This window comes from Corvus hawaiiensis, chromosome 10 (genome assembly GCF_020740725.1).
Source record: "Corvus hawaiiensis isolate bCorHaw1 chromosome 10, bCorHaw1.pri.cur, whole genome shotgun sequence".
In the NCBI taxonomy this organism is placed as follows: Eukaryota; Metazoa; Chordata; class Aves; order Passeriformes; family Corvidae; genus Corvus; species Corvus hawaiiensis.
This window is the reverse complement of record NC_063222.1, coordinates 17344235-17415053: the sequence shown is the minus strand read 5'-3', so window position 1 is coordinate 17415053 and position 70819 is coordinate 17344235. Positions and strand designations below refer to the sequence as shown.

The 70819-nt window shown below is 46.6% G+C and overlaps 1 protein-coding gene across 4 annotated transcripts; it reads left to right on the top strand.

Moving 5' to 3' along the window:
- Positions 1–11153: 11153 nt before the first annotated feature.
- On the top strand, positions 11154–61409 carry LOC125330849 (interleukin 1 receptor accessory protein). Of its 4 annotated transcripts, none has more exons than XM_048314559.1 (11): positions 11154–11271; positions 28257–28324; positions 39870–40155; positions 40898–41090; positions 42813–42978; positions 43905–43976; positions 45135–45264; positions 46178–46326; positions 48877–49026; positions 49883–50026; positions 60129–61409. In XM_048314559.1, the coding sequence occupies exons 2-11, from the start codon at positions 28258–28260 to the stop codon at positions 60851–60853; spliced, it is 2082 nt and encodes a 693-aa protein (XP_048170516.1). In that variant the 5' UTR covers positions 11154–11271; position 28257; the 3' UTR covers positions 60854–61409. The 4 variants fall into 4 exon arrangements, with proteins under 4 accessions (XP_048170516.1, XP_048170518.1, XP_048170520.1 ...); XM_048314561.1 differs by lacking the exon at positions 60129–61409 and adding an exon at positions 52684–56045; XM_048314560.1 differs by lacking the exon at positions 11154–11271 and adding an exon at positions 11391–11601.
- The last annotated feature ends 9410 nt before the right edge of the window (positions 61410–70819 follow it).

The following is a 70819-nucleotide window of genomic DNA, read 5'->3' as shown; positions in this document are numbered from 1 at the left end:
TCCAGAGCACCTCTCTCCAATGCCATCCCTGCAGGGGACTTACCTGGTGTCGTACAGGAGGTCTCAGATGTACCAGCAACTGGAACCCTAAGAATGAATCAGGCCCCTCAGCTCCCAGCCCAGGCCTGCCACAGGCTGGGCCATTGCACTGAACCCACTGCGGGGTCACAAAAAGGGACCTGAGCTGGCACTGAGAGGGACAAGGCAGAGAGACAGGTCAGTAACTTTTCTAGATGAATATTTTCAAAGAGGAAAGATAGAGCAATGTTTTGAATAAGCTCCTGTGACATAAATAATAAATAAGCAATATAAACTCTATATACAGACATATACACATACATGCATGCATTATGGAGAGCTCTTCTTTGCTCATTAATTCCCTCGGGAGTTAGAAAATCACAGCTAAAAACAATCATTTGTATGCAGAGATAGACTGCACAGAGAGACAGAATTTTCTGCTCTTACCAGGACAATACTTTTTGGAAAAACCCCAACAAATTAATGTGAGCCATACTCAATAATTTTGTCTAAACAAACAGCAGAAGAGATATTTTCAAAAAGTAAGGAAATAAAGAAAATGCATTGATTTTTATACTTGTAATTTCATAAGCTTTAATTTTGTAACACTGTCCTCAAGACCTGAGCAATTCAACCCTTGTATGATACGTCTGACAAACTGAGTGTTTGTTGCACTAGCATGAAACAGGGGTGAGGAGTACTCATCAGAAAAAAGGTAGAACTCCACAAATTTGATTTTAAGAGTGTTTAGAACAATCTTTCCACTTTTTTGATTCATCACCTAAGCCAAAAGGTTCCCAGTTCTCCCAGGGAAACTCATGTGTCTGAGAACTGGGCAGGTGGGCCATCAGCCAGCAGCTCTGCTTGCCCCTGCCATTCATTAGGCCATGGTGATGAAGCAGCTCTGTTTGGATCTTTAATCCACTCCTTGTTACAAAAACCCATAAGATAGAGCTGTCTTTACCTGGTAGCATTTTATCAGGTAAAGCCCTGGACACTGCCTGGAGGGGAAAAGGGCTGATCTTCCACGTTTCTCTAGGCTAATCTTAAGGTTAATAGAAAGAGGACAACAGATGCCTTGTGAATTATTGCTTTGCAAATTAAACCTTCTTCCTTTTGTTGAAGGCAAGGCTGGAATGTTCCTTATTTTGTTACAGAAACCAGCAGTAGTTGAATTGATCCATAGTACCACCAAATTTTATCTACTGCACGGCCGGAGAGTTTTTTCAGGAGGGGATGACAGATGCTACCAGCAATAACAAAGGCACAAGTCCTTTGGATATGTAACTGAAATGCAAAAGACTTGCTTAGCTACTTCCAGATGTACAAGCACACCTGGCTACAGCAGGAGAGGAAAATTGGAGAGCTGCTCCCTGGGGACTTGCAACAGCTCCCTCTTCTGCAGGCAGGCATGCAGGAGGCCTGTGGGATGCACAAGCTCTGGGTGTCCATGCTCTGCTTTAGGCAAGTCTCTAACAATCCCCTCAGCTTGGTTTTTCACTGTATAGAACAAACCCTAGAGAGGACTTGTGCCATGGTTTTTGAAAAACCCAGTTCCACGGAGCCACAAAAATTCACAGTGCCAAACACTCCCATGTTAGGGCTCATCAGGAGTTAACTAATGATAATATCTGTCATAAATACTGTTGGGAATGGCAAAACATCACCCTTCATTGCAGTTGTGCCTCATTCTTTGTAAATACCTGCTGAATATTTTGAACAAATAATTATTACACTTCAGACTCTCCCCTTCAAGATATTCCTGAGTGACAATTTTTGCTTCACATCAAAAGAAACTGGTTCTTCATTCAACAAATTAAATGTTTGCCAGAATGGCATATTAAGAATCATAGAATGGTTTGGATTGGAAGAGACCCTAAAGATCATCCAGTTCTAACACCCCTGCCACTGGCAGGAACACCTTTCTCTATCCCACCTTGCTCAGAACCCCATCCAACCTGGCCTTGAACACTTGCAGGGATGGAGCATCCAAAACTTCTCTGGGCAATCTGTGCCAGTTTCTCACCACCCTCACAGTAAGGAATTTCTTCCTAACATTCAGTCTAAAAGAAACCAAACTCTCTGCCCCTCTACTTCCAGGCAGGATGTGGCTTTACCAGCCGGCAGAAAAGGCCCAGCAGTGCATCAGGCAGTAACTGCCTTGAGCCTTCTTTGAATCCCCAACAAATAATCCCACAAATAAGCCAACATTTCTGAGGTAACCATGACCCAGGGACTGTACCTGAGATACACAGAGCAGAGGTGTCAGCCCAGAGTCAGAGTCCAAAACACATGAATCCCTTCACAAGCACATGCAACATCTGTGAGCTGTTTTGCCTCGAACATCTGGAACACTTATTTTGCTTGGGCAAGTCATCAGTAAGTGTTACCTTCCCTATGTGTAAAAGAGCACTTAAACTTTTCCTTAATTTGCAGATTCCTATTTAAGGTTAAACGCATGTTTAAACAACAAGTAATTCTTCTTCTTTTAATTAAGATTTATACAGATTCCCATAGGTAGATGAAGCAATGAAGTCCTAATGAGCAGAGAGTCTTAATTATGATCATTCTGTAATTGAAATAGTGGTGTGCCTCAGAACAAGACTGTTATGTTGCCAGATAATGGACTAATGAGCACCAAAGAAGTAGTAAAAAAGGTCTGTAAAAGTATCTTGTCGTTCCTATGAGGACATGCTTATGTGTGAGCACCTCAGTGTAGTATTCAAACACGTATAATGGAATATATAGTGCAATACGTCCAAAGATTTATATCAAGGTGTTGGAAATGGCTGAAGGTCAAGGGCATACCAAAAGCAATGGAATTAATTATTAATGCAAGACAGAAGAAAATAAGCCAGAGACAGCTGCATGAAGTGATTTGGGAGACAGATTAAAAATATAAAAAGGGAAGCCAGTGGGAGGCAACACTGGGAAATGATCAACATGCACCACAATATTGGTCCCATCGGCTGAAACCAGCTCCCTCCATGTTCTGATTGATGAAATACACCAGAGTCCGATATTTTTTCTTGCCTAAATGACCAGCTCTAATCATGAGCTCTACACATTGCTGCTTTCTTCATCATTCAGCTGGTCAGGAAAGAAAAGATAATTACAGAATGTTTGTTTAGTAATTGTCTGCTTCTATTTTGGAGTTTGCTTCTGGTGCTAACGAATGCGACTCCATTATGTCATTTATCATGTGAACAGTCAGGTTGAGGAACATTTTAAATCAGGAACTATTTTGGTTTGCATGAGAAATAACCCCACAGAACAACTGACAGCATGTGTGAGCAGAAAAATTCCATGCCTGAAAAGGATAGGTGAGGTGATTTCACCGGATAAAAAGCTTAAGGAAATATCTCTTCACCAGCAGAGCAGTGTTCATGGAGAAGGGAAGAGTTGTAGCCCCATATTTTTCCTCACAATGAAGTCCAGATTTGAATTTATTTACCTGGCTTGCTAGGTAATGTTTGTTTTCCATTACCTTTTCTCCTATCACCCTTTGCAAGGGAGAGCTTTCATTTCATTGGATGTGTTAAAAATTGTACTTTAAACCTGACTTAAGTACAGGTAACACAGGTTTTAATTATATCTGAGGTGTGGCAAGAGCAGAAAAGTGGAGCTAAAGGGAAGAACCAACCAGATATTACCCACAGATATATCTGGAAAGTGATGGGGAGTCACAGCTTTCTATAAACAGCTCCCTCCCTATGTTTATATCCAAAACATTAAATTTCCTGTTTTACTGTAACACCAGGTACCTGACTTCTTCCTGACTTAATGCAGCCCAACTCAATGCACTTGTCCATTAGGGTGGGATCCCACACATATTCCCCATCCTATGGACAGGTGTAATTCTTGGTGAACCTGAACATGGTGGCTTGGGCTCAGTCAAAAGGCTACTGGGAGCACACAACCGTGTGAGAACAAACTGGAAATTTCCTCCAAGCATATTCTTCATCCTCAATTTGCTAGCTGATTTCACAACTGTGGGTTGAGAAACCTGTCTGAAGTAACTGGCCAAAGAAAAAAAACATCCCTTTAATAGGGTATCCTCCCAGTAATAGTGGAACAGAAGTTGTTTGACAATACTTTGGGTAATGTCTTGAAGACTGTAGATGACTAATAATAGCAGTGCCTTTTTTTCCAGAAATATGAAAGTCACAAAAATGATGGTTTAGAGGGACCAAAACTATTTATAAACTGAAGAAGAATTCAGTGAAGAGTTTTGACTAAAAAGGAGTGGAGGGGAGAATTTTAATGTGCTTGAAATAGAAATGAAATCTTAAGGAAAAAAATGCAAATCTGAAGTATTTTAAGTGGTTTTAAAAAAAGTTGAGTGGCTCAAACATGAAAGGACACCTTTTGTTTCAGATCAGATTAAGATTTTATGTTTACCAGGATGAACAACCTTGATTTGAAACGTCCTCTAACTTCAGCCTTCTAAAGATGGGCAGAGGACTCCAGTTCACCCAGGATCTTTCATCCATGCTACGTACAGAGAAAGAGTAATACAGAGAATGTTAACTGAAAAAAATTAAAAGTTCTCAGGAGCATTGACTTACATCATGGGGTTTATTGTTCATTTCCTTTTGGCCAATTACTCTCTTCAGAAGTGTCTCCCGCATATTATGAAGACTAAGTGTTAAACCTGGGAGGTCGTTTCACTTGCAGCCTGTCGAGAACATCTTTACATTGCTGGTTAACGACTTGTGAACTTCATTGTCAGATGCTGCTCTGCGACTTTGCATCTCCCAGCTGATGGCTCCGTGCCATGAGCCGAGCAATTGCCGGGGTTCGAGGGCGCCTCTCGCCCTTGTGAAATTCGAGTTCATTCTTTTTCTGCTCCCCGCGCTTTCTTCCTGCAAATTTATGACTTGCTAACAAATGCGTTGCTCTTGATTCCCTCCTCTTCAGTGATCTTTAAGATCTCTCATTTCATAAGGAAGAGGCAGGTGGGTGATCTGCTTCCAAAAAAAAGAAGTTTCCATAAGCATGACTTGTGGAGTAAGGCTGCTTGTATATCCATCCAATTTCCATTGACTTAATTCAGTCTTTTTTTGTCAAATTGCATAGCAGTAATTAACTGCCCTAACCAAAGTGTTTTCCTCAAGATGCCCACATTCCTGTGAGAGCTGAAGGTTTTACCCACACAACCAGGCAGCAGCCTTTCATCATTCTTCATATAAATTGAATACTTCCTCTGCTCGCCTTTACAGCTGTTGTCTGAACACCATCTACAAAACTAATGAAATACTCCTGTGGCTCACCCATTCCTTCAAAAACCTTTGTCCAAGCTTGTTATATCCTGGGAGGTTAATATTTTTTGCACCTTTGCAGTGGCAGAGGGCTGCATTGTGCTGATCTGGCACCTGGGAGTCAATAGGAGTAGGAGGAATTACAGCACATTCCTAGTAATTGTGCAAATGCAAATATATTACTCCAAAATCCTCTCTAATGTAAATCCAGTGAGGTCAATAGAGGTAGGGCAAAACTGGCCATTCTGCTTCGTCTGTTATCCTCAGGATATAAGGATTGATAGCAGCTATTAAGAGAAAGGAACTCTCAAATGTCTGGAAATACACCTGGGAAAAGAGCTGCAAGGATGCCAGAAATCACTCTTGGTGAAGATGGGTATTCTGCCTAACCAGAACAATCAGCACTGCCAAACACCTCCACCAGTGTGAACTGCTACATCTCCATTAGCAGGGCTGATTAACAGCAGCAGAGAGTCCTGCCCTTTGGTTAAAAAGAGCCAGCCTGTTACGGAGGAATTCCTGATTTTGGCAAGTAACAGCATCTCCCTACATCAAGGTCTTGCTAACCTGCAGCTGCGCTTTCCAGCGATTGTGTAAGGTTTTCTGCAGTTTCTTGAGTTTCCTCCTAAAATCTTCTGTTGCTTGTGCAACATTTTTATGAGCTACACAAAAGAATTGTTTTCCTTAAGAAGCGCGTAACATATGCACAGATAAACTCAGAGTCTAAAGGTTAATATTGCTTCATCACCGCTGAAGTGAAATCAAAGATTTCAAAAGTCATTCTGCAGAATGATCTTGCATCTTTAGGGGAAAATAAACTGTTATTGACTATAATAATAATATTTTGGAATATGCTAATGGAATTTTTTTTTCATTTACCTTGATGCTCTCTTTTTTCCCATAACCACTGCAGTTCATCATCAGACAGTTATCCAGAGAAGTTGGGTTTTGTTCAGAAAAAAAGACTGTTGCAAAATTATTAAAGCATCAAAACATCGGTATAAACTTATGTCAAGACAGGAGAAGCTCTTACAAATAGGTATGATAAAAATACACTGTATTAAGCCTTTTCTTGCTTTCTTAAGATCTTTTAATTGGCTCCATTTAGCCAGGAAAGACAGTGTGTTAATTCAGTGCCTTTTCCCTTCTGCAATGGTGTCAGCAAACCATCAGCCAGAGAAGCCAGGAGTCTGAAATCATCTCCAGAGACCACTCCCTGTAGAAATACCCATCAGTAGGGAATTGCCTCGATGCCAAGGCTGTATTCAGCCTATCTAGCTTTATTAATCTGCTGACAGCCTGCTGCTTCTCACTGGCATCACTGGGCAAGCGAGGTAAACTGCAGCCTAATTAATGGCCAGGCTAGAGGCTTTCTTCAAAGACTGTCTGAGACAGATGCTGGTCTTGCCCAACAGAAATGCCAACCCAGTTTAAGTGTTCCTGCAACCTCTATGGTCAGGCAATTTATACAAATTTGGTGTGTTTGAATGCATTGTGCAAAAGGATGTTCAGGCATCCTAAACACAAATGGTGTCCAACGTGCATGTATTTGTGGGTCAGATACCTGCCAAAAGCCAAAGCCTTTAGCAAGATGAGAAGATATTCCTCTCCATCACTGATTTGAAATAGCTTTAGTTTTATGAAACACAGACTCATAGGACTGGAAATATCTCCGGCCTTAGGCTGTATCAAAACATGTGTGATGGAGATTTAAAGAGACTTGGATGCAAGTCATGTAAGGTCAAGTTTCCATTTAAGAACCATTTGCATTAGCAGTCCTACCACCGTGGTAACACAGGGGAAGAGACAGTAATGGTATTTAGCATATTAACATGGACAAAAGCTATTTGCTACATCCTCAGGAATAAACACAGACGAACTCATAACAAAGCTGTGCTTCCAATCCCTCCTCATTGTGCAGGGCTCTTATAGAGGTTCACACAAAAGGCTTCACTGGGTAGTGAGATTTGAGATCTGGTTTGGACACAGTCAGTACAGCAGAGAATACACAATCTGTGTCAGTCAGGCTCACCTGACACATACAGTTGTGACTCCTCATGCATTTTGGTGAACAAGCAGTTCATACCTGTCTGAAAGCCATGCTTGCCTGCTCAGCCAGGCACAGGTTCCTTGCTGGAAAATGGTCTCAGCAGAAAATGTTCAGCCCCATGTGTGGGTAACATCAGCTGCCTTGACAGAAGCAGATGTAAGGTCCATGTGCTGCTATGTCAGAAATGTCTGTCATTCTCCTGTTTTCCCTGTGTCCTGTATCTTAGGTTATCAGGCATGCTTCTCTCAATGCCAGTTAAAAGGTAGGTGTCAAACAGAGAAGGCACGTTCATTTATAACTACACAGACTATAATTATATGTAGTCTAGGGCTTATTTCCTGAACTAGGAAGGAGGAAAAATGGGTTAGGTGGGTGTGAATAACAAGCAAGAACATATCTTTTAGAGGTTATGAAACTACCTTGATCTCCCAGTATCAGAAATGCTGGCTAAGAACAAACAAATCAGAAAACCCTGTGCAGGCTGAGAGTTGGGACAAAAACAAGGGAATTTGGAACTGACAAGGGAATAGTAACAAGTTTCTGATCGAGGCTGGGAACTTAGTATTGCAAGCAAAAATGGAGGAGAAATATGAGGTCACCACTACAGCTTATTTGCAGAAAGATAAATGCAATCTTGGGATTACCAGGTGAGGTATTTCAGTGAGAAATGGGGACTTTAATGTCATTGTATGAAGCATTAGTGAGACCTCCTCCCATTTAATACTCTAACTACTTTTGGTAATCCATATGAACTTTAAGATTAATTGAAACCACAGCAGACGGAGGGAAGAGGTCTGAGGTGAACCGAGAGTCATTTAGGAAAGAAGATTGAAAAGCCAGTCCTGTGTAGCTCAGCAAGAAAGGGAGACGAGAACCATCTCCATAAAAATACCTGAGTAAGGAGAAGTGAGCAAAAGAGCTACTGAAATGAGAGCCAGTGCTGGTGCCAGAACATGTGGGAAAAGGCTCCTGACCAGCAGGGACATGGACAGCCTGGGAGAATCTCACAGAGGAGTAACAGGCAAAAACACAAAATTGTTTTAAGTCCGAGCATGGTCCTTTCATGAAAAGGACCATAAACAACATTATTCCTGGCACAGCAGACAGCTGGGCTCTGTGATCCAGGATCCTCCTGTGCTTGTAACTTTAAATTGCCGAACGGGACTAGAACAGCAGCAAAACAAAGCCTTTGGCCACTTGTTACTGGAGGTCTGTGGAATATTTTCACAGCTCTTGCAATGCCAGAAGCTCCAGTGTCCTGGCTCAACACCAACACATTCCTCTGCTACTTAAGTCCCCCCTGTGGTTTCACTTAGTAATGCTACTCTTTGCTGCCTGTCCAAAAATTGTGGAACAATGCTGCCTTTTTGAGCTTAAAAATGTTTTCATTTTACTGAATTGCTCTTCAAAACGTAGTATAATTCACTCTAGGGTGTAACTGTGTTGCATTTTAACCTGCACAGAAATAGCATGTGCAAGTGTGGAGAGAGGATGGGAGAAAAAATAGCAATACAAAAATATCCTTATGACAGCACTGAGCCCAAGTGAGCAATATTGCCCTTATTTTACAGTAGGAAATTGTTGATTCTTTTAATCCATAAACAGAAGGGGTTGAAACATTTCCCATGAAAACACAATAAGCAGGTCTAGGGCTTTGCTATCAGCTGTAGCTTTTAACCAGTCTCTGGAAACTTGGTCTTGAATCTTATTTTATAAGCCTTTCAATGAAGTCTAAAGCCGAATTCCGGCTTTTCATCAAAATCAGAGGAAATTAATGACCGTGGCCTAAAGACCCTAATTTACACTGGCAGGCTTGGGGTTTGGAACAGTATGAATTTCCCAGGGTGTGTGTTAACCTTCATTACCAGTATTGCAACAGTGCCTGTATCCTCCCAAACAAGAATAATGACATGTCCTATCCCAGATCTGTATCTATGGATGGCAGATACTTTGCAGAACAAGGAATCATTATTATTATTATTCAATTCTTATAACAATCACCAGAAGAGATGAGCTACTCCCACAGCTGCATTAAGTATCATGACTAAAATATGCACCCATTTTGTTATTTCATCTTCTATGGGAAAAGTGGACTGTCGTATTTCAACAGATGATTTTAAGCACATATTTCTCAGTAAGTATGTTGGAAAATACAGCTCATAAAATGTGCCTTGCTATTCCAATTTTGTCTATATTCAGTAATGCAGCCAAGTTACACAGATACCTAAAGTAGCTCCAGACAAGATTAAGTCCTGGAGCAGTGCAGGTAGCATGGAGCAAAATATGCACTAATCTGCCCTTCGAGTGGGGTAAATTAGTCTTCACAGAGCTCTGCCTTAACAAGTTACTTTAATATTTGGATGGAATTGTGTTAGAGATGGCTTGAGTAGAGCTGATTCTAAGCACAAGCCAAATAGGCAGATTTTCAAGGGCATTCACCACCAGGACACAAAAGCTGCTGAGATAAGAAACTTTCTGCCTAATTTTGCTGTGCCAGAACCCTGGGAAGGGAAGGAGAGAGAGGTACACGAGGAAGAGTTTTCCTGCTGGAGCTGCAGGAACAGCACTGGCTTCCCACCATAGCCCCTTCACAGCCAGTGGCGCAGCCAGGCTGCAGCTCCTCTTCCTCAGGGTGGGAGGGAGCTTTAGATGTGCCCTCTTTGGTGAGCTGGAGGGGCTACTGAGGGCAGGGACCCCCTTTCACAGCAGCCATGTGTGCGGCGGTGCCTCATGTGGCAGAGGGATGGGGAGCTGGGTGCTAACAATGGCTATGATGCCTTGGTCAGACCCTGCTCCTCAGGACAGGTTTGTTACAGAGGAGCTTCATGGGGTGGGGTGAAATTTGGCCTCCTAGATATCCTGGGATCACCTTTTGAGGATAACAACTGAGGTGTTGAACTCAGTCCAGGTGTTGTAGCCAATAGTGCTAAGAAGTGCTGCAGCACTTTGAGCAGACAGGAGTTTCCTTAGCACTACAGGCTTTGTGTCCAGCCACTTCATTCTGCTGTCAGCCTGCCAAGATGTGATAAAAGTACCAATAAGGGCAGGTTCCTCACTGCCAGGATGGAAGAGACTCCAGGCCAACCTGAGAGGACAATGAGCTTTCCTCACGGACTGGGGCAAAGGCACTCCTATGCTAGCAGCTGCACTGATAATCGCTGGCCACATTCTCCAGGAGCAGGTGCTAGCCCAAACCTCGGCAGGTTTTTACTCCACTCCTCAGACTCCCCGACTCTGCCCTTGCAGCCTGTTTCAGGTGCCCATTCCTCATCCATCAACAATTTCAGCCTCATCCAGGCTGCATCTGCGATACAGTAAAAACGGTGCCACTTCTCTGGGACGAGGTGGCATCAGAATGTCCAGGGAGCCCTGGGAGAAAATTACTGGGAAGGAATCGCAGCACACCAGAGGGGAGAATGGGAAACTTTATTTTCCGGGGGGGCAGGTGGCCCGCAAAGCGCTCAGGGGCTGCGGCAGCGGCAGGGCTGTGTGCGCCAGCCCGCTCCACTCAGAAAGAGGCAGCGGGCCGGCTCCGAGCGCTCCGGGCCAGCTCCGAGGGCTCCGGGCGCCTCTCGGCCCCCGGCAGCTAGCGCCGGCAGGACGGCTCCGGCCAGGAGAGGGAGCCGTGGCCCCGCGCACCCCGCCTCGCACCCCGCCTCCCCCGGCCGGAGCCGCCAGCTGCGGGAGGGACGGAGCCGTGCCTTCCCCGGCACCGCGCCCGGCGGCTCCGACCCCGCTGCCCCGCAGTGACCGCCGCGGGCGGCGGGACCGCCCCGAGCGCGCACGGAGCGCGGCCGCGGGGAAAGGGGCGGGCGGGGCGGAGCGGAGCCCGGGGGCGCGGATCGGGGACGACGGCGAGAAGGCAGAAGAGGAGGAAGAAGAGGGGGAAGAAGAGGAGAACGCGGCGCGCCGGGCACAGCTGTACGCTCCGCTCGTCCTCAGGTGAGCCGCGCTGCGCGGGGCTGCGCGGGGGACGCCCGTGTTCCTGTAGGCGTGGGCGGGGGCAGGGACAAGGGACAAGGGAGCCTGTCCCGCCCCGCCCCGACCGTGAACTTCCCGCACGCGAAGGGAAAGTTTGAGTCGGAGGAGGCGGATTCCAGCTCCGGCGCGGGGTGCGCGGGCGGAGACGGGCGGCGGCAGCGCGCAGCCGGCAGCGGCCCCCGCTCCTCGGCTGGCACGGGGGGGAGATAGGAGAGAAAGAAGAGAAACCGCTCGGGAGAGCCCGAGGAGCAGCGCCCGGCGGCCACGGGCGAGGGAGGACGGGTGGGCACGGTGAGAGCGAGCGTGCGAGGCCGGGGATGCGGGAGCGGAGCGGGGGCGGCAGCGGACGCGGTGGTGCCGGTGTCGCCGCGGGACCGGGGACCCCCGCGGACCTCGGGGACCCTCGGCGATCCCTCGGTGTGCGGGGGCCGAGCCGAGCTGCGGGACCGCGGGTTTGTCTCCGCTTCTCCTGCAGCCGCGCTGGCCGTGCCCCCGGTCCCCGACATGCGGAGGGGTTTGCTTTAATTCGCTCCCCTGGCCATGGAGATCTGTGTATTCCTGGCTGGAGCGCTACAGGCACTGAGAAATGCAACTTTAATTTTCACCCGTATTGCAAATTCGTGAGCCTCTGATACCTGCTCTCTGCTGTCAAAGGGTCTCTGAAATGGAAGTGGGGAGAGGAAGGGATCAGGCTTCAGCCGTAGCAGGGAAATAAAGTGGAAGAGACATGTCCAAGAAAATAGACTGGAAGCGATTAGATGCTGGCAGCAAGATGGCCTTTGCTGTGCTTGTTGGGGGCAGCTGCCCCCTTATGTGAAACAGTTTGGGGGGGTATCTGGAGGGAAACTGGATGGTAGGAATTGTTTCCTGAAAAAGAAGGGGAAAAAGGAAACCATCAGGGCTTCACTGCTTTTCTGTGCCAATGTCGCTTTCCCCTGTTACAGTGGCAGTGCTTGTTCCTCGCTCTGGGCTGGTTTCTTGGAGTGTGCCTGTACAGTGCTTGGCACAACAGAACCCTGATCTTGGGGCCTTAGGATGTCACAGTAAACTGGATTATAAATGCCCTCTCACATGCACACACTCTCTTTTCCTCCTGACCTCTGTTTTGTGAATAGCTGGTTATAATGCTTGGATAAAATTCTGGTTGGCTTTACAGATCTTTTTTTTCTTATAAAATGATGGATTTTGTTCCATGCATTCAGTTTTTTGTCCTAGGAAAGGCTTTTCACTTCTGGATTTGGGAGATTGCAGCAAGCTCCTTATATTTTAAAAAACCCTATCTCCTTTGTAATTAAAAAGTATTATTTTCCTGACACTCCATTTTTAACCATGCCCCTCTCGGGCATGCAGAACTGTCACCCAACATACGCTTCCATACTTAGAAGGATTGTGAGCTGTTATTTATTAACTGTACTGTGGAGAGTCTATATCTCATAACTTAGAGGGTCATTTATAACAGGTTGTATTTGGCAGCTCTGGAAGATTTACTTGCTGTCTTGTATTCCTTGCAGGAAAGGCATCCCTTGTTTTCATGGAGAGCATCACTCCAACCCCACAGGCTCTCAGGTGGGCAGGCTTGATGCTGGAAAGGGTCCTGCTTTCTGTCTCCATTGCCTGCCTGTGGTGAGCAGGAGAGGCCAAGCAGAGAGGATTAAACTCAAATACCCAGATATTCTTCTTCCCTGGAAGTAGGCATGGTGTTGTTGCTGGGATCACCTTGTCTGGAGGAGCAGTTAAGGATGTAGGATAATGAGGGACATGGAGAGTAAGCCTGTGAGGACTTGGGGTGGTGGAAGGCTGCAGGGCACTGCAGTGACCGGGAAATGTTGAGCTGGGAAGGTGGTGCTGGAGCAAGGAAGCTGCTGCATGGAGCTGAAGGAAGGGCTGTGGGGTGAGAGGTTATGTTTCTCACTCAGTGCCTCCATGCAGGGCTTGCATGGGGCAGGGCTGCATCCACACAGCCCTGGGATTGCTTTCCACGTCTCTGCTTCTAGCTTGAGTTCAAAGTGTCTGCATATGATATGATGCTTGCTGCTGTCTGTCCATGCCTCCCCAGAGTCCAGAAGGTCCTCTGATCCCTCCACAGTGTGGAAGGAAAGCTTGTGTCTGAACACTTCTGGGCTCTCCCCTTCCAGACTCTGTTGATTTGTGCAGGTATTCTGCATTTGAGCATGAATGCATGAGCACATGCGGTGGGGATGAGTACTGCCCTGTTCTGGGCTCCAGCAGCCTCATCCCCTGGGTCAGGTAGCACTATCCCAAAAACACCTGACGCCCCAAAGCACGCATAGATAAAAGAGAGACTTCAGAGGGTAGGGAGAGTGGTGTGGCAGTAGGTTGGATGGTGCCTGGATACTAGGAGGTGTGGGAAATGCCTCCTTGCTGGCTTCAGAGCTGTAATTTTAAGCTCTGAAATAAGCATATAGGAAGAATGAAGCAGAGGGATTTTGTCCCAGCCTTATTCCTTTAAGACCTGCATGAGCTCTAGGGAGGAAGCATTGTACTCCTTCAGAATAAGAGGCCAACATTTGTGGTTTTATTCCTTCTTCTCACGTTTTGATTTCTCTGTTGATTATTTTGGCAGGCACATGATCCATATTTCTTTCCCCATCTGTCCTGGGTCCCATCTCTTGTCAAGTGTCCTCCCATTTCAGCAAGACTCTGACTTGCAAAAACTTGCCACAAAGCCCTTGTGGCTAGTGATGTGGAAGAGAAGGTGCCCCAGCTTGGCTCTCAGGTTGCATTAGCCAGGTGGACAGTTAGGAAGATTATATCAGCATGTGAATGCATTCATGTCTTTTTTTTTTTTTTTTTTTTTTTTTTTTTTTTTTTTATCATCCAGTAACGGGGAGTGCTTTGGGAATAAAAATAGAAATAGGGAAAAGCCTATATAAGCTGAAATCTGTGAACAGCGCCACGTTATCTTGGAGCTGAAACACGTTCTACAGCAGAGCTCACAGTTCAGACATTGCCTGCTCTCCTCATTCCTCCCCTCCCTTTCTCTTGACACAGCTCATGGATTTCGCTGCCCCTGTGAGCAGAGCCTGTCTCCTCTGTGCTGCCAGGCTGATGCAGCCTGGCCAGTGGCATCTCTGTACCCAGTGAGTGAGAGCTGGAGCTCCTCTGGTTGGGCGAAGTGGGACAGATACAAAGGCAGAAGGGAGGCAGAGCTGCCTGTCAGGTGTGCCATGCTTGAGCTGACCCTTCTCCACAGCCTGCGTGTGCTCGGGGGCTGTGTGCAGGTGGGGCTCTTGCATCCACGGTTTGTAGCTGCTTTGTTCTGCTCCACCGTCAGTGTGGCTGAGATTCACTGCTCAACTGGAACAAAGCAGCTTCTTTTGGGAGGTATTTTAGGATTTCTCCCCCCCACACCAGTGCTTTTGCCAGGCAGAGGGCTAATCTGACGTTTCTTAGCCACAGCGCTGGTCCGTGTGGGGCTTTTGCACGCAGCTGAGCCAGATGAGCTCAGAGAGTGCAGGAAGGGAACTGATTTGGGGAAATTACTTCAAATGGTGCCTACGCTTTAGGGAATTTCGATCTTGGCCAGAGTATTTACTGTGTTCAGCCTCAGAGGTTCCAATAAGACACATGCACAGAACATGATATTCATAAATTCAGAGTCTTATTTTGCAGAAAATGCAGGAAAATGAGTGTATAAGTGTATGTATTTTGTTAGAGGGTTCTCTAAAATTAGTTGCTTGTTAAACAGTATTCTCACTACAAGTGAGGAATCATGTCTTTAGTCAGTCCTTTGTCAATTTAACAACTCTTAGTTTCATCAAATGGGAATATATCCCCAGGAATTCCTCTGACACAGGTTTCCCCTGAGTCTGGATGATTATCCAATTACAATTTAAAGAAAATTACAGCAGGGATAATTGGCTAAAGATAGAAGTATCTGAGAGCATTAGGGAAAGAGAAGGAGAGAGTGTGAGAGAGTGAGAGCTTCACTTTCTCATATGAATAAATGAGAATTATTTCAGTCCTTAACTTTTGCAGTGAGTGGATTCAAGGTCCCTGGTGTCTGGATCTCCCTCCTTCTTCTCTCCCTCCTCTTCTCTCCCTCCCTCTTCTCTGTCTTGTTATGTGTCGACTTGATATTTATATGAAAAAGTTACATTGATTCTTATGGAGTCTTTTTACATTTACATGTGTTAACAGAAAGAGACTGTTAACTTAAACGCTCTATTTGCAGCAGAGAGTATGAGATTTCCATGTATCCTGGGCTCATTCAGGGAAGTGGTAGGTGGCTCCTTCTCCTGGGAGCACTAGGAAGGTGCCAGAGAGCCATTAGTTTGGAAATCCCACGCAGAGTAGGGCCATCAAGAGCTACCAGCTCTTCCCATCTCTCTCTAGGTGCCCACAGAAGGAGACCCATTACCGTGCCTGGCAGGAGCACTGGATGCTCCAGCACTCCCGTCCCATGTCCATCATGGGAATTGAGACCCCTGAGCTGCCATGGCCAAGTCTCCAGTCGGTTCAGGAGCATTTGAGGCTGTCTTCAGGCCCACTCACTCTTTTTTTTCGTTGCTAACAGCTTGTTTAGGCAAGGCTGGGCAAGCTCTGCTGTTTAACCCTTGCAGTGTTGGCTGTGGCCACTGGTCAGGGGCTCTCTGGGTGCAGGTGGGAACTCCATGGTGCAGGTCCGAGGCTGGAGTTGGACTCCCCATGCAGCTCCCTGGACAGCTTTGCTGTGCTGCAGCTGAAACATGATGCAACGTGAATCATGCACTTACACAAACACTTAGGAAACCTCTTCAGCTTTACTAAGCTGAGGTGTTATCAGAATTAGAAGAGGGTTTTGAAAAAAGAGTAAAGAAAAAAAGAGTAAGTTTTAATACCTCTCTGTTTATCTGGGAAAGCTGCTGGGTTTGCTTTTGTTTGTTTCTTTTCCTCACAGTTTTGTTTAATCCCTTGCGTGACTGAAATAAAAGTGGAGTATCTTGCCTCTCTTAGGCCTGATGCTGCTCATTTAGAGGGATGTGAGATTTTTCCAGTGTTCCAAGGATGATTCTTAGGTATTTGATCAATTTGTGTGTAAAAGCTTGCAAAACTGTGACTTAAATGTTTATCCTTAGTGCTGACAGGATGCTGTGGAGTTGTTTAACTGTATATTTGTAACAATTATGCTGCTTGGCGAGAAAGACATGTTTTCCTCTCAGAGGGAATTTTTGTTGGTTTTTGGTTTTGGCCTTTTTCTGCCTGTGAGTTGTGGTTATGCTTGCCTTTCTTTATCATTTTACTTTTTGTCTTAAATGTAAATAAAGAGCTAATTACAGTTAATCTCGGTGCAAAGGAATGAAATTTTGAAGAGTGAAAAATAACTCCCATCTGTTGGATTTGCAGTAACGTTTTGGGGTTTGCCTTCTACTTGGAAAGATGCCAAAACTTATCTTGCTCAATTTAAAGTTTTCTTTGCACTATTTAAACTGGATTTTTAATAATTTATAAAAACAAACAGAAATGGAAATAGCTTTTCAAATTGTGTTTGGCCATGTTCTTTATGTGGTCGTTGCTAAAATGTGAACAGCTCTAGCTGAAACGAGTTTAAATCCCACCGCCAAATTCTATAGGAACAGGTTGAAGACCTTCTGGAAAAGCATCTATTTTTTGTAGTAGTATATTGCATTTCTCTGTTTCCTGCCTGCTGTGGCTCCATGTGCCCAACTAACCGGTCCCGAAACGACTTGTTCCAAGGGAACTGTTGCTTAAGTAGTTACTATATAAGACAGGCTCAGAACCCCAGTTTTTTTGTGGTGGATATGTGTTTCTTTTAGCCCCATCAGCTCCACTGACTGCTGAGCTCAGGGAATTAATCCATACTTTGCACTCATATGTTATCTTTCATCTCAGCATCTCTAAGCACTTTAGAGACTTTTAAGATGCACTGCTGTGGTGTGAGGTGGGGGGAGGCTGTTCTAAATGCGGCTGGGGAAACAGAGGCACAGATTTCAGAAGCCTCTACTAATGCACTCGGTTCAGGGGCAGCCGTTTAGAAGTTTTCTAATGCCTGATTATCAGGGAGGTACTACAGTTTTTCATGCACTGCATTTGATGATTGATGCCTACATATGGGTTTCATGTGCATTAGCCAGAAACTCATATTTCTACCCTAAACTAGAGAAACTAGAGATTTTTTTTAAATCTTCAACCTTAGAGACTTACAGGAGCCTAGTAAATGGCAGTGTAAGGAGTCCAAATTTCTAGTTATTTTTTTTCAGTGCAAGGAGTCCAAATTTCTAGTTATTTTTTCTCAGGTTAGTCCTGTTGCAAGAAGTAAAACCTCACCTCCCTCCCACCATAGTAACATCCAAGGCCCCACCTACATGAATTTATTAGCAGTCTGTTGAGTCAAAGCTCTGAGATATGTAAAAAAAGTACTTGTTTTGACAGTAAGACCCATGCAAATTCACTCTAATACAAATAATGGGATTTGTTCTGTTGAGAAATAGCCCCTCTTTCTTCAAGCACAGATACCTCCCAGTCCTTGTTTTTAAGAGGGATCTGGTTAGTGGGAGGAGGATACTGCTGCCCAGCTGGCAGGCTGTGGGGGTCTTGAGGGCACCCCTCCTCTCTGAATGAGCATGGATGGGCTGCTGGATCCCAAAATGTTTTGTTCTAGCAATTGTGTTGGTTGCATTTGAGCTGATGTATTGGCGTGACTGAAGGGCAGAACTCAGACTCCACTGGAATAACATCCCTGTGGACTGGGATGGTATTTCCTCCATATCCATTCTCCTGAAAAAATTGCCACAGTTTCAGTGCATTTACCTTTCTCCTCCTTCCTTGTCCTCTCTCATGTTGCTTGGTGGAATTTAGGGAGGCTGTTTGACTCTGTCTCCTTGGGAGGCTTCGCACATACAGACTCCCTGACCCCAGGCCATGGAGAGATAGAAACGCTTTTCTCCAGGCTGGTTGTGTCATCCTTTTCTCCCATTGCACAGGGGAGCTGTACCTTGCATTTCATAGTCAGGAGGGTAATGTTTCCCTCTTATAAACTTTTTTTCCCCTCTTATCTGACAGGTTCAATGACTCTGTAGTTGCTGACATGAAGTGTCAAAGAGCAGGAGGGAAACTCAACCAAACTGTGTTGGTTTGCACAGCCTGGTTTTTGGTGGCAGGGGGCCACAGAGGTGGCTTCTGTGGGAGGCTGCTAGAGGCTTCCACCATGTCCAGCAGAGCCAATCCCTGATGGACGTGCTGCTGGCCAAGGCTGGGCCAGTTGGAGAGGTTGGTGGTGCCTCTGTGATAACATGTTTGGGAGGAGGATCAAGACAAAGTGGGGCACATGCAGTTTTAATTCCAGCCAGAGAAGAGAAGGAGGTGAGAACATGTGAGGGAAAACAACCTGGCGACACCAAGGTCAGTGGAGAAGGAGGGGCAGGAGGTGCTCCAGGCACTGGAGCTGAGGTTCCTCTGCAGGCCGTGGTGAGGACCATGGTGAAGCAGCTGTGCCCCTGCAGCCCATGGGGATCCACGGGGGATGCAGAGATCCACCCACAGCCCATGGGGATCCACGGGGGATGCAGAGATCCACCCACAGCCCGTGGGGGAGGTGCCCACACCTGGAGGAGGCTGTGATCCAGTGGGAGACCCAGTGGGAGACCCAGTGGAGAGAGAGGGCCCCTGTTTCCAGGCTGGAACAGCCTGTCCCTGGGGGACTGCACCCCGTGGAAAGAGAGACCCATGGCACAGCAGGTTTGGGAGGGCTGTGTGCCCGTAGGAGGGGCTCAGGCTGCAGCAGGTGCGGTGTGGCTGCTGCTCCTGAGAGTGGAGCCACATTGGAGAAGTTCATGGAGAACTGTCTCCCGTGGGAGAGACCCCACGGTGCAGCAGGGGAGGGACTCCTCTCCCAGAGCAGCAGGAGAAAATCTCGGTGATGAACTGACCAAACCCCCATGCCCTGTCTCCCTGCACTGTCGGTGGGAAGGAGGGAGAGGTTGGAGGAAGAAAGGTGTTTTTTAAGGGCTTGTTTTACTTCTCATTATCCTCCTCTGACTCTGTTAGCAATAAATTCACTATGTACTTCTAAGCTGAGCCTGTTTTGCCCTTGGAGTGTTTTTTCCCGGTCCTTATCTCAACTCATGAACCCTTCATTAATTTTTCTCTCCTCTGCCCAGCTGTAGCAGGGGAGGGTGAGCGAGTGGCTTTTATGGGTGCCTGGCATTGGGCCAGTGTCAAACCACGACACCCAACTTTCCAAAGACACTCAGTGATTACTTCCTCTCAAAGCAAAGAGGTGAGCCAGCCCAGGGCTGGGGTCCGCACAGATTTGAGAATATGAAGGCATCCACTTCCTGGCACTGAAAGTGCTCAGAAGTGAAAATTTCAGAGGCTTCTCAGATTTTTGGCCCTTTGCAGCGGGGCTTTAGTGCATAGCAGTATTTCCTTGTGTCTCTGCTCCTTGTAGCCTTTGGAAATGTCAGCAGTGCATGTATTGCCTTTTGTTTGTCATTCAGCTAAAGAAATGAATTCATTGCCCTTGTGAGATCAATCATATTCTCCCCAAATAATTAATATTGATGACAATCACAGCATACTGCTGCCTTCAGCTCTGTCTCAGCATTCCCACTGTGTAGGTGCTGTGGGTCACAGAGCAGACTTTCTCAAAGGAGGCTCCTGGACTTCAAATTTCAGGGTGCTGTTCTTTGAAGATTGAATTTCAAGCTGCACTGTGGGGGCCACTGCAGGCAGAGCCTGAGAAGTTCCCTGTGATGGTGCAACAGAATATTTGCAGTGGGAAATGTTAGAGACATGCAAAAGCAATAGATGGGGGGAAGGATTGTCTCATTTCTGTTTCTCTTTTCCTCCTTTTTTCTGTGTGTACACAGCTTTTTCTAGTCCCCTTTGCAGAATGCAGCCATCCTGTGCTGACCAGAAAGGGACAGGTATGCAAAAGAAAGCTGCTCTGATAGTCACCAGGAGGACCGAGTGGGTGGGTTGGGAATGTGGAGGGCTGGAAGAATATCAGGAGAACTGTTTTTAAGTGGGGTGCTGTCCTGGGGGAGGCTGGTAGCTCCTGGCCTTTCTATTTTTATATTGCTTTAAATCGATTGATGTGTAAAGCACACTTGGAGCAGCCTGTCTGAGCTGCCTGACAGGGATTGAGGCATCTTGATGTCTTACTCTTGTTTGCTTTTACTTATAAGGTTAAATGGGATTAAATTAACATGATTAATATAAGTACCAGGTGTGGAAATGCTGTGTGGCCCAAACTTGAAAAACTCCTCTGATTTGATTTTACCCTTGAATATGTTGCTCATCCCAGGATACCCAGAGTCACTTGAGGAGATCATTCTCTTATGCATCAGGAAGAGCTGGGGCTTCCTCGCTGGCAGCAGCATGGGTAAACCTGATAGTGGTGCTGGAGACACTGCAGCTGCCTGAGGAATTTGTGGCACCAGAGGAAAGCAGATTGTTGGGAGGGGAAGACAGTGATGATGTGCTCTGGAGCGTGGTGGTGCTTGGAGGATTTATGCCTGTTGTGTCCCTCTCTGGAGGAACAGGAAGGGAAAGATGTTGTCTGAATATATAGCAGCTATCCTGGGAATCTGGTCCTCAAGCCCGTAGTGATGTAAGGGGGGGGAGATGAAGTGAAGGAGCAGGTATGTAGCTGGCAGCAAGGGCTTGAACTTAAGGAAAAAAGCTTTTGGAGTGTTTTTTACTCTGAGAGCCTGTTCCAGGTGGTGCTGAGCAGGCCTGGGTGCAGCCCCTGGTGTGACAGGGAGGATGCGGAGTGGGACTGCAGGGCACTGGCTGGACCGGGCTGGGCTTGCAAGGAGACATCTCTCCTGGGAAAGCTGTTCTGGGGTTTGAGAGTCCTGGACCTGTCCTGAAAAAGGCATTAAGCCCATCTGAAAACCTGCTTGAAGCTGCATTGTATTCTCTGGATTTAGAGACTTGTGCTGAGCGAGCTTGGGGCTGCTGCTGTGCAGTCTGTTGCACAGTGTGGATGTGCTGCTATGTCCACTGGGGCAGTGGAACAACCTCCTAGGGAGGGTAGTGGAGCTGCTTACGCTGTAAAACCATTAAAAAGGTCAGTAGGCAGAATGAGTATTTAAATGCTCGTCGTCAGATGTCTCCAAGTGCTCCATGACAGTTAATTGGAGCTTTTCCAGTGAGGGAGGGATCTCCCTTTGGATTCCTTAAGTCTTCTCTGATCTTTGAGCCACGCTGATTGCAGATTTCTTTTTTTCTGTGTAAAGATTAGTTTGTCAGTTTATTTTGTGGTAGCACAATATGTGCATGTTTCTCAGAACTCTCCTTTCACTATTAACAGAGCTGTCCAAAATAGAAGCATTGTGTCTGGCTTCATGGAAGATCTCAGCTCTCTTTGAAGCACTGTTGGGAACTTTTCATTCCCTGGCTATTCACACTCAAAAAATAGACTATCTTAGCTGGATACCTTTTGCTTGAGCACAGAAGTGCTCTTGTAGCTTAGTGTTTGAACTGCTCAGTGGCCAGCATGGATCCATTTGTAATCCATGCTGTTTGATTTTATAGCTGTGGCTCTACCTGCCCCTCTCCAGCCCACTCCACAGATCTCTAGGCAGTAGTCCCAGCTGCTTATTTGACTTGTCCAGGTGTGCATATTTTTTAGAGGTGACAGGGAGCTCATTTATTTTCTGTGTATGAAATGCAGTGTGCTCTGCCCGTTAAATTGGTGGCAGAGTATAATCAGTGGCACCCTGGATTCCAGCAGAGCAGTGTGCAAGATCTGTAGCATTTCTGCTTTTCCGAGTCCTTAGAGGACCCCAGGAGAACTGCAAAGGGAAGCAGGGGATGCCAAATCTCTTCAGGTACATTTTCAAGCCCCCCTTCCACTTCTCTCTGCATGCCTAGATTGCACTTTTTTTCTTTTGAGAGGGAGAAAAAAGGCTTCTTCCTCTGAATTCTCATTGTTAGCATTAAATCTGTTGAGCCGAAAGGGTGCCAGGAAATGGTCTCTAAATGCCAGTAGCAACTCACAAATTCCCTGCCTGGAAATCTCACCTCCATGTCCCAAACATTGGCACTGGCAGAGGCAAATCTTGCACTACCAAGGAAGCTCCCAGGAATGACTCACTGTGAATGAAAGTCTCCACACTTCTCCCCGAGCCTCTGAGCTTGAGGGGAGGCTGCTGCCAGCTCTGCCCTCAGGAGCTCTTGGTGCTCTTGGAAGGGCAGTCTTGCTTCTGCAATTTGTGCTGCTCCGTTGAAGGAGAAATAGCTTGGGATCACCTCCCATGGTGACTCTGGAGCATCACACTGCTGAGCTTGTTCATCTCCATGTTGGGGATTTCATAAAAAGTAATTATTAAAAAGCCATCAGGCTGCAGCCCTTGGCCTGGATGTGCAGGTAGGAAGCCAGGGAGGGGCTGTGGTGGGTAACAAGCAAATGGAGCCACCTTGGATGCCTGGTGTCATGTCCTTGGCTGGCAGTGAGCTGGTTGAGCTGCTGATTAAGGAGACTATTTCCAGATTTCCTTGTTGTGTGTTTGGTTTTGGTTTGTTTTTTTCTTCCTTCAGGGTACTCAGTAGCCCTGGGTGTAAAGCTGTGTGTGAGCACTGTAACTGCCCAGTGCTGGGAGCCAGTGCTTCCAGGTTCTGTGTGCCAATGGCAAAGTCTGGCCAAGCAAGCCAGAAAATCCTTTGTACTAGTGACAGGAGACACCTCTCACCAGGGCAACTTTCCATCTGATTCCCACTAGTTTAATTTTTTTTTTCCCCTCTGCAAAAGCAGGTGTGTAATATCTGCTGTGATTCGAGCTGGTGAAAAGCTTTCAGGCTGCTCAAATTTCAGCATTTCCTTTGGTTCTGATGACATAAATTACTTTTGTAACAGAAACATTTCAGAACAGATTTCTTTCAGCCCTCTCTGCTGTCAGGCGTGCAGTGGCCTGGTGACCTGGCAGCTACCCTGGCACAGGTGGGACTCCAGCATTGATTTTGCAGGTCCCTGCCTTGGATGTGTCACCAGCAGATGCAGTGACTGGGTCACACCTATGGCTCTTGTGATGTCCCTGATTGCAGGGCAGCTTCAGCCCTGCTTATTCCTGCTGAAATGTGCCTGGGAGCTGCTGCCAAGACAAATTGGGCTCCCTGCCCTCAGGAGAGATGCGAATGTTTTTTCTGAGGACAGCACTGGGGGCCCTCTGGTCAATGTGCCTGTGTTTGAAGTGATGAGTGTGGCGTAGCATGCATGAGAGCAGGGAGAGTGCTGCGTGCTGCTTACGGTGCTCATCGTCAGACTGCTGCTGGATTCCTCCCTGCTCCATTCCTGGGAGCCATCTGCAGATGAAAATTGTAACGAATGGGGTTATTCCTCCTGGGGAGTAAAGGCTGGACTTCCAAAACCCATGGCCTGTCTTTCTGCCCAGGTCTCCAGAGATTTCGGTGTCACATTTGGTTCCTCTGGAGGGCTGTCCCTGGGACTGACCAGTTCTCTGCAGGAGAGGCTCCCCTTTGGGCAGGACAGAGTGGGACAGTGCCAGGCAGTGCCCACGTGGCCTCTGGGGGAGAAGTAGGGTAAGAGAGACACTGTGCAAACCCTGGATAAGTGGCACCAAGATGGTTTATGCTACAGTAATTCCTCCTTTTGTCTGACTTACTCCTGCACATGCTGAAAAGCAAAAGTGTTTCCTGGAGGGCTGAAGGGCCTTTTCCCATTTTCCATTAGTGTTTTTGCTGTTACTTTTCTGCAGCTGCTTTTTCAGGCTGCCCTTTTCTGCCTTTTGGATTCTTTGAATTTACTTGAACTTTACATCTGGTTTTTTCCCCATAAGAAAACCCAGCAAACTCATCGAGCAGCCTTCTCTAAAGCTGCTGTGTGATGATGCAGGGACCCAGGGCTCGTGGGCACGCTGTGACTGGGAGCAGAGAGCTGTGCCCCTTTCCTGGGCACCAGCTCTGCTCTGCAGCCCATCAATCAACCTTCATCTCCAAGTCCGTGTGGCATAGAACCAAAGCATTTCCTAAGCTAGCCCACTCTGGATTTTGCTAGCCTTCCTGTGTCTGCATCCTATTTTTTGGGGCTCTCAAATTCTTTTGAGTTGGGACAGAATTACAGAAGGAAAATAGCGTGTAAAACCTGCTTTGGCTGAAGTTATTTATTTCCTCTTTCAGAAACTGCTTTATTTTAAATGCCCTTTCAGTCAGAGCACTTAGTGGCAAGGTTCTGAAGAGCGCTTTTGTTCTGCAGGCCATAGTGTGAGTTCTCAGTGAAAAGCAAAAAACCTATCAGCTCTCCCTAGAGGCCTATGGTTAGGAGGGACAAAGGCGTTTTTCTTGGAAAATGCAGCATTGTTCTGAGGAATTGGTACAGTGTCTTTGAGAATAGGTGTGCAGTACTTAGACTGAGTGCAGTTCTCTTCGTTAAGTACTTGACGTCTGTCTTTTGTTTTATAATTGTTTGGAAAGTGCGTGGGCTTTGTGGGGTCCATGCTGCTAGAGGCAGGAGGAATGATGCCTTGCTGAGGTCTGTTTGGCAAGGATGTTTTATTAAGGGCTGTTTTATATGAAAATATTAATGTTGTTTCTGACATAAAACCCACTTTTGACCAGTATCAAATGAAAAAACCAAACCTTTCCACCCGCTTAGCTTTTAAGAGCAGGAGACACTTCCGTGATTGTGTTTTTCCCCATCCCACTTTTCTTTGCTCCTCGGTAGACAGAAGGTTAAAGTTTGAAGAAAAAAGTGCTCAGGAAGGAAAAGGGAACAATTTCTGATTTGAAAGAAAGTGAACATTTCAAGTTAAGTTATTTAAAAAAAAATTCTAGCAAGGGCTGTGATGGATCATTTTCCCTAACCACTCTATGAATTATTATCAAAATGTTAATTTATGGAGACATTAAGAACACCTCAGAGTATATTGGTCTCGTGAGAAGTTCCTGGAGTGCTGAGGATGTATCAGAGCTCTCCAGCTGCCTTCTGGCTGCTCTGATTGCCTGCTTTCTAGCTGCAGTGTGATTTCTGAGCTGGTAAGCTCTCCTGCTCACTGATTTTATTCCTGGCTCCCTTTAGCATTTCCTTTTACTTTTATTTGCACTGGGTGGATGCAGTTGGGTGAAGCCCTCTGCTGCAGCCTGGGTTTGCACTCCCTGGCCTCTGGCTCATTTGGTTGCAGCCACAGACGCTGGCATTTTGTTGCAGTGCTACGGAATTGCACAAGAAGTTCATCAGACAGCACTGGAATTGCATTACAGCAGGAAAAATGGCAACATGCTCTGTCCTGTTACGAAACACAGAAGCAGGTTGCTGGGAAAGGCTGAGAAAACTCTTCCAGTTCCTGGCAAGACCAGAGTGGGTTGTAGTCCTGTGATGTCAGGTTCTTAAGGGCATTACAAAACCCACCCCTCTCTGCAACAGAATGCAATGCTCTTCTCCGGTGTCACCACAGGACTGCTGTGGGAAGACCTTTTTATTAGGGGGATATCACAGCTTTGGGGCTATTTGGTTTTGGGGTTTTTTTTGAGTAATCATGTGTCACAGGAATGGAGCTGGACTGGCAAATGCTGGCATGGTCAGGGCATCCAGGAGGTTGTGATGCCTCCCCTTGACCAGCCCTTGACTCTGTGCGTGTCCCTTCCATGGCCCCTTGCATTTTGTATAGAGTGAGAGCAGCCAGGGCTGTGGTCAACTGTGTCCCTTTTCTGTAATGGAGAAATTGCTGTAATCTGACAGGCTCAGTGTCCATCTGTCTCCACTGCTAAGATCTCTGGAACGCCTGGAATGAACCAGAAGTAAATCACTCTGTGTGTAAGGCTTCTGATTTTATAGCTGGGTAGAGCAAGAAAAAAAGGATTTTCCCACTAGCAGACAGAGCATGGAAATCTTGGATACCTTGCTCATGGGAACAGAAACCTGGTGGCTCTGGGAGACAGTTGAAAGGAGCATGTTCCTGTGAGCATAGCTAATGGATGTAAATGTTAGCTCGCTGCAGAGTTCATGTATCACCGAGTGAAATGTAGTAGTTTATTTTGGCCTCAGGCCACACAAATGGCCTTGCTCAATACAAGGGAAGCTCATCCAAAGTCAGTAGTTGTTCCTGCTTGCTTCAGGGCTGAATTCAGTCTTATCTGAGTGAAATGCAGGAGAGACTCACTGGAAAATAAGGGTGAGTTAGGACACGCTGTGCATTTTAGCTAATTACAAATGGAGAGGGAACCATGAGGGATCTTTATTATGGGAATGATTCCCCACCACTGTTTACACACCCTCTCTTCAAGCATCTCAATTACCAAAAGTTCCTAAATTCCTACCAGAGGTGCAGCATGTTGGATCTCTCTGTCCAATCTGATGGTGTAAAGATGTTTTATCTTTCTTCAGCATTTCCAAGGAGTAGGAGTACTTAATGTTGTTTCTTCCCTATGGAGTCTTAAGTAACATTGGGAGCTGGTTGTAGGTGGCAATAGAGAGGGGTTTGATAAGCAGCTGGCATTTTAATTTGGAGGAGGGTGGTAAGGGATGATCAACCCTCTCAGCTGGACCCCAGGGGAAAAAAATCTCACTTTCTTTCCTGCTTCTTGACCATTTTTGAAAGCCTGATGGCTTCAGAGGCAGTGTGCAGCCCTTCCCATGGGCTGTGCAGGGAAGAACAGGCATGCTTCAGATTTCCTTTGTCTCTTTGAGATGAGCCCAGCAGAGGGAAGGCATCGCACAAAGGCTTTTCAGATGTAAGCACTGAAAAGGAGGGATTCAATATCCGCTGCTGGGTTTTGAGTAGTGTAGTTCACGTGTCGCATTCTTGTTAATCTCTGCAATCTGTACAATCTTAGGTGTTCTCTGCTTATGCTCAAAGCCCTTCTGTGTACTGCATGTATTCTGGACAGGTTTTTGAGGGACATGTTTAAGGGAGCTCTGTGGCTTCTCCCCCCACACTTTTAACACACCCTGATGGAGCAGGTTTCTCTGTCATCTCATGAGCACATTCCTGACAGTATCACCATGCTCTCTCCTGCATCTGCCTGGCAGAGCTGAGATGCTTTGATGAAGTTCAGCCTTTTAACCATCTCTTCTCCCTTTGTGATCTGACAGCACCCAGGAATATCAAATGTGACCTTAACCCCTTTAATGAGAGCATCCAGTAGATGTCAGTTTTCATGACTACCAGCTTATAAATTGCTGAAAGACCTAGAAACAGAGGGAAATTTAATTCCAGTGAGTGAGCAGCTCTGAGAGCCGAATGCCAAATACTGGAGCGGGCAGCCAGTGAAACTCTGGCAGTGTACATTTATCTCAAATTACAGGAAATTGTGTTCTGTAGTGGGAATGGAAAAGTTTGGGATTGTTTTTTGCTATCTCTGCTGCTTAGAAAGTGTAAGCTTTTGTTTAGATTATTTCTGAAAAGCATACAAACCTGGCTCTTGTTTACTCCTGCAAGTTCCAAGGAGGGTTTGACTGGGAAGAGCTGGTGAGGCCTTGTCTTGCCTCCACTGCCTGCAGGAACAGGCTGAAGCAGTCTCTGGCAGCCAGCCCCTTTGCAGGTCACTGGCAGCAGACCCTGCCAATTTGGACTGTGCTGGTGTGGCCGTCCTGTCAAATTGTCGAACACGTGCTCAGTGTAGATGTGCCACAGCCACCGTGAGTGCTCTCTGCACTTGTTCTTAGAGATGAGCAGAAGGAGGTCTTGGCAAAGGACCTTCTTTAGGGAGTCAAAGCTTGGGATTTCTAGCCTACAAGTGTCCATTTAACTCCTTGTGCTCCTGGATGTAGACTGTTCGGGTGACTTAAGTCAGTGAGCTGGGCTGTCCTCTTCAGAGCCATCACCTCCCCAGCTTGGCGAGCTGCCTGCAGGCTGCCACGTGGGTGCTGTTGTTAAGGAATCTTAATGAAATAAAACAGGGACATGCCAGAATTAAAGGATCACTGGGTGGGTGGAGGGATAAGCACATATATTCAGAGTTAAAAACATGGCCTGCAGTGGTAAAAGTGTCAAATAACCAGGTCTGTGTGCTTTGTCTCCCAGGATGAAGATGGTCAGTGTCCTGCTGGTTTCACTCTGGCTGTCCATGGTCACCCTCGGCAGAGGCTCAGGTAAGGACATGGCATGTGATGGACCTGCCCACTTACTGTGCAGAGAGGAAAGCTATCTGCAGTGAGCTTTAAGCGTTTGCAGTATTTCTGGATTAAATGGTTGTGTGTAAAATACTTTAGCAAAATGCACGAACACAATGTTAGTTCTGGTTGGGTGTTGTGCAGTGCTCTGTGTAGAGACGACTAGTGTGGTGTGAACAGGTGCCTTAGCAAATAGCAGCATCACCTCGACCTAAAAGTGCTTTGCAAACTCATTCTGTGCCCTTGGTCAGTATCGTTATTGCCCTTCTGTGAGGGACGAAACCAGGGCTCGGCCCATGGAGCTGCCTTGTCACTGAGTTGCTGGAAGAGCCCGGGCTTGAACCTGAACTCTGTTATTCCTGGTTGGATCTGAAGGGGACTGAGATTCAGCTCTCCAATTCTGACTCATGTCTCAGCAATGCAAGGGGAGAGGGGAACTTCTAGAGTAAGAGGAGCTCTGATACCCGTCTCACTGACTCACTTTCCTGACAGGAAATATGTTGTCATGCTCAAAGCTCCTCTGGCACTCATTCAGCCCGGCTCTTGTGAAGAGGCAGATTGTGCATGTCTCGTCTCCGGACTTCCTATTTGGGGGTGGAAGGAGACAGCATGATTTGCAGGAGTCGAGTGGAAGGGGGGAGGGAAGAAAGAACAGGAGCTGGTTTTATGGGGGAAATGTTCAGAAATAAGGGCTGTGCAGGGGTTTGACAAGTCCCCCCATGAACCCTTGTCCCTCTGCAGTGCTGGCAAACAAGCAGTTACAATATACCCCGAGCAGATGAACAGCTCTTGTGTCGTTCTCTCTTGGACCACACTGAATTATTGTGGCCGGATTCACAACGTGCACTCTGGCAAGGTTCATTTCAGTGCAGTGGCTGAAGCCTGGGAAGTTCTTCTCCTTGGGCTGCCCAAGGGCTGCAGGCACTCACAGTAGGCTGTGATCTTCAGCAGGGGATGTCCCATCCTGGCTAACAGGGGCTGGGTAGAAGTGGTGAGCAAAGGGGAAACAGCAAAGGAAAAAGAATACACAGCCTAGGTCTCCTTCACTAAGCCCTAGGTAGTAGGAGTGCCTGGGGAAGGCATGGATCTCTGCTGCTCGCTGGGAAAATCCCTGCTTTGCTTGTGCTTCTGGACAAGCTGTTCTGCTCTCCACCAACGCAACATCCTCCTCCTGCTGAGGCAGCATTACAACACCCCACGTGCAGTCATCTTGGGCTTTTGCAGAAATGAGAGGTAGGTGCAATTGAATCAGGATTGCCCAGGAAATGTTACAGCAGCTCTAAAAGCTGACGCAGTCGGCTGGGAGGATGCTGATTTCACTCAGCTGAAATGAGCACCCTGGCATTTGGGTCACACAGGCTCATGCCAATTGATCTGGCAGAACCAGAACCCTCCATGCATTTCTGCAGGGTATTTGGTACTTTTTAAATATTTCTCCTTTAGCAGAGATTTGCTGTACAGGGTGGTCAGAACCCTTGTAAAGTGCTGCAAGGATGTAAGTCAGGGGGTGATACATGAGTCTCGTGATCAGTTAAAATACACTTCTCCTGCAAATCCACTGCAGGTCTGTGAGTGTCAGACACACTCTTCAGTTCAAAGCTTCCTTTTTGGGCCATGGACTTCATAAACCGGTTTTGGCTGTCAGAATGTCCTTTGTTATTCATGATGGGCTTGGATGGCTGTACTTGGATGGAGGGGCAGCCGTCTGTGCAGGCCTCTGTTTCACTGCGGGGGTTTCCTGGGACTGGCACCAAAAGGAGACTGGAGCTGGTTTCACCCTTGCAAAGTCATAAATACAGAGCAGTTTGGGAGACTGGCCCTGTTCTGGGAATGTTACAGCATTTGCACTTGCTTTTCCTTCTCGAAGCAGGGAGTGTAGGTAGGAGGATCAGAGCTGAGCTTATCTGGAGTGAATGCAGAAGGGCTGTGCACAGTCTACAGCTGCCCTGGTGGTCCCCTAACACCAAGCACGGCCATGGAGATGGGTAGCTCTCACTGGGGAACCTGGCTCCTGGGATATTTAACATGTGTAACATGGTAGGGATTTGTCATTTCAGCTGAGTCCTTTTCGTGCTTTGAGTATTAAGTCATGTATTGCTGTATTGTTGGGACCAGCTCTCTCTCCAGCCAAGTTCTGTTGTGGTTTGCTGCCACTTTTCCTGCCTCTGCCATCCTTCCCAGTGGAGCAGTCTGGTCAGCAGCACTGACCAGGGACTGCCTAAGCCAGGGGTACCGACTCTGCTGAGTCCCAAGCTCTGTGAGGAGTCCCAAGAGGAAGTGAGGAACCAACCCTTGCTAAATTTTGGCTCTAAAATGCCAGCACTGCTCTGGCTGCACGTGGTCTTTCCATCCAGTTCAGTCACTATGGCTGTCAGTATCTCTGGCAGTGTGTCAGAAAGCTTTAGCATTGTGCTTCACCCTGCTTCCTACTGGAGAGACAAACTCATAAACTTTATTTCCCCTCCAGATTTTGCCTACAACACTGTGGCTCTAAACATCTGTTCTCTGGGCTCTGCTGTTTCTGCTGCGTATGGAGACGGGTGCTGAAACAAAATCAGTTGCTGAAAGGGAGGTGCAAGCTGTACGAGGGAAGAAATGTGATCTGAGTAGTGTAGAGTAAAAGATGTAGAGCCTGAGACTGAATTGGTGCCTGAGTCTTCTATTCGCTCATGCTGAACGCGTGGGCAAATCATTCCTAGTCTTGAGAATATACATGATCTGCAGTGTATGGGCTTGAATTCCTTACTCGTGACCTTCGGGTCGCTGTTTGCAGTGGTATTCAAGGTCTTCTGCTCTCCTTGCCTAGCTAAGCCATCCTTAAGATGGAACTCGTGTTGTAGGATGCTTAAAGAACCCAGATGTTCTGATAGCCAGAGAAGGATAACAAAAACTGCTGGACCCAGGTCTGGTCTTACAATGGTTTCTTTGGCACTGCTGAAGTCATATGAATATACACTGGCTTAAAAGAGATAAAAAACCAGTTGGACAAAGAACATAACAGCCAGTTGGAATACAGAATAATGTTATCTTCTTACTTCTGAACAAAGCCGGCCAGTGTTAGACACGGACTTATTTATAAGATGTAGCTGTAATTGTGCTTCTTGTTCCATTTTTTTCTCTCTGCTAACCAGGCTGCTCTCTCACCCTCCAAGAGTTCTCAGCTTTTCTAGGGTGAGGGCTGGGGAGATGACCGTGGTTGGGAATATTGTCTTAGCAAATTGCAAAAGCAGAAGAATATTGGTGCCAGGAGAGGAGGAGCAGCCTCATGCTGATTATCCAACAGACCCACATAGTGTGAGCAGGTACCTGCTGTGCATAAATAGCCCTTTGGTGGGGGGAATCGTCATGTTTGCATAGGAAATGCCTCTGTAGCTCCCTTGGGGGCTATCAGACAGACTGTGTGGTAGGATGAGCCCAGGACTGGGCCAGAATGATACTCCAGCATGGCAGGTAGTGGCTGGAAGGCAGCCAGGAGCTTCTGTCCTGGGAGCTTTATTTCAGGTTTTGCTGTTACTTGCTGGATTGTGAACATGTCTATTTACACTCCCCCATATCAGAGGCTTTCAGCTACTTTGGTTTTGTTTGCTCTGGAGTTGGCTCCAAAGTGCTAGATGTCACCAATGCTTCTGGATTCAGGTGGTGGCTGGAGCAGTGGAGTTCTGACTGCAGTGAGAAAGAAACAGAGGTCTGGCTCCAGAGGTCAGAGCCACTGCCTGCACTGTCTCTCCCGAGAGTTGAACTGCACTGTGTGTCTCTCATGCTTAGCAGAGAGGCAGAACAGTTACTTTTGGCCAGGGGAAATTTGCAGATTAATAAATTACTGTCTGTAAAACACTTTGAAGATGGAGAGCCCTGTGCAGCTCCTCAGGATTATAACTATATGGCTCTTACTCTACTGATGGGGTTCCAGTGGCTTTATTTTCATTACGATTTGTGACAGCCCCAGAAGCTGAGAAGCTTATTTTAGTGTGTAAAGTCAAAAGAAAAATAGATTAAACTGTATTATTGTTTTCTAAAGAGACTAAATCCCTCCCCCACCATCATCTCCTGGGATTTCCTGACTTCCTCCTACTCTTCCAATCTCATCTTCTTGCTGTCCTAATTTAGGACATGATTTTATAACCATCCATACCTATCTGTGAGCTACTGTGGCTGTAGAAGTTTATGGTGCTTGGGGGCACGAAGTCATTTGACACTGAGGGTGTTAAAAGGTGCGCAGCCCTGGAGTGGATGGAGATAAAACCCGTGGTGCAGAGCTGACCTGGGTGCAGACGTGTCTCCACAGCCGCCAGCCTCCCTCCACACCAGCCAGAGCTGTGCCCTCTGAGGAGATAAAACCTCTTGTCTGCTTCTTGTCAGCTGAGGAAATGGGTTGTGAGGGGTGAGCTCTGTGCCGGCATCATCGTGGTGTGACCTATCTGCATTGAAGTGTGTGCAGGAAAGCAGCCCTTTTTGGGTGTGTTGCTGCTATGGTATTGAACAGTCACTTTGCTCCTCTGTGTGTGTTACATAGGGCATCAGGGAGCTGTCGTGTCCCCTTCCAGAGCCACAGTCGTGCTCTCACTGTGAGACGTTCTGTGGCACCCAGGTGACTCTGCCGGACTCTTGGACCCTTACAGTGCATTTTACCGCCTGTGGACTTTTTTCAGTTGCCATCCTCGGGCAGCTGCTGCAGCATCTTTGTAATGCAGACGTCCCTGTGGGATGGACAGGGAAGAATTGCTGACTGTATTTTAAAGCAGGCAACAGAGCACCTGGCTAAGTGCAGTAGCTGGGCTGCAGGTATTAGCTAAGCAAGCCTGTTGGCAGAGCCAGGAGTTCAGCCTGGACCTTGTCAAGTCCCAGCATGATGTCCCAGGCACACAGAAGAGCCCCTGCCAGCTTGAGCACAGCTCAGCATGATGCTAATCAGGTGAGCCCCCTTTTCATGCTGCCTCTCCTACAGATGACTTTTGCAATGGGGTGTTCAATTTCCTGTATCTCTCCTCTTCCTATGCTGCTCTGCTTTGCTTCACGCAACAATTTTCTCAATGAAGCGGGATGAAAAGTAGCTGTTTGCTCTTCTTATCCTTCAGGGAAGCAGTTCATGCCCCTACCTTTATCGTTTGGATCTCAAATTTAAAGAAAGCCTCCAGGAAAATATGTCAAGCTTGCTAGAGAAATCTGAATATAATTTTTTTTTTTTTTTTTTTGGCCCAGTTGCTGGAGGTAACCAAAATACTCTGTGCCACATGCAGTAAACAGCTTTATGCACAGATAGAGAGTGAAGTCACAAAGCTCACTGTGGAGGAGTTCTGAGAGACACAAATAACAACTACCCCATGTTACAGGCTGTGCTTGATGAGATAAGGAGATTCAGAGTCAGAAGCTCTGGGCTCCATTATGAAATCATGGTTTTTTGGATGTCTTGCTTTGGCTGCTTCCCCCAAAGTCAACAGTTTATGCAGTCAGCTTGCTTGTTTTTCATGACTTTGGCAGAGACAGGTTGTCGCACCTGTTTAAATTAGACATTCGGGGCCTAAAGTTAATCAACCACAATGCACAAGTGCTTTTTGAAACCGAGCCATTTTGCAACAGGAAGTCATTTTCCTTCTCCTTTTCTCAGCTGTCCTACCTATTTAAATGATAAAAGCACTTGGGAAGAGAGAGAGACTCCATCCTAGTGTGCAGCATCCAGATGAGCTGCTTCTGGGGGGGCATCACAGCTCAGTGGCAACACAGGATGAATATGATGAGACTTGGGAGAAGTGTAAAACCATGTCACCAGTGTCATCCCAGCAGAACTGCATGGATGAGGCTGGGCTGTGTAGGAAGTTTGTGCCAGGACCACTTCCACCTCCTTGCTCTGCTGGAGAGGCTGTGGGAGGAAGGCAGTGAGGTTATGAGAGGCCTCTTTGGATGCGTTTCCACTGGAAGTCAGATTATAATTTTCTGCAGAGTTGGCACAGCTTCTAGGCTGAGCCTGCAAGGCAGCATTGAGCTACAACCAGTTTTGAGGAGTTCTGTGACCACCGTCACTGCTGCAGAAGTAGTGAGAGAAAATGGTGAGAGCCAGCTGATCTTGGCTGGGTCTAACCCAACTCCTGCATCATTCCCACCCATCTCGGTGTGTTTGGGTCTGTGTCTCTTCTCCCAGTTAAGGGCAGAGCTTCTCATTTGTTTTGTTCCATGCTTCTCTCCCTTTGCCATGCTGTATGGTCAGATGGGATACTACTGAGCAGAGAACACAGCCAGGGAGCAGGGGGTGGTCTCCTGCAGGGTGGAAAAGGAAGGATGCAGACTCAGTGGGGAGAGTGGGTGCTCCTGGCACCAGTGTAAATGGGAGACGCACCCACGCGTGGTGCTGGGCACAGCTGGTGCCTCCTGTGCTCACAGCACAGCTCTTGCATTTGGCCCGGCTTCCTCTGCTTCCATCTAACTGACTGAGCGTGAAAGATGGTGGTGAGGAAAATTTTTTTAAGGTACTAATGATTAATTCTTGCTTAATTGCTTTGCATGATCAGCTTTTTCTGCCTTATTGATGCTGATTCGTGCACCATGATAACGGGCTGGCCTTGCTGTGCCCCCCGGGTAGAGGCTGACTCATACCAGCTTTGCTTTAAGGTAATGCAGCAGGGGCAGATGAAGAAAGTAGGAAGCTGTTGAGATATGGCTTGGCAGCCCCAAAAAGCCAACTGTGTCCTGGATCACAGCAAAAGATGTGTGGCCAGGAGGTCAAGGGAGGTGATTCTGCCCCTCTACTCTGGTGAGACCCCACCTGCAGTGGTATGTTCAACTCTGGGGTCCCCAACATACAAGGGACATGAATCAGTACGAGTGAGTCCAGAGGAGGGCATGAAGTTGATCAGAGAGACCTGGAACACCTCTCCTATGAAGACAGGCTGAGAGAGTTGGGGCTGCTCAGCCTGGAAAAGAAAAGGCTCTGAGGAGACCTTAGAGCCCTTCCAGTACAGAAAGAGGCTACAGGAAAGCTGGAGAAGGACTTTCCACAAGGGCATGTCATGATGGGACAAGGGAGAATGACCTTAAGCTTAGGGAGGGTGGGTTTAGATTTGATATTAGGAAGAAATTCTTTGCTGTAAGGGTGGTGAGGATACCCAGAAAAGTTGTGGATGCCCTATCCCTGGAAGTGTTCAAGGCCAGGTAAGATGGGTCTTTCAGCAACATGGTCTAGAGGGAGATGTCTGTGCACCCACACCAGGAGTGTTGGAACTGGGTGATTTTTAAGGTTCCTTCCAACCCAAATCATCCTATGATAGTACAGCCCCATCTGATGCCTCAGCTGAAGTGGTGTGAAGGGCAGGGATCATTCAGCTGGCAGCACTGATGGCTTCGTGTCCTGCTGCCACTGCACGGTCCCAGTCTGTATGCAAGGCAGGCCCCTGAAGGCACATGAAATCAAGGTGGGCATCCTTATCCTCACACTTCTGCCCTGCCTGAAGTTTCTCTTCCAGTTCTGATTGTTTCCTTCTACCATGCTGCCTCCCTCTAGCCTATATGATCCTCACTCCTTTTCCTAAGCAGGGCTGTGTGAAGAGGACCATTTCTTGCCTTTTTCCTGCAGTGTCTGTCCTGGGTAGATATTATGGGTCATAGACTGCCTCACTGTGTAGTTGCAGAGCATTCAGCGGTAAGAGGGGTCAAGGCATCTGCAGTGCTCCTGATTGGTGCTGAGAACAAGGTGGCTTCTTTCAAAATCATTTTGTAGAGGCATTTCTAGGAAGCTGCATTTGTGGGATGGTGTATTTTTAGAGAATTTTACTGTGTCCCTCAGGTGTGGGTGTAGTGCTCCATTTGCTGCAGCACAGAAAAGACACAGAGTTGGATATAGCTCCATTTCCTCACTAGTTTCCATTTGTTAGCAAACCTTTGGAGTCACAGCATGAATGCTGATCCCACTTGATTTAATCAGGAGCTGCTCTTAACTCCAGCAGCTGGTTTGTGTGGGAAACATTTCAAGAGAGAAGAAACTCGCTTCTGAGGCTTAGCCAGTGAAAACAAGTGTGAGTTGCTGCAAATGAGCACAGCACCATAGAAGTTAGTGCTGTTTCTCACAATTAGAACTGGATCCTTGCATCTTCTCTCTGCAGTGCTCCTTCAAATATTGTTACTGGAATCAGGATATATCAATGTGTGTATATATATATTTTTTTTTTTCACAGTGGAACTGCTTTATGCCAGTGAAGGGTTAGTCATGCCATTTTTTTTCAGGCCATCTCCAGTTTAGACTGACATACAAGTAAGTGGCCTGCTGATGTTAGCAGCAAGTAGGGTCTGAGTATCTATAGAGCTTAAAATAGTGGAAGGAGCACAAAACGTTGTGGGGAACTGTTGGATGCAAATAAAATTATAATGTGAGTATCCCCTCTACTTTATGCATGTGTGTGGACATGTTGCCCCATCTGCTGGGGTCTGCTGCAGAAGTGCCACCACAGCAAGGTTGCTGTTGTCACAGGGAGAAGAGCACTGTCACAGCTGAGGAGGAAGAGGCTCACAAAGGTGTATGTGAGGGGTGCCCTGCAGTTCTCACACATTTTATCAGGCAGAGCCCAGCTATCTCGGGCGTGAAACACCCCAAAATGTAGAAATAGCAGTATAACTGTCAGCATGGCACAGGGGGGAGGGAAGCTGTGCAAAGCACCACTGTCCTCGCTGTTTTATGTGTTAAGGACATCTTGCTGCAGCCTGTGGTGTTCCTGCCATCTCTGCTGAGTGATGGGTCATGGCATTGGCCCCTGAGCCCTCGGAGTCATGCTGGGTGGCTTTGCCCTGGCAGCCAGGAGGAGTCCTTGCCTTGGGAGGGAGGCACAGCCTGGGATCTCTCACTGCACGGCTGCTCCTGTGCTCTGCGTGCAGATGTTCATGACCAGCAATTATGTGCTGTGTCTGGGGTTCAGCTCAGAGCCTGCAGCACCCCAGGGCAGGGCACATGTGGGGAGCCTTAGCACCACCCGTTTGCTGTGACAGTGTCCCTGAAGCCAGGCCAACTCTGAGACAAACTCTCCAGGTACAGCACTTACAGTAAAACTGCAACAGTCCCCTCTTCCAAAGCCAAGAAGACAAGGTCTGGGCATTGTTTTAGAGAAATGTAGGAAGAAAAAGAATAAAATAGTTGTATTTTTTTTCAATAACTCATTCAGGTTGAACGGGTAAGTAGTTTTACAGTGCTGATTTATGGGCTGTTGCAAAATGCAAGAGCTGCTCATGATTGCAAATTTCATTGATTTTGACTCCAAGAATTTCAGTACAGTAATGTTTTATATAGTTTTCTCCTCTCCCCACTCCTGCCATTTGAAGTAATAACAATGATTTGCCTTTATGCAGCCCAAGAGCAGACACAAGTCAGGTGGTGGGAAGAGAACCTGGGCATCCTGATTTACAGACCCAGGTCTGCTCCTTTCAGAGGGGAAGCCTTTCTTTACAGAAAAAATGCCCTGTCTCCATGAGCAAAACCACTACAGCAACAATCCATGCTTTATCATGCAGTTAGCAGGCAGTCTCTGCAGGCTCATTTGTCTTATTACCACTCTAAGGACACTTGACCATGCCTAATCCATGGCCCCACCAGCATAAAGCAGCGTGCTGGTTCCAGTTGGCCCTGATCGTGGTGCTGATGGGTCGTTATGCCCCTTCCCATGGTGTAAGGCTTCCAACAGTGGTTTGGTCTTTCAAAATGAGCCTTGGCTCTGGCTGTGGTAGCAGCCATGGTGTGTGATGCTGTGCAGTTTTGAAAGATCTGTATGTTTTTAGATGATGAGCACTCTCCAGCTATTTGGGTTTGGGGTTCCTATGAACAAATGCTTGTGTTCTGGGTAGCTTCACTGCCTCTTCCTAGCCCAATTCGTTCTCTTCCTGCAGAAGTAGCACTCCGTCATATGGGTGTTTGGCATACTGCAGGAGGAGCAGTGCAGCTTGCATTTACATTTATGTGTAAACCCGCCAGAAAACATTTCTATTCTTACTGGCCCAGATTCCTCCTGCCCATGACTAACCATTGCTGAGCCACAGGAGTTAGCATCATTGCCTTTAAGTGCTGCAGGCCTGTCTTCTCAAAGGTTTATCTCTGCTTTTTTTTAATTAAGTATGAATTTGGGGGCAAGCTACATCCCACTGTCTATTTAGGGAAGAATAAATGCCAGAAATCCTGCTTTGGGCATGTGAAGTCAGTTCAGAAGAATTCAGAAGAATTGGTCTCAAAGAGCATATTGTATTCTACTTCTCCTCTCAGTCTGAGTTCTTCTAGTATCTGCAAATGTGAGAGGCTTTGCAGTGTTGTCTCTGGTGAGCCTGTGTGTGATGTGCTGAGACACTGCTCCCAAGGACTGCTGCAGGCAGCACAACCCTCTCCTGTTTGACTCATTTCGGGTTCTCAGACGTCAGGCTGCCCTAGCAAATGCCTCCCAGCAGCTACAAGAGAGGGACTGGGAAGTGTGCCATGCTGTGCTCTGCCTCGTCAGTGTGGGGAGACAGGAGGTGCAGTGACAGCAGCTCCTCCGTGTGTCTCAGTTGGCTCCAACAGTGCAGGTTGCTCTCAGGTTTGCTGACACCCTGGTACTGTGCTTTGCTTGCACTGAGTCTCTGCCTGCCTGGACATCCTGATGGGTAGGAGGAATGGAGTGGAGTCCTCAGAAGAGAAGTGGGTTTAGACTGTGCTTTTTGTCATGAAACTGTTTGCTAATGACAAGAATATTTTTTCTAAAAAGTAATTAGAAAAAAAAAAGGCTCTGTACAGCTCTTTCTCTTGCTGGCCAGTTTCTATGTCAGTCCAAGTCTGCTGTGAGCCATGCTGAGCCACTGCCTGTTGTTGAACTCTGCTTGGGGTTTGCACCTGGGCACTGCCTGGGAATACAAGAGAACTTGCTGCTACCTCCCCCATACCGTCCCTTCTGCTCCTCAGCCTCCATTCCTAAACTTTGCTATCAAGAGTCTCTCTGTGTCACTTACTAGTGCTTGTGCTCATTGTGTTATCCTGGTGTGCACAGGTGTCACATGAATCCATCACAGTCCTCACTTCTGGAACCCACAGTGTAGCTTCTTCTGCCAGGGAAAGTGACCCACAGCTCTAAGGGAGGGTTGATGTTTGAGGTTTTTTTTTCTCTTCCTATTTCAGCACATCTATTTTCATCTTCCCTATCACTGTGTGTGGATGCACACACACCTCTGGCATTATTGTCATCCAAATTTTATCTTCCCACATAAGACTTTTTTTGTGGTAAATTTTCTTGGAGCTCTCTAGGAAGTCTAGTTTTATGCAGGACTGTCCTATTCTATTGTCCTGATGTGAGATGAATAGCTTGGCAGAAACGTAGGAGGTGTACAAATGAAAACAGAAGTTTCCAGTTCTCTAGAAATGAACACAGTGTTCTTGCTCTGTTTTATAAAAGCCCAGTTTGCTTTCATTGAAAACACTATGGTTTTGCCTCTGATTTTAATGGGGGCAGGACCAAGGGCTGTGGGGAGCATGGGCAGAACTGTTTTCCTCCCACAGACTTGCAACTAAGGCACCTTGTTCTTCCGGCTGCAGAGCGCTGCGATGACTGGGGTGTGGACACCATGAAGCAGATCCAGATTTATGATGGGGAACCTGCCAAGATCAAATGCCCACTTTTTGAGACCTTCTTGAAGTACAACTATAGCACAGCCCACTCTGCTGGCTTAACCCTGATCTGGTACAGGATCGCGCAGGACCGGGATCTGGAGGAGCCCATTAATTACCGTCTACCGGACAATCACATCAGTAAGGATAAAGACACCCTTTGGTTCTGGCCTGCTCTTCTCAATGACACTGGGAATTACACCTGCATGCTCAGGTAGGTTGTGGGTGCAGCTTCTGTACCTCTTCAGTGCAATCAAAGGACTTTAGTGGAGGTGGGGAAACAATGCTGTTAGCACCAGATCTTTCTGTAGGGAGACAACCATTTACATAAGCATTAATAGGAAAAGAATGTTACAATTATAAGACCGCTCAGTGCTGAGCCAATTTACATGGCAATAATGCTTGGAGCCTTGCAGACGTTAATGAGCGTGCCTCTCCTTGCTGCAAGTGTCCGTGAAAATATTATTGCTGAGCCCATGGCAAAATCCACAGGCGCTCACCATTAAGAAGTGATCTGCAAGTCTAGAGTAAAAATAGCTTCAGATGCAGGGGTAATGTTTTGACTGCACACTAATTTGGCAAAGATTCATGAGATTCAGACTTCGAGGAAATTAAAAGTGTCTAACTGTGGTGCAAAATGAGCATAGCATCTGCTATGCACAAGAGCTCTTTTTGATCTTCCTCACGTTGTCTTTTGTCTGTGTCTTTGACCTTATGATCTGCTTTAGCAGCAGGGGAGTGGATGTTGCTTGTTAGTCATCTTTATAGGCTTTTCTGAGCTTGTGTGGCCACCTCTGGTGGGGTTTTCTTTCCCATTTATAAATGAGTTAACTAAGGCTGTACATACCTCATCAGCACTATGACGCTCATTATTGCAGATGTAATTTTTATTTCACTCCACTGCTGTAGGAGTAAACAAGTTTCAACTAATCAGCCCTGTTCTCATCCACCCTTAGGAACACAACCTACTGCAGCAAAGTTGCATTTCCCTTGGAGGTTGTTCCAAAAGATGAGCACTCTTGTGTGAGCCATTCCATAAAACCTCCTGAGGAGATGTTCTACTTGGAGCACGCCAATCAGAAGATCACATGTCCAGATATTGATGGGTTTTACCCTGCCAGTGTGACACCAACTGTCAAGTGGTACCTGGTAAGAAGGACGTACTTGGGCGGCGGGGGGATGCAGTGGTGTGTGTGAAAAAGCAGTGGTTGGCATGACAGTCATGGAGCTGCATTTCAGAGTCTCCCCAGTGACAATGCTGTTAATGAAGCTTTACTAATTTCAAGAGCTTTGCTTCCATTGAGTTCAAGGGTAAAACTGCTCTTGGAAAGGAACTGAGAGCTAACACTGAAGCTTTTCTGACCAGCGCGCACAAGTGAAAAATACTCCTAGGAGGGATTTAGGTGGCTCAGTTCAGTTATGGGCAGTGTGCCTGACCTGCTGTGTGAGCCTCTCAATTCCCTGTAAAGGAAACTGTCATTCATATTCCCTCTTCTTTAAAAAAACCTACCTATTAATGAAAATTGCATCCTTTCCAAAATCCTCTGAGGTCAGCAAGTGAAGTTGTACATCAGGCTCTGCAAGGACAACGGGTATCCTGTTTGACACAGTTCAGCAAACCTCTTTTCTAAAGACTGAGACATCTCTACTCCACCCTTCATACTTTTCTGATGATCAGACTGTCTCCAGCCATCCTCAGGCTCTTGCCTACAGAATTGCTGCTCAATTTTATTAAATTTGATCTCACCCATTCTCTCTAGGTGGATGCCTTTAGTCAGTAGAGAATAAGAAGTCTCAGGGGATGTAAAGTCAGAGAGATATGGGAATAAATTCTTTAATAACATCCTATAAAGTGCTTTTCTATTTCTAGGTAGAACATTTTGTATAAGTGAATTTAATAATAAAGGAAGTTGTCAACAAATGTATCTGCTGATTAAAAAAAAATTTAAAAAGACCCAAAAGAAAAACCCCACCTCTAAAACTGTGCAGGAAAAACTTCCTCTTGTATCAAGAGGGGCTGTTTCACTCCAGTAGTTTAAATGCTTTACTTGTATTGTTCATTGAAATTCACATCTCGGCAATCAATTAGCAGAATGAAACAAAAAGCCCCTTGGAAGTAATTTTTCAGGCAGCAAGTCATCCCATGCCTAATAAAAATCATTAAAAATGGTATATGACCCCTGTCTTAAACTACCCCATTAGGATGTATCTGATTTGGAAATGTACCATTCAAAAATAATCTCTTAGAAAATGTGCACGTCTTTGGGCTTTATGACAGTCAAGATGTTATCTGCATAACCTCTTTCTGAAAAGGGATCTCCAGCTTGGTATTTTGGCAGAGTTTTTCTGCCTCACCTGACAGAAAGAGAGGAGTTATTAAGGTTTATGTACTACTGATTCTCGTTTGCTATTTGCAAACTCTGGGGCCTCATCCTCTGCTGAATTCAGCCAGGAGAGCTTGATTAGTCCCAAAAGATGGACATCAACAGGGTACATGTCCTTTAGTTTAGTGTCCATTTGTGAATATGTCATCGTTTTCTTCTTGTCACTTTTTACTTTTATTCTTCACTCTGCTGAGGTGCTCACTTCGATTGCCAAGGTACTTCTGGATCAGAGATCTCTTTTTTATAAAACTGTCTGTGTTTAAAGTGGGATAAAGCTGTTAGGGTGATCTGCTTCATCACTTCATTTTCAAGGTGAACATAGCAGTCTATATTCCAGCATGCTCAAAGTTCATGGTATTTAGGTCTGACCTACATCATGATCCCAAGTGTCATATTAACAGTTTAAAATCAGATCTTTGTAGTAGCATTTAAGCTGATATCTGTACTTTTAAATCCCAAACTCAAGTGTTTTTCTGCCTGACTCCAGAACTGCAACTCGGTGGATAACTTCTATGAGAGATATCCCCAAGGGCCCAAGCTTGTCATTGGCATTGTCCGCAGTGCATATAAAGGGAATTACACTTGTATTGTGACATTCAAGGACCATGGAAGAACCTATAATCTCACCAGAACCATAAAGATGAAGGTGGTGGGTAAGAATGACTTTAAAATGAGTAAAATGCATGTGGATAACTGCAGAAGTGGTAAAAACAGCTGGAAGAGTTTGTTGCAGGATCCATTTGTGGTTGTATTCAATCTGCATTACCCAACTGACCTGGTGTATTTTTTCTTGCTGGGGTCAGACTTGTGTGACTGCCCAGAACATACTGCAGTAGAGGTCTCCCCCACCACCATGTCAAATACCCCAAACACAGAGAGTGGCCAGGCTCAGGCTGTTGAGGTTCAGCCCATGAGATGGCCAGGGGTACCCTCTGCTGGCATGTGAATGCATAACCCTGGCACTCCTGCTCGTGGTCTCCCGTGCCCTTTGCTTGTCATTGTTTGTGGCATTGTCACTTTATAGCCAACTTGTCTCGATCTTCTTGGAACCTCAAAGCCATTTTTGCTGGGGTTGAGACTGTTAATCAGCCAGGTAGAGCTCCAGGTACCCACTGCTTGGATGCGTCTGTCCCACACCTGCCAGGGAATTGTAGAGTTGAAAAACCTAGTGAGCTGTAGGATACATCCTGAGTTCCACGGGAACATCTGATTTAAGAGATGAAATAAATATATGTGACAGGAAATGATGTTTTTATTTTGTTTTTTAGAAGCAGCAGTAAAAAGAAACCGGTGCAGGTTATGCCTTGAGGGAGATGAGAAGGGTATGGAGCTCTTCTGATGTGAGAGGCCCAAACTAGCTTACCTAAACTTTGGAGGATCCTCAAAATCTGGATCTGGCCCTTAGTTTGGGGACTAGGATTAGATTTGTGTATGCATGGAACTCTGCAGCAGAAATGCATCAGGAGTTAGATTTGGGAATGTGCTGTGTGGTGTGAGGGCATTGGGAGTGAGGCTGCAAGGATTCCAGGTTTTCATGAAGTGTGGGTCCCCATGGGGGGCTCTCTGTTGTCTCCTGCAGGATCTCCGAACAAGGCCTTGCCACCACAGTTCACCTCTCCAAATGAGAAAGTTTTGTACGAACTGGAAGCAGGTAAAGTCCAACACTCGCAGCCTGCCAGTGAGACAGGGAGACCCAGCCAGGCACAAAGCTCTCCCCTGCCCCTGCATCCCCGCTGCTTTCCCTCGCAGAGCACACGAGCTGCCATGAGTTGCCTGGTAGACAGTGTGGGATGCCAGTTCTTGATGCCAGAATAGGAGAGCACAGCTTTAAAAGTTGATTTTTTGCAAGCACAAATAAAGACAGATATTCAGGCACGGAGATACAGAACTGCAGCTGCAGAAGCAGATGAAATGGGGACACCCAGCTGCTTAGAAGAATTCCTGTAGGACCTTGTCTCAGCCCTGGCCCTGGCTGTGGTTTGCTCCCATCCTCCCTCATTCACCCCTAGAGTGGCTTCAGCCTTCTAGCCAATTCTTGCTCATCTCTCCCTTTCTTTGGCTGATGACTTCCTAATTAATGACAGCTCTCCTTCTGCTGACCTCGCAGCACTGGGTAGTGGGGTACCACAGCCTTTCCCTCACCCCTTCCCCCACACCATCAGTTTTGCCTAATAGCTTTTTGGAGCAATTCCCTATATCAAATGGATTGTGTCCCATTACATTGCTGTAATAAATGTGGTGCCAGTGATGACGATTAGCACCAGAGTCTTCACTTTAAAGAACAGCTCTTTTGGCTCACAAGGTCAGATTTCATCCATAGTCCTCTGTAAGATAAAATCACTTACAGGCTGATCACAACGATATTCACACTCCCAAGTCTGATCTTAAGCAGAAGTCAAATTCCAGAAGTATTTCCAAACCAAAATGCTTTTATGGAGCTTGATCCTTCACTTTATGGCATCTGTCCCCTGTGCAGTGGGTTTGATTAACACTGCCCAGCTTTCCAAGGATGTGGTTGGCATGGAGCATGTCCCTTTGGGTGGGTCACTTGGTGCAGTCAAGGAATTTGTAACACATTTGAGAAGGCAGGATATTTTTTTCTATTTATCTATCTGTCACAAATCATCATGTCCAGGGATGTTAAGCTGTTATTACAGTTTATGTCAGAAAGTGGATGTTGGCCTCATTCCTTCCTGCAGGGAGGCAGAGCTCAGGCTGGTTAGGTTTTGGACAGCACAAAAGTAAGCCTGGTGCTGTTCCTGCTCTGCAATACCTTTTTTCCTAGGAGATGATGGTCCTTTCTTTGCAGGTGATGACCTTATCCTGCCCTGTGAGGTTTTCTTCACATTCCTGAAGGACTCCCGAACTGAGGTGTGGTGGACCATAGATGGGAAAAATACAGATGACATCACAGACCCCAAGATAAAAGTCACACAAAGGTAACACGTAATGTGAACCTTCATTTGTATCTCTGGGTCCTGTGTGGGTACAGGCATGTGACAGTCCTAATAGAGTGTGGAGTCTCCCTGTTAATCAGAAGCCCCTGTGTTTGCACCATGCTGTGATGAGCAGCAGGAGCTCCAAGGAGGGGGCCTCCTGTGTCATATCTTATGGATTAGTTTGAGGGAGCTTTGTTAACCAGTTCTCATCATCGTTTGTTCAGGTCCTGGTAGTGATGCCAATAGATGGTGCTGTTGTGGGACTCACAAAACAGGGGCAGACAATGCTATTTAGAGGAGTGTTCCCAAATAGCAAAAGGGATAAAAGTGTTTCAGAAAAACAGAAGCTGAAAACAAAAATGTAATATTAAACATAGTATTGATTAGGAAGAATAGAGGTTCAATCACATAAATAACTCAAATGAGGATCAAAGTCCCGTTTGCTGGATGCTGAATTACAAGTGGAAGGCAGTCACTGCCCCAGTTGATTTGCAAACCAGTGTAGAAAAAGGAAAGGCAAAAGGAAATACTGTATCCCCATTTTGCAGATGGTCAATTCAGGCAGAGAGAGACAAAGTGACTCATCCAGGACTGCACAGAGAATGTGACGTGAGCTCTGAATCTTGAGTTCATGAGATCTTCTTGTTTATAGGCAAGAACTTCCATTTCCTCTAAAAGGCAATGTGGCACAGCTGCAATGAGAAAATTATGAGTGGTAAAATAAATATTAAGGAAAATCAGATAAAGGAATAGCTGCAGCTGTATTAAAGGCTGAAGTGTATATTGATTTATAAATATCATTTTATGTGTTTTGGACTTTTTAAAGAAAGAGGTTATATCAGGGAAAGGAATATCTGTCGCTAAAAGCTTGCTGCACTTTCACATGTGTAATGCTCTAGTTTTTCTCTTACAGTGAAATTACTAGAGATTTCGAAGACAAAACTCTGATAAGGACTCTAACAGTTGCAAAAGCCACAGCAGAGGACCTGAAGCGGAACTACACTTGCTATGCCAGGAATGCCAAAGGCGAGGAGCACAGCCAGGCTGTAGTGCGCATGAAAGGTACGGCACCTGCAGAGCAGGGCTGTGCACGGAGGGGTGCTCAGGGGGGCTCTTGCTCCTGCCTTGAGGCTTGCCCTGCAAAACAGTAAGGGAGCAAAGAATTCCATCAGGCCTTTTTGTCTCACGCAGTCTGTTCTGTGGGCACTGCTGCTTTATTGCTCTCATACTGCTCCTCTTCTTGGAGGCAAGGGAACAAAGGGCACTTCCATAGGCAAGTGCCTGGGGAGAGAGAGGGGTGGACAGAGCTGTTGTCCTCTCCCCATCCATGTACCGCAGCTGAAGCAGAGCTGAGGGGACAGGCAGCTTGAAATTATTTCAGGTTACTTGATTGCATGATACAATAGCTAGTTGGCATCCTGCAGAAGACAGACTGCACTCGCTGGCATTGCTCAGGGAGTGAGACAGTCACACCATGATGCTCTGTGGTTTTATTCCTTGCTGTCATGATCTTGCAATCTAGATACAGCCACCTCAGCATGGATGGTATAGACTGATTCAGCTCTCTTCTGTGGGGTTTTTCCTACATCTTTTTTTCATCACAGATTTTGTTCTTGTTTCCCAGACCCACCTCCCAGTAATAAAAGCTATGTGAGGCTTTCTGATTAAGGTGGATTTTTCTGCCTGCTTATCAACCTCATCTAGAGCTTCAACACATGCTTTTACTCTAAGTCAGACCTCCCCTCTCCCACAAGAAGTGCTGCCATGCCTTGCGTAACTCACGCCAGACACCTTCTTCCCTCTACTCTGCATTACAAGCACAGGAATGCTCATGGGAAGGCTCACTGGAAGATCTTTTTCTTCTTGGTACTTGTCCTCCTTTTTTAGTCTCATTCCTCTGAGACAAACCTTTTCTGGATTGTTAGGAAGGAACAATAGACCAAACACATAACTGAGAAAGGCTGAAACCATCTGCCAGTGTGTTCATACTCCATATGTAATTCTTCTGGGGTGATAATATTTGTACATGTAGCAGAAAGTGAATCTGAAATACTCACATTCTTTCTCTATATAACAGTGCCTAAATACTGGTTTCTAGTGAACTGATCCTCTCTCTTCCTCCCCACATCTGTTCTTGGTTAGTTGACTGGGTTTGCTCTGAGCAGACATGGTTATCCATCACTCCTTCTTCCTGCTCTTGCAGCAGCAAAATCCAAGGACCATAGAACTCTAGCAGCAGCTAGAGAACCTTAGGCTAAGCTCTCTGCAGCCCATCCCACTGTACATCCCATGAGAGCATCAGGCATGCCAGAACCTAACCCCTCAGCACCTGCCTTCCAGTTTTTAGCAAGTGGCTCTATATGTTGGCTCTAATTCTTTCATTACATTAGGTCATGTACATTTCTTGCTTTTTCCTGGTGATGTCCCTCTCCTTCTCATGTACTTCTGCTGCTCATCACCTAATGAACATTGATAAATTCCTTCCATTTTCGATTTTGTAATTCAGTTTTATTAGAAACGTATTAAATATTGGAATGTGGTGGTGTTTCCACTCCCTTTTGTTCTTTTATTGTGCAGTTTGTCAGTGTGCACATCAACTGCCACCAACAGAGTTGCCCAGGGACACAGTTAGAAATTTTCTGTTCTTAGTACAAAGAAACAGCAGTGGTGTGACAGACAGTGTATAAGTTGGAGGGGGTCTGTGATATTCTGGCTTGATGCCCACAGGTTGTCCTGTTTGTTTGCAAGCATTTCAGTTTTTCTGTAAGGAACTCTGATTCTTCTTTCATTGTAGAAAACAGTCAGGCCATGGCTAATTATATCCTGGGTGTCAGTCTGGGACAAGCCACAAGACCTGTGTCTGTTTGATAGGGAGGGAGCATGGTAACCATTGCCTTTATTTTGATGCAGATGCTTTACCTGGATCTCTTAGAAGTCAGAGCAGTTGTGTGTGAGAAAGAAACAAGCCTGACACTGCATAAAATTCCTGGGAAGCAGGGAAGAAAGTAGATTACACACTATCTGAGAACAGGAAAGGCGTCCCGTTTTCTTTGAAGCCTGCAGACCTTGAGGAAACGAACAAACTGTCAGGCCGACGGATTTATGACAGGCCTGCAACGGGAGTTGTGTGCGAAGGGCTGAGCAGAGATTCTCACACTGAGTGTATAAGTACTGTCTTAACTCTGCAATAAACAGATTCATTTTGCTCTCAGCTTGTGAGTCTCACATTCATACGCTGACTGTTGTGTTGCCCCAAGAGTTTGCTGATACTGCTGAGAAGGTCATGTTCCTCTTCTGGCTTTGGACTGTGCAGGTTTCTTCCACCAACAGGTCATTCTACCACTGGCTGCTCCCAGGGCCTCACTCAGAGGCAGAAGTCCAGCCTGTGCTATGGATTTGCTCTGCCAGCATAACCAGACCTAATAACCCAGAATGGGGCTCCAGGGTGGCCAGCCATCACGAAAAGCCTTGGCCACCTTACTCTGAAGGGTCACCTTGGCACCTGGCTGTTCCTCTGTGGTGTTTGGCTGTGTGTGATACAAGTTTGTTCCTGCCTAGCTGAAGGCCCAACCTGTCCTTTAAACCTGACCCCCTGTTTATTTTTGTCCTCAGTTGTAGCACCCAAGTACACCGTGGAGCTGGCCTGTGGTCTGGGGGCAACCATCCTGCTCGTTGTGGTGCTCATAGTCATCTATCATGTGTATTGGCTTGAAATGGTCCTCTTTTATCGGGCTCATTTTGGGACAGATGAAACCATTCTAGGTAAGGATTTAAAGAGCTTTCATTTATTCATCCTGCTGCAGGCCAGGCCCTTTGTTTTCATATAGGATTTTTCCTGTAAGCTATTTTTAACCCTCTTCACAGCATAATGACGTTTTGACCTTCCATTTCTCTACCTACATGCAGTTGTGTGGGTCATTTTAGAGCAAGAGGAGTCAGGCTTTTGGCTCAGGGGAAAGGAGGAAGAAATTCTCTCTATTCTCTGCAGAGCTGGAGCATAGACATGGCAGGTTCCCAGAGCACTGCCCTGCTGATCTAGCTGTGTCACCCAAGCTAGATTGTCAGCATAAGTCATCAGGTTTCAGTATGTCTCGGGTTTCCCTGGTGACTCTATGTAAGGATTCATGATCTGATCCAGAGTGATCTGCTTTAAAATGTGGGAAGGCATCCAAAAGGGTGGATGTGGAAATCACCGTTCTGTCCTCAGTTCTTCCACAGCTTCCCTGTGTTACTGGGAGTTCATTGCTAGGGACTCTGAGGTGAGATTTCCTCCTCTGGAGGAGGAGGAGGGTGTTTGAGCCCTTGCAGCTTGTGGTGTGAACCTGCCACGGGGGTGCGGCAGCTCTCAGAGGGTGTAGGCAGGGTGCAAGTCTCTGTCTGGTGGGACTGCTCATGTGGATAAACAGCAACTAGAGGGAGCAAAGTCAAAGATGTCAAAAGACAAAAGATGCCTGGACAGAACGGGTTGGTCTGTGGAAATCTACATGCCTTAACCTGCAGTGCCTGGGCTCCAAGTGAGCCTTCCTAGCTGCTTCTCTTGCAAGTCAGAGGCCCGGCATGGGCAGTGTCACAGGTGTCCCTTCTGCCGTTTGTGTCTCCCTGTGCTCCCGCTGCCCAGACGGGAAGGAGTACGATGTGTACGTGTCCTACGCGCGCAACGCGGAGGAGGAGGAATTTGTGCTGCTGACACTGCGGGGAGTCCTGGAGAACGAGTTTGGGTACAAGCTGTGTATCTTCGACAGAGACAGCCTCCCTGGGGGAAGTGAGTATCTCACAGGAGCTGTGCTCCATGCACCTCCTCTCTTTATTGTTCTTTGAGTTATTGATCATTGATTGCAACAAGCCTATCCAGATGATTTCTTGGATTTTTTTCCCCATCACTGTTAATGTACTCTTTTTGGTGTCTTCTGATGTTTTGGCTTCGCATGACAGTGTTGCGGATGCTCCAGGCCATGAAAAGGGCTGCTGTGGGCAAATGATGGTGGTGGTTGGTTGTTTCAGTTGCTCTTTCCAGGAGTGATGTGCAGGAATGTCAGCATGGGGAACCGGACAACTGACCTTCATGCAAGCCCTCTGAGCTGCCTTAAAAAAATGGGATAAAGTCAAAGCTAGAAGAAAAGAGGCAGGAGAAGTGTTATACTGGATCAGACTGGTAGCTCACAGAGGGTAATGGTGAATGCTTGTAAAAACCAGGAGTGTCTGCCTCAGGAAGGAGTGGAAGGTGCCAAAATCAGTGAGAAGATAATGTGCATCCCATTCATCCTCGTTAATTAGGGAGTTTGTGTCTAATATGGCATACAATTAAGCTACTATTATTAAAAGTACTATGTTGCAGGTAGTGAGACTCATCTCTTCAGTAAGATCAAGTCTTTTTCACTGTTTTGAGATAAATCATACAAGGTTCTGGACATAGTGTCTGCTGCAGGGAGGTAGGGAATCACCAAGAATGGAAGTTTGTGAAACTCTCCAGATACACATACCTTCACACAAGTTCCCCAGCAAGGGCACAAATCTAGGCAACACTCTTGATTTTCAGTTGAAAATCAGGCTGAGTTGGCTGTATGATCCTGATGCCTATTAAAAGTTCAAAGTCTGAATTTCTGCCAGTGCAGACCACCCCACTTTGAAGTCATGGGCTTTGGCTCAGGACCCCACTGCTGACAACATCTGTGCTGAGAAAGTCCATTGAGGTCCCTTTTGAGTAGGAACAGGAGGGGCAGCTGGGTTCTCAGCCCGCTGCCTGACGAAGGGAGCAGAATCAGTCTGGGTTCTGTTATCTTTGTCTCCCAGATGGTTGCCGGTATCTAGGAGCACCTTGAAGTTTGAGGGTAAATAAATATATATGTCTCAGTGAGACAGCTGCAATCCTGGTGCTGTTCCTTCTCGAAGAGAGCCTGAATGACATGGCAGGGCACCCTCCAGGCTCAATTTGCTTCATGCCAGCGTCAGGCTCAGAGCAGCTTTGCTCTGAGCCATTTTCACCAGATGTCCATCTCCCTCCTGTTCCCTCTGCTGTGTCATGCCCTGTTCATTTTGGAGGGTGTCATTTTCCTCCCAGCACAGCTCTCCTGGACTCTCTGTCCTTCACCCTTACCCCCAAACATTCCCCTCTGTTCCCCCCTCAGTCCCTGCCAGCCTCAAGCCGGCGCCAGCCCTGCGGAGCGCTGCCGGAGTGGTTTGTCACTGCGCTGCCGTCTGCGATGCTGCTGGGGCTTCCCCGGCGCTTCTTAGCCAGGATTTGACTAATCTCCTTCTCAGGAAAACACGGCGGGCCAGGCAATAGCTTTTGGCAGCTAGTGTCATGCCTCCAGAGTGTGCATCTGAGTCATGGGTAGAGTTATGTTGTCCTTGATGAAGAAACAGTGGGAGATGGATTATCCTGCAAGTTAGCTGACAGAAACGAATCAAATGTGCTTGACAGCTAAATGAAGTTGTCTGTCAGCGTTATTTTACTCTCCATCGTAATTTCTGACCAGTCAAGAGTGTTCCCTTATCAGGGGAAGTGTGGGCAATCCTGCAACAGAGAGTACAAGTGCTGGGATTCACACTTAAAAGGGATTTTCACATTAATTGCAGGAAGGTGGCCAAGGACAGTCTACCTGCAGGTGTTAGAAAATTAAAGAGGAGCCACAATTACCGTGACGTGTCTCCAGCTCAAAGGGTGTCATTTTTGGGACACTTCACTAAAAGTCCTCAGAGTCAGTTCTAAAAATGCTCTAATCTGCTTTCATAGATGAAAGCAGCAGGAACAGACTGATGAGTAACAGGAGTTAGGATGGTAGCATTACCAAAGCAAATTATCCCATGAGGACACTCGGGGATGATGTAGATACTTATTTTGTGTGGGGAAACTGTGGCAAGAGGAGTGAACGGAGTGTCCAGAGTCATTTTGGACATCTGCCAGAAGAGGATGTAAGCATAGACATTGAGGCTTCCTGAAGCCTCTTCAGGGTGACTCTTTCCCTTGAGTTCATGTGTTGTTCAGCTGGCAATTTCCCTGCTTTGCTCCAGAGAGCCTCTTTTTCCCCCTCTCACTAGAAGGAAGCTAAATCTGAGCCTGAGATTAGCAGCCCTCTTGGCCACAAGGCATGCTCATTGTACTGGGTGGTGTCACTGGTGTGTAGTACAGTGACTTTCAGGTGTAGCTCTCTTGGTTATCTCTGTTAGCATGGGAAGGAGGAAATGCATCGACAGGTAGTCTGGAGCTGATGGAGAAGATGTCACTGTATGGGGTGGTGGGAACCAGCCCTGATCTAGGACGTCCCACCTGGAGTCACTTGCAGGGTTGGAAAGCACCAGTGTAGTCTAGAGAGGGCCTCCAAGGGATTTTATTGTCCCCTTCAAGAGGCACCTGGTGTCACAGCAGCAGCTCAGATGTTCTTGGACATCACTAACCACCTCAATGTTTCTTTCTCCCAGTTGTCACAGACGAAACCCTGAGCTTCATCCAGAAAAGCCGACGTCTGCTTGTTGTCCTGAGCCCCAACTACGTGTTGCAGGGGACACAGGCCCTGCTGGAGCTCAAGGCTGGCCTAGAGAATATGGCCTCCAAGGGCAACATCAAAGTCATTCTAGTGCAGTACAAAGCCATCAAGAAGAGCAAAGTGAAGGAGCTGAAGCAGGCCAAGGCAGCCTTGAATGTCATTAAATGGAAAGGCGAGAAATCCAAGTTCCCAAAGGGCAGGTTCTGGAAGCAGCTGCAGGTGGAAATGCCAGTGAAAAAAATTAGCCGGAGTTTAAGCCTTGATGGGTTGATGCATATCCCTGAAAAATGTTTGACACAATCAGAAAACAAACCAAAACACACCCCAAAAATCCACAAGTTAGGCCAGGGGTGGGGAGGAACTCAGGGTTTTTTCCGTGAAGGACCATGTCCCGAGCATTTCAGAGGATAGTCATGTTTTCCCTGCAGCTTTGATATTGCTCTGTCAGTAGGGAGACCAAAGATGCGAACACCTCCTCTCTGCAAATGTATGTCCTTGTTATCAACCACACAAGCCCTGGGCTTAAGGTCTAAGTTTGCTATCCAGGTGCGATGCATCCAGTACCTTGTGATAGCATGGCCAGTACTGCTAGATCCAGTTCCTATGGGACCTTCATGAGCCTCCAGGACAGAGCTTCTTTCCTCTCCTGAGTGACTTCACTCCTTTCTGGTCCTCAGTCCCTGCTGCAGAGGCTGAGGACCAGTTTGCAAGGTGTCTCCAGTGTAGAGCGTTTCCTGCATGTCCCAGGTCTGTAGTCCCAATCACTTGTGGGATCACAGACTTCTGCTGGACTGCAGGGAGCGTAGACTCTTGAGGCTCCTCATCTTTGCTCCCTACATTTCCTTTGAAGCAGATGCATCCAGGTAGTTTGGCAATGGGAAATGGCTGTTAGAGAAGCATTAAAAAAACCCCACAACTCTACTGGGTGCTATTTGTATTCTAGCACATCTATTAACAAGTGGTCAGTCTCTGGGACTCTGCAGTCTCACAAGTACTCCAGATCCTTCAGGGCTGCTTGTAATCCAGGGAAATCTCTCATGAGTACAGGCCATGGAGCATGTCTGAGAGATGTTTCTTTGTAAACTCAGGGACTTCACAAGCACTACAAGGAACCCCAATGTACTACTGAATCTGCCTACTGTCTCTGCCACTGGCTGGGGGAAAGCATTGTGCAAGGTGCTTCCAAGGTCTTTGGGATGACAATGGATATAAGTCCAACTCACCAGGACACCCTACAAACTCATTTGAACTTACTAAAAACTGCTAGTTCTGTCCATGTAGGCAAGACTATGAGGACAGGCTGAGAAAACTGGGGATGTTCTCCCTGGAGAAGGCTCCTGGGGGACCTTATTGTGGCCTTTCGATACTTAAGAGAGGCTTATAAGAAAAGTGGGGACCGACTTTTTAGTAGGGCCTTTTGCAATGGGACAAGGAGTAATGGTTTTAAACTAAAAGAGGGTAGATTCAGACTATGTCTTCCTTTACAATGAGGGTGGTAGAAGACTGGCACAAGTTGCTCAGAGAGGTGGTGGATGCTCCATCCCTGGAAACAGTCAAGGCAAAGTTGGACAAAGCTGTGAGCAACCTGATCCAGTTGAGTATGTCCCTGCTTATTGCAGGGGCGGTTGCCCTTTAAAGGTTCTTCCCAACCCAAATTGTTCTATAATTTTGTGAAGACTCTGTCCTCTCTGCCTGGTTGTGAACAACGTTGCCAGTTCTAATTCAGGGCTTAGGTTTAAACTATCTTTGGCTTTACAAAGCAAGTCTCCCCCCATCTCATTTCCAGCCCAGAGCTGCAGAACAGAGGGTGTATCTCAGCTTTTGCAACATTCACACAAAATGGAAACACAAAAACCAGCTGTGTAGCTGTCCTTGCTTCAGCAGGAGAGGGCGTGGTGAGTTAACCCCCATCACACAGTTCCTGCTGAGGAGGGAAGTTTCCTTTCCCTTGTAGGACAAACCAAAGCACAGTAAGTGCTTTTGACTGGCGTTGACATGTGCTATGGTCCACAATGTTTTCAAGTAAAACTACATGCTCGGGGGGTGTCTCCATACCCCTGTAGTTCCCAGTGCAAGGACCTGCCCACTTACTTGTGGAGTTCAGCATTACACACACCAAGTGCGTGCTTATTTTTATTGATGGTGGTTGCTCCTGAGTCACCTTTGACTCATGCAGTTGCTCTGTTGGTGTCCAGTGGGTGAAGCATAAGCATTCATAATGGCACTATAAAACCACTACAATTTGGAGTCTATGCACTATTCACCCAGCTGAGCTGGGAGCTTTGCAGGCGTCCCAGTAAAAAGCTCAGCCTTAAAGGTGTGGTACTGAATCCTGGTGTCAGGGAAACCTTTTGCCCCTAGCATTTTATGATTAATAATGTTATTCCAGGGCTGCAGGGAGCTACAGCCCCCCCTGCCCTTGGTCGGGTGCTGTATGTCGTGTTTAGGAATGGTACTGCACAATTCAGTGCTCCCCATGAATCCATGTGCCCCTCATTTTCGCCATCTCCCTCCCCCTACAGAGGGCAGGAGAGGAGAATTGGAGGCTCAAAAGGTAAAGATCCTGCTGTGAGAAAAGAAAAATTTACTGGAAACAGCAATGAGATAAGAAAATGAACAGTAACAGCAACAATACCGATGACAGAGGGTACAGGAAGTAAATGATTCACATAGAAAAAACCCCAGCAATAGACAATACCTGGCTGCTCCCTCTGCCATGCTGTGCTGGCCCAGAAGGGACCCTTTCTCCCTAAAAGAGACCCCCTTCCCCCCACCCCCCCCCTGCAAATGTGAGGTGGTGTAGAGTAACTTCGGTGTCCTGGACACTGCAAAAACTAACCCTGTCCTGGCCGGAACCAGGACACTGTACAAACATGGAACAGATAGGGCTTCTTTCTTACTGTCCTCTTCATCCTCCCCACCCCATGTAAGCTTTGATTTAAGCAGGTAAAATTGCAGTGAGCTTCACTGAAGGCAGTGGAGCTCCTCATCTGCTCAGAGGTGCTTAAAAGTTCTGTTATGAGCTTTTCTACTGTGGTTGTCTTTGGAGGGACAGAGCTGCTTCCCACACTCCAGAAAACGTCATTTATAAGAGGTAGCACCCGAACCCATGCTCAGCTTTGTGAACCCATTGCAACCGTGTCATTTTGCCCGGCTTCACCTTTTTGTTTGTGTTTTAAGCATCTCTGTAATCAGCTGCCAGACCTGCAGGCAGAGGGGAAGGCCCTGAGGCCAAAGCGGAGCTGTGTTAGATTGCCACATGATTTTTAAAAAATTGACTCCAAAATACTCATAAATTGAATTGACATCCCAGACCTCACTACATCACGTCTCACTTTTGGCTCAGTTACCAAGAGAACTTCTACGACAGCTGGTGAGGGGTCAGTAGCTCTGACCGAGGAAGCTGTGACCGGTCCGGAGAGATGGTCCCAAAAGGAATCGCCTTCCCGAGGCCTGGTGTCTCCTCTCAGCTTCTGGCTAGGAGGGCCCCTGCAGAGGCTGTCAGCTCTTCAGTGGTTGTCAGCTCGTGATTTCAGCTCAGCTCTGCAGGGCAGCCCCCAGGCCAGACCAGAGAGAGAGATGAGACGCCCCTGTAGCTGTTCCGCATGAAGGCAGCTTTATTGGTCCATACTCCGGAGAAGGGGAACCAGGGACGGACTCTCTCTGCCCTCACAGGGGCAGGGGGCTGGCTTTATAGGGATACAGGGGTGGGTATCAGGGGGTAAGGGCCAATGGGTTACAAAGGATCTGCATGGGGTCTCCCAGAGGATTCTGGGTTTGTCTTCTCGCCATAATTAAGAGTAGCTCCCTTTCCAGGGGAGTTCTGCTGGGAGGTTTAGGCACTCTCCTTATCTCAGCAGACGTCTCTCCAGGGCAGTGTCTGGGCATGCCCCACAAATTTCTGCTGATGTTTTAGTAAATCTGATCATTTTAGGAAGGTAAATCCACCTCATGTATTTTTTCTGCTTTTATTGAAAGAGTTTTCCAAATAATTAATAGACCTGGACTTTCTCAGGCATACACTGCAGTAGCCTTTGGTGTCATTGCAACCCCAGAACAGGATTACTGAGAGACATCAGCAGAGCACCCACAAGGCGAAAGGTGTGATGGTTTGGAAGGGGCCTGAGAGGTCAGAGGGAGCAGTGTGGAAGGAATAGTCCTGGAGCAGGTTCCTCTCACCTGTGAGCTTTACCACTGGCTTTGCTGGGATCTGTCAGGCCAGGGGTAAAGCCCAGTCCCAACTGTAAAGCAGATCTGCAAGCACCTCAGATACGCCTGTCGTTTCATTCTATGCCACAAGCGGTTTCCATTGTGGGATTCTGTCACAGCATCTGTCTGAATCAGTTGATTCATTTGAGTTTCTGTGCTCTAACCTAACATTTATCAATATGCAGCTTATGAAAAGTTTGTCATTGTTATTTCATGGGGCAACAGCGTGGCACAAATTGGAAAAAATATCTTCCTTCCTCGTGCTGTTTGATGTCGTACAGCTGTTCCAGAGTTTTCCCTTTTCTGTATGTTTTTGCCTTTGTGTGATTTGGTCTGTGAAGTGTCAGTATTATTTTATTTTGCTTTTCAATAAAACATTTTCATTTTTGCATTTCAGTCCTTGTGCATTTCTCATAAGTACCATCTTCCCATTACATCTGCGAAATGCTGTTAAAGAAAGATGATTGTGTGTAGTCCAGGCGTCAAGACCATTTGGGGCTCCTCCTTGGAATGGGACATTTTCCTGGCTGCTTCATGCAGTGCCTGCAGAGGCACCTGAGCACCAGAGCCATCCAAGCAGAAACACGGTGACACACAGCATTCAGATGTCTCACAGCAGTGGACACACACACAGAGAAAGTCTCTGATCTGAAGCATGCTCACTTGGCAATCACAAGACAGAAAGATGGGAAGGAAGCATAATCTCTTTGCTTTAAAGATCAAATCAGAATCTTAGAAATCTGCCCAAACCACAGTAATCGAACTCAGGCTACTTTGCCCATCACCTTCTAGGTTCAGTTGGCTTCATATTTTCTCATCCAAGTCACTTTCTTGCCCATTTCCCATGTTTGCCTGCCAGCAGGTAAGTTGAGAGAGAGCCCAGCACTTCCAGACCACTAGCAAAATGAGTACCTGTGACAATTTATGGATTTGAGGTCTGTGGGTATGGGATCTGTGACCATAATCCTTACAATCTCTGTTACATCTTTGGGGTGCATTGGGGAGACGCAAGTAAACCAGTAGAAATACGTAGTGTCTTCTGCAAGCATTTAGTAAAGATGGAAAGTTTTTTAGTATAAAGCAGATAACCAAGAGTGTTGAACCCCCAGGTCCCTGCAGTGTTACTGCTGCCTGTCCCATCCAGTGCTGTTTCACTGGGAGGGAAGATCCTACCTGCACACTGTGAAGTGTCTGCTCATGAGCTGGGTAAACATTGCAAACTGAACATCCCAAGGTATCCTGGTCAGCCAAGTCTAAATGCATCCCATTCTCAGAAATCAAATATATCTTTGGAAATTTGAGCGTTTTCCCCACCAAAAAAAAAAAAAAAAGTCTCAAAAAAGTCTCAAAAAGTATTTTAAATTCAAAATTGATAAAAGAAAACCAGCACTGTCACCTCAATCAAAACATTTCATTTCAGTAAGATCAGAGTCATTCATGTTAATTGAACCTGGGCTTTTTGAGCAGGCAGGTAGAATAGATGACCTCCCAGGGGCAGCTCCTGCTTACATTTTGCTGTGGTTCTGTGATTCCAGTTTCAAAAAGAAAGACCTTTCAAACCAGCAAAAGAGCTTTTTCTTTCACAAACTGTTGAAGCCTGGCTGTTTTCAAAATAGATTTCAATCAGTTGTAGAGAAGTTTGAATGAGGTCTAGACTTAGTAAACTGGAGATTGCTGCCAATTTTTTATGCCTTTGAAATAGGGTGATAAAAACATGTGATGGTGGTAAGTGACAATTCTGACAGAACTGACTGTCATCTACTTTTGGTTTCAATGAACCAGTGTTTTCCTGTGTGTGTTGGGGTAAAAATCCCCCCCAACTTCATATACAAGAAAAAAACTCTCAAAATAATTTGATTTTAATTCCAGTATTTTGTTAACAGTGCTGTACTTTCTCCATTAGGATATTACTATATGATCATTTTTCCTATCTTGGTCTCCAGATAATCTAGTGACAATGAGTTTTACAGCTGGTCATACTTCTTTGAAAAGTATTGCTCTGTACAATATTAAAATAAGGTGCATCCAGTGCACCTTCTGCTGTGAGATAAGAGACAGCCAAGTGCTTGGCAGAATAAGAGGCATTGCCATTGCAGGGAAGGAGCAGTATTTTTATTCATATAAAAGACCAGTTTTCCACTGTCAGGGAGAGAGGACAGTCTTCAGCCTGAGGAATGAAGGCTTTAGCAGTGTGAAATGGAAGGGAAGCAGAAGAGCTCTTTGAAAGACATTCCTAGAGGTAGATTTTTCACTCTGAATGTGCAAGAGCTCTTACTCTAGTGATCCTTGTCCTGCTTGAACACCAGCTTGTCCTTGGGTCCCCTCTCATCTCAGGCACCAGCACTTAGTAAGTGTATGTGTTTTTAAAAGTTTTTACGGTTTTATTACTCAGCTTTTGTTAATTTGCTCTCTGCCACAGCCCTATAATTCCCATCCTTTCCACTGCTCACCCTTTAGCCACAGCACCTTCAATATGCTTTCTGCATCCTGAACCACAGGTAGAAGTCCAAGGACATCCTTCAGGTTTGCTGCTTTTCAAAATTTGTAATAAAAGAGATGCTGCTCTTGCCTGGCACCATTCCAGCTAAGCTTCTTGCTGAGCTTTACAACTTGCAATTAATCCCAAGAAATGCTTTGAAGGACAGTATTTCCAACCCCCATGATGCCATGGGCAGCTGGTGGAGGGGTTTAAGGCTGACATTTTTGCTTTCTAAATTTGGAGGTTTCTACTTAAAAGATGAGAGAGCATGACAGGGGGAGGTGGGTCAGCCCCTGCAGTTCGATCTGTGGCAGGATGAGATGATTGCTTTGATCCCCTGATGCAAAGGGCTGCTCAAGCTGTGTGCAGGTGGTTCCCAAATAAGAGCCACCCTTTATCAAACGCCTCCACTTCCCTGGGCAGGACTGATGCTGTGCAGGGCAGAAGTCAGAGTACAGTCATGGCATATCCTGGCTTTTCATTTACTGCCTCAGCCATCTCAAAAACCCACTGCACAGCAAAAATGCTGCCAACAGGAGTGTGGGCAAGTCAAAAGTTACAGGGCTCGTGCCACGTTTCCCTCTGTGGGAAGAGGGATCTGTGCAGGTATGCCACCAAGCAGCTTCCTTAGCTTTTCTCTCCCCGCTCCCTTCTCCTTGTGCACCCCAATTCCTCTGCCCTTGTCCTCTTAGATACCACTGAAGCCGTGTTTGACTTCATCCAGAGGAGCCGCAGGATGATCGTGGTCCTGAGTCCCGATTACTTGACGGAGAAGAGCATCAGCCTCCTGGAGTTCAAGCTGGGCATCATGTGCCAGAATGCCATAGCCACCAAGCTCATCGTGGTGGAGTACAGGCCGCTGCAGTGCACCCACCCCAGCATCCTCCAGCTGAAGGAATCTGTCTCCTTCGTCACCTGGAAGGGGGAGAAGTCCAAGCGCTCCGGCTCCCAGTTCTGGAAGGCATTGCGGCTCGCGCTGCCTCTGCGCAGCCTGAGCGCCAGCACTGGCTGGAATGAGAGCTGCTCCTCCCAGTCGGACATCAGCCTGGACCCCGTCCAGAGGAGAAGGAGCCGCTTGAAAGGGCAGCCCGACCCACGGGGTGCCACACCTGTGACTCTCACTCACGGCGGGACGGCCTCGGCCTCCGAGTCAAAGGCCAAACACCGAGCCAAGCGCTTCCTGACGTGCCGGTGTTGTGGGACCTACTGCAATGGCAGCAGCAGACTCAAGCACAAGCACCAGGCCATGGCTGAGCCCAGGTGGGACAGTCATCTCTGCAACCCGGGCTCGGGCAGGCCCCCGGCACAGGGGCTTCAGGGCAGGGGTCGAGCCGAGCCCCCACCGGCACAGGCCCCCGCTCTTGCCCTCTGCCATTACAGTGACCTGTCAAACAACAATGACTTCTACGTGCTCTAACCCATAGGCTGAAGCGCTGCTGGTGCTGGGCCAGTGGAAGAAACTCGCTGCTGCCTCAGACAGGATGTTTTTACCATGCCATAGGCACGGTGCCATGAAGTGTCAGTCCCATGCCTCCATGGAGGACTGCAGCAGTATCACTGCTGGTGACCTGGGCCAGGGACCTGCAGCCATGCACAGAGCAGCAGCTGGGGGCTTCCTGCCTGGGTGCTTCTCCTGAATTTAAATTGCAAAGTGGAGCTGAAAACATGTTTCTCTGGCGTTGCTTTTCCCACACCATGGCTGTGTTTGTGGCAGGGCTGCTGCTGGCGTCGGATGTGGGAGGGCAGGTCCCCAGCTGGGGCCCGGGAGGGAGGGAGTGGGGAGAAGCCATCCTGCTGGCAGTAACCTCTGGAGAAAGGGGAGCAATCCTGCATTTTGCAAAGGCTAAAGCTTTGCTAATGAGGGTAACGGGAGCCCCTGCCACTGCAGTTATCCACTGTGGTCTAAAAGAACTTGCTCAACAGTTTTAAGACAAGCCCTTCCTCTCTAAATAAAATTGATTTCTTTAACCTGCTGTTGTAAAAAGTTCCATAGGAACTGGTACATGCTGGAGCACTGTTCACCAGGCAGTGCCGAGGGATACGGTTGGCCCAAGCTGGCTGGGGTCCCCTCCTGTTTCCAGAGCTTGCAGTGCGCTCCTGGGCTTGGTCCCCATCCTGGCTTCACGGTTATGATGAATTTGTTCTGTCAGTTGAGTGGCCTTCCACGCAGCAGGAAAGAAAACCATTAAAAATCTAGGGAAATGTGATAAAAAAAATTCTCTGAGTAGTCAATGAGCTCAGGGATAGGAGCAAGACCTCAAAGGCTCACAGAAAACCTCCGGCGCTGAAGCCGAGGGGTCAAAACTCAACCACACTTCATTAAATAACCAAAAGAGCCTTTGAACAGTCTCCCTGGGGCTGCTGTTTCATCAGTCCATCGAGCTGGCTGTCAGCAGTGTTTCCTACTCTTCTCCTGCAATGAAAACTTCATTTGTCTCATTCCACATTGTGTAAGGATTTCTCTCCCCACCGAGGAAGGGTGCTAATCCTGGGAGTCAGCTGCTCACCTTCAGCTGATGCTCTGGCATGACAGACCTGGTAATACACTGCATTTGTTTTCTTTCCCTGAGACCAAAAAAGGTCTCCTTCACCACTCTGCTCAGTCTCGTAATTGCCTATCAGGTTGACAGGTAATTATTTTCCTTGTGCCTTGAAACTATGATTTGAGCCCTTGGGGTACAGGGTCTGGTAGCCCCCAGGACCCTTATCTGATGGCCTCAGGTGAACTTGCTGGAGCTGTGAGGAAGGAGGGGGCCATATCTCACCCATTTTAATAGTGCTGAAGTCCCGTTATAATTCACGTATCACTTTCCTTCCCTCAGCAGGCCCTCTTCCTCAGTATTGCCCTGACTTTTTTGATCCTTTCCTTCTGAGATCAAGCACAGCTGACAGCTCTCCTGTTACAAGTCTCTGTGAGCTGAATCCTAACAGCCCGCTGCAACAGACTGAGAAATAGAAACCAAAAAACCTGGTGCTGAGTCAATCTAAATAAAACAAGGGTGATAAACCCCTACCAGCTCATAGGAGTTAAAAATTCAGACTCTCGAGAAGTTTCCAGGTGTGGATTTCTCTCTAATTTCCATCAGACACATTGTAACTTGCTCAGAAAAGCTTTGTCCGTATGTGGCTATTCCCAGTGATCAGAGGAGAAGCAGGAATGAGATATTTGGAAGGCAAGCTGATACATTGCAGGATGCTTTGTGAGACACAATCAAAATACCATTAAATGGTTAAATGATTCCAGTTGCTTACAATTAGATGTGGGATGGTACTGTCAGTGAGTCTGGTAGTGCTGAAAAGTGCAGCTACAAAATATAAATAATTTGTAATCAATCAACCTCCAGAGTCAACGTATTTGTTATTTGTTGGCATTTAAACAGCTCTTATTTACAGACTTTGCCCTTATTTGAGTGTGGTATTGTCTCGGTTGACTACAACAGTGCAAAGATAGAGGAAACAACAGCTGGAGCTCCTCACAGATGCACAGAATGGCCAAATGCAGCCTTTTGGGGCAAACTGTCATCTCTTCATGAAAGAACAAATGCAAACTAGTAATGACCATTGTTTTTCCTTATGCTTCAACAGAGCCAGTGCAATTTTACCACTCCTTTTCTGACCTATCAAATGGAGCCAGGGTCTTGTTTGCTTTCACCACAAATACCGAGACGTGGTGGGTTCCAGTGTGTGCAGAGACCCTGTCCCTCAAGGCCAAGGTCCCAGAGGCCGAAGGCACATCTCATTGGAGGGGTGTCTGAGCAAGGACATGGGGAACAAACCCCAGAACCAATTCCGCTGTGTTTGTCTCTCATGCTAAGGAAGTTGTTAGAAATACCCTAAGTCCCAGCTTGATGTCCTACTTTAGGACCAGAACAAACTCTTTGCAGGGTTGAATTCTGCTCTCTGAAAATCTGTTAAAATCTGTTCATGTCCCATCTGACACTGACTGATGCAGATGGACTGTAGTCCTTCATCCCACATAGTTCTTTCAAAAGAACAGTTCAGCAGGAGCAGAGTTAGTATATATGTAGAATTTCTACTATATCCTAGTGTAAAAACATTTGTACAATGTTGACTATCCTACCTATGGCATGCAGTGGTAGAAAGCTACCAGGTCATGATGTGCAGAGCCATTTCTACAATATTTGCACTGCTACCTAGAGGTTTTTAAACTGTGGAAGGCTGGTGCTGTCAGGAAGACGCTGAACATGGGTAACTAAACAGTTAGGGGACACAGACAAGTCACTCAATCCATCTCAGCATCAACCTGTCTTCACTTTAGTGACTGCAAAGGTCTGGTAGCTAGGAGGTGTCTCCCTAGCAAGTGCCACTGGACATGTCAATAGTGGGCTGCTCCTCACATCTGAAATGTTGGATGAATCACTAACCTGCAAGAACTAAAAGAAACTTTCTTTCTAACATAAAACAGATTTTTATTCTCATGTCTTACACGAGATGCTGATCTCAGAGCATCTGATCTAAGTGTATTTATAGCAGACATTTTCCCAAACAATGACAAGATTGTGAAGGAACCAACAGATGCCAGAAATAGGAAAAAAAATGCTTCAAACCTTTAATCCTTGCTCCACATTTATATTTTTTCTTCCATGATTGATTCACCAGCAATATCTGTGAAGGGCAGCACCACCTGTAAGACAGTGTTTGCCCTGTGGGACACACCCAGCCTAGGAGTATAACCCAGAGCCATGTCAAGCAGGGGAGGGCAGACCATATGAGGGTGCACAGGTGCTCCCTGCTCACCACCCAGGCATTTGGCCTCACCTGGCATCCAGAAAAATGTGGTGCTGTTCTGGAAATGCACAAGTTAAAACATTATGGACTGAGGAGGGAGAAACAGGAATGATCCTGCAGCTGCCTGTCCAAATCCACGTGAAAGAAGTGCTGGGGTTTGACTGTTGTTCACATGGGTGTTCACACTGGATACCATCACTGGTCATGCTGGGAAAAGGCTGTGGCTCTAAAGTGACATCATAAATGCACCGTGCAGGCTCCTTTTGCAAAGTTGTTAATGACACAGAAATGCTGCAGAATGGTTTACAGAGGACATAGCACCAGACACAGTAATGGCCAGACATCAGGGGACACAACATTTACACTGGTATGCCTGTAATCAGGCTAATGATTTGTGCTTCACTAAAATGTATGTGCCACAAAGTCATTTGGCTTGAAAACATCAGAGTTTTCCAACTCGTCAGTATTTGTTCAAGTGAATAATCAGCCTCAGCCTTAATATTGTGCCTGATGGTTGTGTAACCTGGGTTTTGCTTCCAGATGGTTCTACTCCTCTGCTGCAACAAAGAGACTTTTCAGGTATTTTTCTGTCTGTGGGAGTATTTTCACGCTATTGCCAAATCATCTGAAAATCCACTGTCCATGAAAGGATTGTTTTCCAGCAGGTTTTCTTCCTTTTCTTTGCTATTAATAATTTTCAGACCACAGGTGGCAGATTGTCTCTCCTTTTTGTTGCCCTGGCTGCACAAGGAAGTGAAGTCCCTGACCTGCAGTTACTCACTGCTTCCCACTGACCCTTTTCTTCCTCCCACTGCATCTCAGTGGGAAATTGGACTGGATTGCTTGTCGCCTCCAACACCTTTCCCAAGGAGGTGCTAGGGCTGAGGTGTCTCCTGGCATTCCACTGGCATGATTTTGGATGAATTTTTTTGTTACAGTGCACTTTGCCTGCTTGGGGCCAGTTCATCAGGCAAGGCAGATCACGTTGCGTGCTTGGTGAAGCGGGAAATAGCGATGACAGGCAATCCTTGTTCCATCTGCTGTGGTTATTAGCAAATGATGTTTTATTTATCTCCAGATCAGCCATGAAGACACCGAGACACTGACTCCCATCAGCAACTTGTTCAATAACGAGTTCTTACCTTCTGAGATCTTTAGGTCAATGGATGAAGAGCCAAAACCCTGCTATTAATGTGTGCAGGGTGATGCTTACAAAACATTACCACATCTATGTACCCACAGTTACCTGCCAAGCTGGGAGTACTATTAATGGGAAAAGGTCATTTGGGAATATCTGCTCCCATTGAGCCATTTTCACTGGCTACTACTGATTACAGTGACACCTTGAATTTCCACATGTGGGCAGCTCCATATTGACCACTCTGGGAATGAGTCTGCAGTGATCTATACAGATTCACAAAGAACTTGAGTTTTCCATTCACAGCAAATCCAGTTTCTTTAGTTTTTTTTTTCTCCTCTCCTGTCCTCAAGCAGAACAAAATCAGCACAAGACGACATCAAAATTTTCCAAGAAAATGGAAAATGTGTGATTCCCATTTAAAATTACATTTTATTTAACATAAACATGTTTTGAAAAGTTTTTAAACAAAGCTCAAAATGTGCTATACCGAGAGTGTCAAAATCAGTCTGGTATTTCACTTCTGTTTTGCTTACAGCATGCTTTGTTAAGACTAGTGCCTTTTAAAACATTTCAACTTAAATGAAAACAGCATTTTCCTTTGGAAAGCAGCTTTCATTATAAACACATCAGATCTGCATTGGTTATCAAAATTGCCCTTTTCTGCATATTGGCCCAGCACTCTCAGTTTTCAGTATTTGCAGTTTCTCAATCTGCTAAGATTTATTAAAGATTTAGGTCAGTGATGCCATGAGCTCCCTAACCAGCCCTCTAGCAATTGAAAAGCCTCGAACTGTATTCTTACGGCTTGCTGGAAAAAAATCAACATGTTTGCATATCAGATTGTATCGGCTCCTCAGGTCGTACTCATGTTTGTGTATCAGGTCCAAGAACTTGGCTGTGGATAATACCTTACTAGCTCTCTCCTCTGCACACTGCCAACACAAATAGGGATGTCTCTGCAGACAGCAATCCATGCCTTCTGCTTTGCTCTCACTCTTTCCGTGCACACTGTTGCCAGTGAAAGAAAATTCTGCTTCATTCATGCTTACATTTTAATTGCATGCTCCTTTCTGGAGGCAAGCAAGAGTAACATCTATCATTTTGTTTCACATCTCTGCCTCGAAAGCATCTGCTCCATTTGGGGATGCAGGAGAGAGCAGCTGCTGGCTCCCATTCAGTATCAGCCTCCCTGGCACATGTTCATTTACCTGCATTTAACATCAGACAGCATTTCAAACTCACTCACTGTCCCTTTCAGAACTCCATACATGAAAAAAACCCACCCCAAACCAGCTAACAAATATCTGGCATTTCCCCCTAATACCACATCTGCTTGGGCTGGTTTCATCCACTCCAGCAGCACAATACTGTCAGAGCGCTATCTGACCCAAGCAACAGTTTTGGCCCATTTGGCACCAAGCTGGACCTGAATGAAGAAAAGTGAGGCCATCTGGGCTATGTCAACACATAGCTACTGCCCAGCCCCTCAAATAAGAATCAGACCCCTTACTGGGCTGCTCTGTTAATGCGGAGTCCTACTTTTCTGCCAGCTTGGCTTCATGTCCTTTTTCCCTTGATGACTTCAAGGCTACAGTTCAATAAATGCCCACAGTGTCAGCAGGATCTGTTCATGTCACTAATTTTAAGTATTTATTATTGCTTTTTTGGGGGTTAGACAAGAAGACCTAAGTAACTGGGCTAAGTTACTCCTTTCCCTGGGGTCATCTTGCACTTCTGTTTCTTTTTGTTATTATCAGTGAGGCAGACCTCTCCCACACGCTGCCTCTCACTCCTGCCAAGCTTCTACACACAGACATGATTGAGAAGATGCCCAGAGCTCGCTCCAAACTTAATGCTTTGCTCAGTCCAACTCAACTGCTTGCAATTTCTCTTACATGAATTTTATGCCAAGGGGGGACCCAAGGTCACCACTTTGTAAACAAGATCAAGATGATTTAGCTTCCCATCTTCTTTTCTAATTTAGCTACCCCTCTGTCTTGCCTGTCTTAATCTGAAGCTTCCTGATAACCATTGCCATGCACACAAGCAGCATCCAAATATTTCCAGCTGCTCTGCACACCAGCCTGACTATTAGATGGAGACAGGCTTCGCAGATGGCTGGGATTCACCATCTGGCTGTACTCCATCCCAACCTGCTTGCTTGCTTTCTCTCACTTACTCCTCTCCAAAGTACAGCAGCTTATCGCCTTCCCTTACACCTCTTTGCTCCATCAGTATCCAGATAATTCAGTCTCCAGCATATTCTTCCTCTCCATCCTCCATGGGTAAGGAAGTGTGTGCCAGGTGCTGCACAGGGGACCCCTTCTCTAAAGGAGCTCTGCTCTTATTTTGTGAGATTCCAGCTGTCTGACAGCAAACTTCCTCAAGGTACAGTAAGTTTGTTCAGTTTGGCCCTGCTTCCAGTGCAGAGGTCAACACAACAGATGCTTTGGAGCACCGGCTTCATCAGCAAGCCTTGTCCAAGCCTGTGTGCAGCCATCTGTCTGCCAGTTGCCAGCAAAACACTGGAGCAGCCAGATCGGAGCAGCCTGCAGGGTGTCACCTCCTCTCACCGGCTGCTTCAGCTGGGTGACTGGCTTATATTTAGTCTCTAGTAGGTGATCTTATGAAAAGATATGGAACAAGGAAAAATATGGCAGAGAAAGTAGATCACATCATTCCAGTTAAAAAAATGTATTCATCCTGGCACTTTCAGTTGTACTTTCATACTTTTATTTATGATAGGGTTATTTTCTTCTTTCTTTCTTTTTTTTTCTCTTTTTTTTTTTTTTTTTGAAACACAGTACTTGGCAGGCAAATAGCAGCTCTCCATTATACTACTACAAAGTGAAACTGTCACCACTCATTTCGCAGACTAAAGGCAACGCGTGTTATTCTCCATTTAGCCAATGCTTTTACAGAAACACTGGAATAAGGAGAGAATTGCCTGAAAGCAAGCTCTAGGGCTATTATTGAGAATTCCTGGCTGCCTGGCTGACACCTTAGCAGCATTCCCCATTGTCATCTTTTTCACTGAATTGGACTTACTACTTCATTATTCGATTTCTGTTGCTTTCTTCTCAGGTCGGCATTTGGCCTTTCTTTCAAAATACCAGGTGCTGCAACCTCCCTCCTGTTATAACTAGGGAAAGTTTAAAGCTCTTGCTACCTCTCATTCCTGTCTGCAAAAGCAGAGCAGACTAGATTAATATTAGATTACTTACATTATCATTTTCCTTCATTTTTGTAAGGCAGAAAGCACCAAATAAGTAACATCGGTGGCAGGGAAAATCTTTGCAACAAGTCCCACCTGCAACAACTCCTTTACCGCCTCAAGCAATTCCCTTCTGGTCACCCCATTAAATAATCAGTTAACATTTATTAATCACATCAGTTGTGTCTGATGAATACAGCTAAGCAAGCAAACCCTCACAGAAACGTCTGAGAAGTGGGGCTGGGTTGAGATATATTATCAGGAGGTCACCAGAGAATCACTTCTCCTATGGATCCCTGTGGTAAAGTATGACTTATTATCTCCCTTGAGAAAATGTTCTGAAAGGTAGATATCTGTTATCTCCCTTGAGAAAATGTTCTGAAAGGTGGATATCTGAGTGCTTCCAGATACCTTAGCCTAGGTAATTGCCCCTGGTTACATGCAGACTTCATAGCAGAGAGAGAAATTTTTGCATCTATTAAGCTCAGTTTGTTCAGTTGAAATATGACTTCTGTGTTGTCTCTGTGGAAAAATTGTAGGAAAATGTGCTGGTGCTTCCCTGCCAATTTCAGAACAAGCTCCTTTGAGTTTTGGGGATCCAGATTCCCAGGAGCTGCAGAGCAGACTAGACAAGATTGCTCACTCACGTATCCTCATGTCCTCTTGCATGCCAAGTGTATATTTTAACTAGCAAGTTTAACAGCCTTCAGTGTTCTTGCTCCCTCTCCACGTTTTTGCGAAGTTAACCCTATTTATGAAGCTCCCCATCACTAGCAGTTGGAACACACAGGCTGTGCTGGACAGTCCCAGTCTGGATCAATCCACACTGTTTTTTTTCCTCTCTGGATCCCCTCCTCCCAGCTTTTTACTACTTCTTCTCTCCTGACCTGTTTGGTTTTGAAGAGACATACACAGAATCTTGCCTGGCACTGTGTTCATGACTTGCTCTGCACAGAAGTAGTCAGCAAATCAGTAATTCTAAATACATGGAATCCATACCAGTGGGCACCTTCCTCACTGTGCCATCAGTCAGTAGGGGCTGTTTGACACATTTCCAGTGCATCCCACTTCCCTGAAGTGCCTCTGGGGTGTGGGGGAAATGTGAATAGGTTACCTTGTCCTGTTCTGGTTTTTCAGGGATGTTTGGGCTACAAATGTATGAATTCATGTATGAGAGTGGTTTTTTTCCCCTTGTAGTTGGAGTCTTCTAGCAGCTGTGCTTCCCTGTTAACCCTTGCTATGTTTGCACTCATCTATAGAGATTAGTGGTGTTTTCTACAGATAGGGTCAGACAGGGCCCTTCAGGTGCAGAACAAAAGGCAGGTTATGCCCACTGGGAATACAACCAGCAGTTCCCTCTGCATTAAGCACATCACAAGGGCCAGGGGATGCCTGGGAGGAGGGCCCTCACTTAGGCTGGCGGCTCAGGGCTCGCCTGGGGATCGTCCTGCTCAGAGTACTTGTTTACTCTTGTGGGCTCTGGGTTCATTGATATTTCTGCCACAGCACAGCACACCTTGCCAGTCTGATAAGGCAGCTCTCTGGAGACATCTTGCTTGCTCTGGACACTCCTGGGTGGAGGCGTCAGCTCCGGCCGCATTATCGTGCGCATCAGGAGCGCTGTGATATTTGCTCTGTGCTCCCGATGGGAGCTCTGCTAGCTCCCCCCACCTCCTTCACACACAGATACACACACTTCAAGCTGTCCAGTGTATTTCAAGAGAGCAGAAAGTATTTGCTAAAAATATTTATGCAGAAGTTATTTATGGCCTGGCCCACATCAACCCCGTAGCAGCCGTTACACAACGCGGCACAAAGGAGCCCTTATCTGGAGGAGCACACAGCCAGTTTTGCAGCCCACAAGTCACCAAGAAGCAATTCCAGTGGCTTTTCAATCAAATCAGGAACCTGAGGCCTGGATGTTCAATTTAGATGTCAAGTCTTGTCAAGCAGGCTCTGCCAAGCTGCTTTCTCATGCCTCCCAATTTGAAGGGGACTCTGGTAGAGGGGATCAGAAAATGCTGCACCATTCCAAGGAATGGCAGTTTTTCCTCAAAAAGCTGGAGGTAGGCAAAGCAGGTCTCTTTAGCTGGAATTTGGTTCAAGATCAGAATTATTTTCTCTCTCTGCTTGCTGTAAAAAACATCTCAATAGCCTATAGAAGGGTAAGGAGACTTACCCCTTGGCTTACACTGGGCATGCACCCACAAGGCTGGGCACAGAAACTGGATCTAGTTCACAAATGCACTCTACTGCTACAGCAAGTATTTAGCTGAGGT

Coding starts and splice junctions, on each gene's coding strand:
- LOC125330849 (XM_048314559.1), top strand. CDS start 28,258: ATGAAGATGGTCAGTGTCCTGCTGGTTTCACTCTGGCTGTCCATGGTC. Junction 43,977..45,134: donor TTTGTACGAACTGGAAGCAG/GTAAAGTCCAAC, acceptor CTTTCTTTGCAG/GTGATGACCTTATCCTGCCC. Junction 45,265..46,177: donor AAGATAAAAGTCACACAAAG/GTAACACGTAAT, acceptor TTTCTCTTACAG/TGAAATTACTAGAGATTTCG.